This window comes from Oncorhynchus nerka, linkage group LG11, assembly GCF_034236695.1.
Source record: "Oncorhynchus nerka isolate Pitt River linkage group LG11, Oner_Uvic_2.0, whole genome shotgun sequence".
Classification (NCBI taxonomy): Eukaryota; Metazoa; Chordata; class Actinopteri; order Salmoniformes; family Salmonidae; genus Oncorhynchus; species Oncorhynchus nerka.
The window spans coordinates 66,964,585-67,033,686 of record NC_088406.1 but is presented as its reverse complement, the minus strand read 5'-3'; the positions used below and the strand labels follow the sequence as shown (position 1 = coordinate 67,033,686).

General features: G+C 42.8%; 4 protein-coding genes across 8 annotated transcripts in view; all 4 read left to right on the top strand.

The window, feature by feature from the left end:
- Positions 1-2,797: 2,797 nt before the first annotated feature.
- Positions 2,798-6,384, top strand: LOC115137382 (gastrula zinc finger protein 5-1-like). The gene is made up of 3 exons (XM_029673684.2): positions 2,798-3,319; positions 3,682-3,812; positions 4,012-6,384. The coding sequence occupies exons 1-3, from the start codon at positions 3,043-3,045 to the stop codon at positions 5,239-5,241; spliced, it is 1,638 nt and encodes a 545-aa protein (XP_029529544.1). The 5' UTR covers positions 2,798-3,042; the 3' UTR covers positions 5,242-6,384.
- Positions 6,385-15,834: 9,450 nt separating this feature from the next.
- LOC115137417 (uncharacterized) lies at positions 15,835-47,899 on the top strand. Of its 4 annotated transcripts, none has more exons than XR_010465155.1 (10): positions 15,835-16,322; positions 21,808-21,938; positions 22,115-22,291; positions 24,132-24,284; positions 24,524-24,635; positions 24,788-24,915; positions 25,362-27,212; positions 27,564-27,654; positions 40,802-40,932; positions 41,168-44,455. XR_010465155.1 is itself a non-coding variant. In XM_029673735.2 (8 exons), the coding sequence occupies exons 1-8, from the start codon at positions 16,040-16,042 to the stop codon at positions 47,549-47,551; spliced, it is 1,950 nt and encodes a 649-aa protein (XP_029529595.2). In that variant the 5' UTR covers positions 15,835-16,039; the 3' UTR covers positions 47,552-47,899. The 4 variants fall into 4 exon arrangements, 1 of the variants encoding a protein (XP_029529595.2); XR_010465154.1 differs by having other exon boundaries at positions 41,002-44,455; XR_010465153.1 differs by having other exon boundaries at positions 40,802-44,455.
- A 3,503-nt stretch (positions 47,900-51,402) lies between these two features.
- LOC115137431 (zinc finger protein with KRAB and SCAN domains 8-like) lies at positions 51,403-60,877 on the top strand. Of its 2 annotated transcripts, XR_010465152.1 has the most exons (6): positions 51,403-51,867; positions 52,759-52,883; positions 55,447-55,614; positions 59,668-59,818; positions 60,058-60,166; positions 60,319-60,877. XR_010465152.1 is itself a non-coding variant. In XM_065024841.1 (3 exons), the coding sequence occupies exons 1-3, from the start codon at positions 51,618-51,620 to the stop codon at positions 56,557-56,559; spliced, it is 1,488 nt and encodes a 495-aa protein (XP_064880913.1). In that variant the 5' UTR covers positions 51,403-51,617; the 3' UTR covers positions 56,560-59,356. The 2 variants fall into 2 exon arrangements, 1 of the variants encoding a protein (XP_064880913.1); XM_065024841.1 differs by lacking the exons at positions 59,668-59,818; positions 60,058-60,166; positions 60,319-60,877 and having other exon boundaries at positions 55,447-59,356.
- A 6,339-nt stretch (positions 60,878-67,216) lies between these two features.
- The window catches only part of LOC135574047 (uncharacterized), a 12,882-nt gene continuing 10,996 nt past the window's right edge, over positions 67,217-69,102 (top strand). The window contains exons 1-2 of the mRNA XM_065024839.1: positions 67,217-68,193; positions 68,617-68,747. Coding sequence (XP_064880911.1) covers positions 67,911-68,193; positions 68,617-68,747 — 414 coding nt within the window. The 5' untranslated portion in view covers positions 67,217-67,910. The remainder of the gene's footprint in view (positions 68,194-68,616; positions 68,748-69,102) is intronic.

Here is a 69,102-nt window from a genome sequence, read left to right as displayed (position 1 = left end):
GGCTGTATCTACCAATTGCATGGTGTATTATAGCCTAATGAAATCAGAAAATTAACAAGTCTGTTGTCATTATTTAGATTAGCGTCCCGGTGTTGTGCCGAAAATCTCCCCCTGACAGAACCCCCCCACCCCACACTCAATTCTTCATTGCTGCGACTTGGTTGCTATTTGACATTTCTGCACTTCACTCCGTTATCAGTTTAGCCTACATTTCACTTATCTTAGTAGCAGAAAGCATTTTTATTTGTGTCCTTCAAGGCAGCTGTCAGTGATCACGTTAGACTGCATTTGATTTGATTTTGTATGGAGGTTTGATCGCGGGGCAGGCACTAGTAATGTTCGCAGTTTTCGGTTTGGCTATTTGTTTCAAGTGTATTCGTCTATAAATATATATCTTTGCCATAATTCGTCATCTGTCCCATGTCTTATTCGACTAGTAGTTGTTCTGAAATGTTTATTGCTTGTCTACATTTTACTCCCCCCGTCTAATATAACACACATTTATTTCGGTTGCCTATCCTGACGTGAAGTTTGTTCTATAGAAACTATTTGACTCTGATGTGGGCCACAGAAAGTATTTGACTTTAGTGACAAAATTAAGGAGATTAATTTTGTCCCCTCAATCATTTTTGCAGCTTTGTATAATGTTAAAAATGATGTTTAAAAAAGTATAACTACTCAGTGGGTGACCCATCAGGAGTGGTGTGTAATAGGAGTGGGGTGTAATACATTATCAGACTCAGAACATGACATTAAAACCAGTCCAATAATGTTAATGAACAGTAACACATACCAGTTTTTAAAATAGAAAAAATAACAATCATTAGGAGTTAATAATCACCAATTACCATGTGAATAGTTTCACAACCTTGAAAAATGTTTTTGAAGGTGTCTGTTTATAACCAGTTTAATAAAATGTCAGAATTAATTAACAATAATAATTAACCTACTGAACAATAACTCATTAACCTGTTTATTTATTGTGTGTGTGTGTGCGTGGCCTATCAGTGGGAAAACTGGGGGTGTTTTTTTCAGTTTTATATGTTTATCGAACTCTGAGATGATGGTTGACAAGGCAATTCAGAGGTCATGCTGGCTGTCCAGTTTGTTTCTGTTTTTAGTTTTCAGCACGGCCATAGCAGAGAAGACACTTTCACACAGATAGGTACTGCTGAACGGTAGCATGATTCTAATTGCATGACAGGTGAGAGCAGGATACTCTCCCACTACGCTGCACCAGAACTTTGGCAGTGTCATTTCCCGGGACGTGCATGCTCAATCCGCGGTCAAATTACATCTCCACCAGCTGATCCTCTTTGTTGCTTGGCAGCGTGATTCTTCACATCTCCACTCGGGGTCCTGTACCCAATCGTATTGTCTCCTGTTCTCCTCCGGGAAGTAGTCTCAACTTTCCCTGCAGCTTAACAAGATGTTTAACAGTTTAACAGCAATCTCTGCTTGAAGCTCATAAAAGCGACCCAACACTTTACCCTTGGAAAGCCAGCGGACCTCTGCATGATAAAGCACCTGCTGGTGCTCGCCCCTCATATCCCTACAGAAGGCCTGGAAACACCAGCTTTTTGTGGAACTCTTTTTGATATAATTGACACACTTGATCACATCCTGGAGAGTGGTGTGGAGCTCATGAACCATGTCCTTCGCTGCCAATGCCTCCCTGTGTAGGAAACAGTGGTTCCACGTCACACTCAGTGCTCTCTCCAGTATCCGCTTTACTTCTCCGGAGTGCTTTCCCTTCATGGCAGCTTCCCCATCAGTGGTCACACTGACGCACCCATCCCAGGCCAGTCCCACAGAGCCCAGGTACATATCCATTGTGTTAAAGACAGTAGTGATGGTGGGCAAATCAGCACTAAAAAGGAACTGTTCCTCAAAGTTATTATCCCAGGCGTGTCTGACATAGACCATTAGAATTGCATGGTTAGCCACATCTGTGGATTTATCAATCTGCAGTGCGCAATGGCCATTTGCACTGATGCGCTCTGATGTCTGACATGTCCTGGAGTAGTTTAGTGTTATCCGCATAGCAATGATAGGAGAGACCATGTGAGAATATGAAGGAGGCGAGTGATTTGGTGTATACAGAGAAGAGGGCCTAGAACCGAGCAGTGGGGTACACCAGTAGTGAGAGTATGCGGTGCAGATACAGATCCTCTCCATGTCACCTGGCAAGAGTGGCCTGCCAGGTAAGATGCATTTCAAGAGTATACAGAGACTGAGACGCCCAGCCCTTAGAGGGTGGAGAGGAGGATCTGATGGTTCGCAGTGTCGAATGCAGAGGATAGATATAGGAGGATGAGAACAGAGGACAGCAGTGCGGAGAGCCTCCGTGACACAGAGGAGAGCAGTCTCGGTTGAGTGACCTGTCTAGAAGCTTGACTGGTTAGGGTCAAGAAGATTGTTCAGAGGGCGATAACGAGAGTTGGTCTGAGACAAGAAGATAGTGTCTTGTAATTGGAATATAAGGGAGGAAGTTATGTTGTGCAGAATGAAATGAGATTGGGGCATACGGGATTGAATCCTTCTTTGAAATGAATCGGGAAACATGGTACTGGAATGTGTGAAGGGTTGAACATGTATTATGATGTAGAAAGGGAGAGTTTATTTGATAGGGTTAGAGAGGTAGGTCTGAGATGGGGATTGGGTGGTATTTTTTTAGAGGGGGGGTAGTGAGGTTTGTAGGGAATTTTATTAGAAATTCAGAGTTATAGAATAGGAGTAGGGAGACCGTGACCGTCCTCACACTCCACTACGGTAGGTGGCGGTATATACACATTTCAGTTGGTTGCGATTCGCCAAATGAAAAGGTAAAGAAGAAGTAATTGGAAGTGAACATGACCAAGAACCATTTCCACGATAGCGTTTTTATTTAAATATTAACTCCACAGAACTCAAAATGACTAATTTAACTGCACAGCATCACATACCTGCTCCGGGTAGTCATTAATTCGTGTTGGAGACAGGACTTGGTTGATAGATGTTATCTAGGTAACTAAGCTATATAGCAGTTAATGTTAGCTAACAATGGCTAACTGTATGGTTTTTCACACACAAATAGCCTCCGTCATGGAGGTTCTAGCGAATGCAGCCGTGGCAGAGATATGTAAACTCGTAGACGACGACTATGCAGTGTTTCGTTTGGAAATTTCTCAAAGCCAGAAGGAAAACGGGGCATTACGGAGGAAACTCCAGCTACTGGAACTGAAGATGGCACGGGAGCGCGCAGAGAGGACAAGGCGAGAGCGCGTCCTCGCCAGTCCTCCCAGAAGTGTCAATATTCTCGACCGAGGATTGGCAAGAGGTACATTTTGCAGAAGGCTGAGGGGCGTGTCGCCCCGTTCCACTTTGTGCATGTGTCACTAGATGTGTTACACACATATGGTTAACCAGAATTGGGTCTTGGTCAGTTTTTGGACACTATACATTAATTGCCCTGATTTACTAACTGTCGATCTAGCACAGACACTTTCATATTTTAACCAGATTTTTGATTTACTGCCTTTTCTATTATTTACTAATTGAAAACAAATAGTATATAAAGAAGTTATACGAAGTGTTACCTAACATCCTTTCCAATTCTATACAGTGTCAATAGTGTACAATATATACTGTTGGGCAGTAACAGTACCTAACCTAACCACCACTTCCCCCAATCATTCTCAGGTAAAGGACATCTCACTGGAGGCCATAGGTGCTTTGTGAAGGCAGCGGGACACAACGCGTGGAGAGATGACCAACTCATATCTATAGATGAGGGGAGTGGAACCTCAACCAGGCACGTTATCATGATAGAGGTTAGTGTAATTGTGTTGCATTAAAAAGGAGAGTTTGTAAATCAAATGTGCAACATTTTTCAGAAGGGCTCCCCTCAGCTATTCACTTGCTTACATGGACTAATTTGTCTGCCATAGGGGAGCTTGTGAGACTTCCCTATGACATTGTTATCCAATTCAACTCATGTACCGGTAATAACCTCCTCTCTTCTTGTATCAGTCTGCAGAGGCTGCAGGTCCTGGGGTCAAGCAGGAGACGTCTGAAGGAGAGGAGGACCAAAGGCACAGCAGAGACATCCAGACTGGAGACCCTACCATCGCTCCAGCGCCGCCCAGGATCCAAAGCAGCATCACGGACGTCAGTGGAATGCCGAACGCCGTCCTCAAGTCAGAGACAAACACAGAGACTTTAACTGTACCACACAGGCTCTTACACACAGGATCTGACCACAGATCAGACCCAGTGGGGCTTGAGCGACTGGGCTGTCCTCCTGCTCCTGGCTCAGAGTATTTACCAGTATTTCACCAGAGCGAGAGGACGGTTAATTCCCATGGAGATGATGATGGTGACACGTTAGACACTGGTGGTGATTCATCTTGTTCTTACGCTACAGAGATGGACCCTGTCAACATATCCTTGGGTTTCGAGAGACATACTGATCTGTCTAGAGGGGACTGGAACCGGTACAGTAGTGGTGTATACTCTGAAGGGTGCCTAGATAAGAAAGGGGAGGTTATAGTGGTAGATGAGGTGAAAGTGGAGGGCAACGCTCCTCTGACATGGAATGCAGATGAGACTCACTTAGAAGGACACTCTCAAGGCAGAGATTTCTTAGATTACACGGAGAACTTAGAGACGACCCACTCCCCTCCACATGCTTTCAGGGATCGCAACCCAGTGTCCACGTCAATGGGGCCTTCCGATTCACACAGCCGGGTCCTTTTCGATCAAGTATTGAACTCAAACGACAGGGCTACAGCCCAGACTCAGGGAGGGCGAGTCACATCAGGCAATATCAAAGAGAAGCGATTCCTCTGCATGTTCTGTAACAAAGGCTTCAGCTGCCCCCAGAAGGTAGAGATCCACCAGAGGGTCCACACGGGGGTGAAACCATTCAGCTGTACCCAGTGTCACATGCGCTTTGCTGAGGCTGGCAGCCTGAAGAGGCACCAGAGGGTCCACACAGGAGAGAAACCCTTCAGCTGTACCCAGTGTCATATGTGCTTCTCCCACTCTTTCAGCCTGAAAAGACACCAAAGGGTCCACACAGGCGACAAATCATACAGCTGCCCTCAGTGTGAGAAGAGCTTCACCCACCAGAACCAGCTGAAGATGCACCTGAAGGTCCACATGAGAGAAAGGCCGTTTGCCTGTACGCACTGCGGGAAGAGGTTCTCAGAGAGGAGCTACCTCCGGATACACCAGCAGAAAAACCATTCCACTTTATAACATAGAAAGTACCCATTCCACTCGATAGCTTCTGACTTTTCGATCAAACCTTGCATTAAAGACAGATTAAATTTTCATTGCAGAAAAGATCCCCAGATGCATTTGGAATAATGACAGTAACAGATCTGTGTTGAATATTCCTGGGTAGAATATTGCATACAGACATTGTTTGATATATGACATGTACACCCCTCACATTTTTGTAAATATTTGAGTATATCTTTTCATGTGACAACACTGAAGAAATTACACTTTGCTACAATGTAAAGTAGCGTGTACAGCTTGTATAACAGTGTAAATTTGCTGTCCCCTCAAAATAACGCAACACACAGCCATTAATGTCTAAACCGCTGGCAACAAAAGTGGGCCCAAAGTGTCAATATTTTGTGTGGCCACCATCATTTTCCAGCACTGCCTTAACCCTCTCGGGCATGGAGTTCACCAGAGCTTCACAGGTTGCCACTGGAGTCCTCTTCCACTCCTCCATGACGACATCATGGAGCTGGTGGATGTTAGAGACATCGCACTCCTCCACCTTCTGTTTGAGGATGCCCCACAGATGCTCAATAGGGTTTAGGTCTGGAGACATGCTTGGCCAGTCCATCACCTTTACCCTCAGCTTCTTTAGCAAGGCAGTGGTCGTCTTGGAGGTGTGTTTGGGGTCGTTATCATGTTGGAATACTGCCCAGCGGCCCTAGTCTCCGAAGGGAGGGGATCATGCTCTGCTTCAGTATGTCACAGTACATGTTGGCATTCATGGTTCCCTCAATGAACTGTAGCTCCCCAGTGCCGGCAGCACTCATGCAGCCCCAGACCATGACACTCCCACCACCATGCTTGATTGTAGGCAAGACACACTTGCCTTTGTACTCATCACCTGGTTGCCGCCACACACGCTTGACACCATCTGAACCAAATAAGTTTATCTTGGTCTCATCAGACCACAGGACATGGTTCCAGTAATCTACAGTGGGGCAAAAAAGTATTTAGTCAGCCACCAATTGTGCAAGTTCTGACTTAAAAAGATGAGAGAGGCCTGAAATTTTCATCATAGGTACACTTCAACTATGACAGACAAAATGAGGGAAAAAATCCAGAAAATCACATTTTATGATTTTTTTAAATGAATTTATTTGCAAATTATGGTGGAAAATAAGCATTTGGTCAATAACAAAAGTTTATCTCAATACTTTGTTATATACGCTTTGTTGGCAATGACAGAGGTCAAACGTTTTCTGTAAGTCTTCACAAGGTTTTCACACACTGTTGCTGGTATTTTGACATTCCTCCATGCAGATCTCCTCTCGAGCAGTGATGTTTTGGGTCTGTTGCTGGGCAACACGGATTTTCAACTCCCTCCAAAGATTTTTTTTTGGGGGGGAGAGATGTGGTTTAGTGAGGAATGGGGCTGGGACAGGTCGGGTCACATTAAGGGAGAAGGAACAGTTTATTACCCACATCACTGAACTTCCTGCTTAGTAATAAAGATGTCATGTCTAGAGGAGACTTCACCTAAATTGGGGTATATATATTTGTGCTGGTGGGAACATGTCTGTCTGTTCAGCTGTCTGACCCATTGGGTGAATAAACTTGGTTTTAGCTTTAATAATCATCTGTGAGTTTTTACTCTGTTCATTTAGAACAGGCCTGGGCAACTCCAGTCCTCGGGGGCCTGATTGGTGTCACACTTTTGCCCCAGCCGCAGCTAACACACCTGACTCCAATAATCAACTAATCATGATATTCAGTTAATAAAAATGCAATTAGTTTAACATCAGGTGTGTTTGCTAGGGATGGGGGAAAAGTGTGACACCAATCAGGCCCATGAGGACTGGAATTGCCCAGGTCTGATTTAGAACCTAACAGTATATATTATGGTACTCATTAATATGTTACCTTGTAGGGATGAAATGGTTACCGTTTCACGATAAACCATGGTAAAACCATGGTAAAATTGGTAAATGGTAAAATTCCCAACGGTTGGTATTACCGTTTCAAATTATAATTATCATTAAATCAGTAAATACTGTCCAGCATCAACCAGCATCAACCAAAGTTAGCAACAGTCTGACATAGGCAACGTGCAACGTGGATTTTGATTTGTGTGAAAACATGGCGGGAGTCAGTGACAGCGCTCGAGAGATTTTTCAGCCTTCTAAGAGGACCAAATCTGAAGTGTGGTCGTATTTTGGGTTTAACAAGAGTGCTGAGGGAAACTTAATCGAAGATCGTCACCCTATCTGCAGAACATGCAAAAAACAACTTCAAATCTCTTGAGTCATCTTCGTGACCACCACCCGCTACTTTATAGCAAATGCAAGCTAAGTTAACTTTTAGCTCAATGCATGATGTGGTGACTTCGGAATGGGGGAAAATGTAATGGTTTGTCTGTGTAACTTGCTAATAGCTTGTCAATAATGTAAACTGAAGCTTTCAGTGTTACATCCTCTTTTAAAAACACTTCACGTTGTTCTGCTGCTGTATGTGTCGTGTGTCTGCAGACTCTATTCGTCCATTGCACACGATAACATGTTATGTAGTTTAGTTACCCAACCAACATATTTTGTGAAGTTAAAATCCGTCAGTCGTCGACTTGGTTGTAAAAGTGTTCCAACGAGAGAGACTATAGACTCCTATACAAGGCTCCTGTATTTGTCAATTGTTGGGCTCATTGCAATTACTGTCACTGTCTTCTTAAGACTCATTTGTATTTATGTAAATTGTGCATGGGGGTCATTGCATATACTCATGCAACACAGAAGATAATAGACTAGTGATGCACCAATATGACATTTTTTGGCGATACCGATATTTTCCTTGCCAAAAAAAAAAACAGTACCGATAACTGAAAAAAAAATGCGGCCTTTTTAAGCATTCTATTACAGTTAAATAGTTACACACACACACATGGACGCAGCGGTCCAAGGCACTGCATCTCATCTGCAAGAGGTGTCACTACAGTCCCTGGTTCGAATCCAGCCTGTATCACATCCGGACGTGATTGGGAGTCCCATAGTACGCCGCACAATTGGCCCAGCGCTGTCCGGGGTAGGCCTCCATTGTAAATAAGAATTTGTTTTTAACTGACTTGCCCAGTTAAAGGTTACACACACACCACACAGACCAAAAAGTTATTTTGTTGGCATTTACGTATGTCCCCATTAACGGTAAAACATAATCAAAACCTATTTATTTCACTACCTTGCTGTGCGGTTTTGTTTTTTCATTTGTTCAGTCATTTCATTCTCAACCAGGATTTCTATGGAACGCCGTTGGGGTCTTGGCATGTCAAAAAAGATACACGTTAAATAAGCTTGTTGACCAATCAGGACCTGAACACGACTGCATGTCACATAATAATTTAACGCTTTAATTCATTTTTACGTAGTTATTACACATTGATTACACTATCACTTGTATTTCATAAGTGTTGCAGGAATTAAATTACTCTGTTTTAACACCCAATTAAAATTAAACACTCTGTCAATTCATAAGGATTTGTAAGACCCTTATTTTATAGTAATGGACAGAGCCCAGTCTTAAAGTCAAACAGCAGATTTTATTCACGAGAGTACTGAACACGATACAGTTTACCACAGGTTATAAACTGAAAATGACGTCATTAGTTTTCGAACTGTCCCGTCTCTTCTCCCACCCTGGTACAAAGGCAGTATCTCAAGCCTTCCCACATCATCTCCCTACCAATTTAATATAATTTATGACTGAGCCAAGGTCTTCCTGTGTAGATAAGCATTCTAGCCAGTCTGAAGATATAGTTCATTCATTTCTACCAAGGAACAGACAGTCATTGTTCTAATTCTTGATTATATTTACACACATTGTATTCAGTACTAGGATTAAGAAAGAAAATTCATACATATACAGTAACATAATAGTATTCTGATTAGTCAGTCCTGATTGAAATGTATATATAATTAGTCATTATTGATAAAAATTCCCTTAACAATAAGTCACAACGATTCATCGATACGTATGCTATGATGCTGGTAAAGTTGTCCCGCGCGCCTACAGTGCTGGTCAAAACAAATCTAGCTAGCTCATGGAAGCAAAAAAATGTCTTCCACCAAAAACATATCAAAACTAAATCCGTTTCAGACACTCTAATGTGCTTGTCCTCTTGCTCAGTTGTGCACCGGGGCCTCCTTCTCCTCTTTCTATTCTGGTTAGAGACAGTTTGCGCTGTTCTGTGAAGGGAGTAGTACACAGCGTTGTATGAGATCTTCAGTTTCTTGGCAATTTCTCGCATGGAATAGCCATAATTTCCCAGTACAAGAATAGACTGACGAGTTTCAGAAGAATGTTCTTTGTTTCTGGCCATTTTGAGCCTGTAATCGAACCCACAAATGCTGATGCTCCAGATACTCAACTAGTCTAAAGATGGCCAATTGTATTGCTTCTTTAATCAAAACAGTTTTCAGATGTGCTAACGTAATTGCAAAAGGCTTTCTACTGATCAATTCCAAGACTGAATCCTAAGCCTGTACAACCAGGTTAAAGCTGATGTTGGAATTGTTTTGGCTCAAGGCACATGGTTTGCTGCAACTACTGACCTCTGGACCAGTGAAAGCAGGGGTTGTCTCAACCCTACATCAGCTTCACTATCCATTACCTCACCCCAGACTGGTAACTGGAATCAAACTGCCTGGAAACACAGTTCTTCCCAGAAGATCACTCAGCTCACAACATCAGGGAGTTTTTTGAGAATATGCTGGAAGAGTGGGGGATCAACAAGAAAGACCTGGTCTGCATAACCACAGACAACGCAACAAACATGATCAAGGCTTTTGAAGAGTTCCCAGATCTGTGGCTCAGGTGCTTTGCCCATAATTTGAACCTGGCCATCTGAGTTGACACAGCAGTCAAGGCCTGCCGTCATATGGTCCAAGGCTCCTCACAGAACCTGGATTTCTGCATAAATTGGTCATAATTTGATCTGATCTTTATCAAAGATCAAAGTCACAAAAGTCTGCTTAGTCTAACAACACACAAACTATTATACGTTTTCACGTCTTTATTGAACACACCATGTAAACATTCACAGTGCAGGGTGGAAAAAGTATGTGAACCCTTGGATTTAATAACTGGTTGACCCTCCTTTGGCAGCAATAACTTCAACCAAACGTTTTCTGTAGTTGCGGATCAGACCTGCACAACGGTCAGGAGGACTTTTGGACCATTCATCTTTACAAAACTGTTTCAGTTCAGCAATATTCTTGGGATGTTGGGTGTGAACTGCTCTCGAGATCATGCCACCGCATCTCAATCGGGTTGAGGTCAGGACTCCAGAAGACTTATTTTCTTCTGTTGAAGCCATTCTGTTGTTGATTTACTATTGTGTTTTGGGTCGTTGTCCTGTTGCATCACCCAACTTCTGTTGAGCTTCAATTGGTGGACAGATAGCCTTACATTCTCCCGCAAAATGTATTGATAAACATGGGAATTCATTTTTCCGTTGATGATAGCAAGCTGTCCAGGCCCTGAGGCAGCAAAGCAGCCCAAACCATGATGCTCCCTCCATCATACTTTAGTTGGGATGCGGTTTTGATGTTGGTGTGCTGTGCCTTTTTTTCTCAACACATAGTGTTGTGTTCCATCCAAACACCTCAAATGTAGTTTAATCTGTCCACATATTTTGCCAGTAGCATTGTGGAACATCCAGGTGCTCTTTTGCGAACTTCAGATGTGCAGCAATGTTTTTTTGGACAGAAGTGGCTTCTTCCGTGGTGTCCTCACATGAACACCATTCTTGTTAAGAGTTTTACGTATTGTAGACTCGTCAACAGAGATGTTAGCATGTTCCAGGGATTTCTGTAAGTTTTTTAGCTGACACTCTGGGATTCTTCTTAACCTCATTGAGCATTATGTGATGTGCTCTTTCAGTCATCTTTGCAGGAATGCCACTCCTAGGGAGAGTAGCAACAGTGCTGAACTTTCTCCATTTATAGACATTTTGTCTTACTGTGGACTGATGAACATCAAGGATTTTAGAGATACTTTTGTAACCCTTTCCAGCTTTATGCAAGTCAACAATTCTTTGTCTTAGGTCTTCTGAGATCTCTTTTGTTCAAGGCATGGCTCACATCAGGCAATGCTTCATGTGAATAGCAAACTCACATTTTGTGTGTGACTACCTGACATGATGACTCCTTGCTGTCCCCAGTCCACCTGACTGTGCTGCTGCTCCAGTTTCAACTGTCCTGCCTTATTATTATTCAACCATGCTGGTCATTTATGAACATTTGAACATCTTGGTCATGTTCTGTTATAATCTCTACCCGGCACAGCCAGAAGAGAACTGGCCACCCCACATAGCCTGGTTCCTCTCTAGGTTTCTTCCTAGGTTTTGGCCTTTCTAGGGAGTTTTTCCTAGCCACCGTGCTTTTACACCTGCATTGTTTGCTGTTTGGGGTTTTAGGCTGGGTTCTGTACAGCACTTTGAGATATCAGCTGATGTACGAAGGGCTATATAAATAAATTTGATTTGATTTGATTTTATATTGCAGGGCAGCTCTAACCAACATTTCCAATCTCATCTCATTGATTGGACTCCATGTTAGCTGACTCCTGACTCGTTATCTTATGGAGAAGTCATTAACTTAGGGGTTCACGTACTTTTTCCAACCTAATAATGTTTAAATTATGTATTCAATATAGTCAAGAAAAATACAATATTTTGTGTGTTATTAGTTTAAGCACACTGTTTGTGTGAACATTTTTTGACCAATTTATGCAGAAATCCAGGTAATTCCAAAGGGTTCACATACTTTTTCTTGCAACTGTAGCTACCGTAGGTAAAACTGACAGCTGTAAAACACAGCTAGTTAGCTAGATAGCTAAAATACAGACAATTGCTATCTGGATGCTTAACATGCTTTGCAGGACAACATGACATTCTTCTCGCCACTCCCGTCTCGGTCTTCTTCTAGGTTCAAACCCTTATGGTTACAGCAGCATTGATTTTCTCAAATTTCCAATGTTGTTTTTTATTTTATTTTTTAAATCAATGAAGACCACAAACCAGGAACTACTGCTGCTCGTAATCACATAATTCTACACAAGTATTGACAGATTCTCGCCGTTTAGACATGAATCTGTCCACGAGAGGTTACCCCACAAATACAGACAGGATCAGGATTGGCATTCACCATGAGAACATATAAGGAGAACCTAACCCATAACATAACACAATCCCAACAACACCCAAACAATGGCTTGAGGAGGGAGCTCAAAGACTCAGATGGTGGTTCCTGCTTCTACCTCCTCGAGTGTCATTGGGTCACAATGTGGGAGGCTGAGCGTTATGACGTACACCTGCCCCACGTGTGGGAAGCACTTTGCTAAGGCAAACTATGCCAACTGTAGCAAACATTGCCACTCAACAATTGACTTACTCAGCCACACACTCAAAGTTGGCTGTATTTATACTGAAATATGTCACCATGTCACTGTGTTCATCACATTTTTATATTTAAGTAATTTAGCACAGGGGTTCCCAAACTTTTTCACTCTGCCCCAACCCCCATCTCCCAGCATTGGGGAACATCCCCGCGCCTACCACATCTATTTCTATGGGTACAAGCACTGTTCATGACAGACTGTTCACACCCCTCTTGTTGGCGGAGAGAACATTTTGCCTCTTTAAAGCTAATTTTCTTGCAATTCTATATATTTTGCCATGTCTAATATGTATTTGTGAAATTTGAGTGACTCAAACATTACTACAAAATCTATGGGCTAAAAATTGTTAGCTGACCTGGCTTACTTGATCTGGACATTTCTGACAAGTTCTAAATAGCTGTCTAAGGTATGCAATGACTAACATGACAAGAGGAATACTGATGATGCACTACACAATTTGGAAATTTCACCTTGTGCATTCTACTATTACTAACTGAGCCCCACAGTTTAGGAACCACTGATTCAGCAGACGCTCTTATGAAGAGCGACTTACAGGATAAATTAGGGTCAAGTGCCTTGCTCAAAAGGGCACATCGACAGATCTTTTCTCCTAGTCTGCTCTGGGATTATTTTTGGTTACTGGTCCAACGCTCTTAACCGCTAGGCTACCTGGAACAACGACCAAAACATGCTCAAGTCAAGTCCCTCTTAACTGTTTTGTTATTTAAAAAAGAAAAGCTTGTGAACTCAGTTATCTAAATCTTTAATTTGTGGTTTGAGATCTTTACAAACAGTCCTTGACCTCAAGCTGTTTGCAGTAAATGGCATGAAGGCTTCAGGGCTTGTGATAACTGGGGTAAAATATTAAACATGAATGCATTTGCACCTCTACTTGATATTCCAAAATGACTTGTCACATTCTTTTAAAGGTCCAATGCTGCCATTTTTATCTAAATATCAAATCATTTCTGGGTAACAATTAGGTACCTTACTGTGCTTGTTTTTAAATTAAAACTGTCAAAAAGAGGCAAAGAACTTCTTAGAATTGATGACAAAAAGGGAGATGGTTTATTAAAGAAGAATGGTAGAACGTGTAAGCAGAGGGAGCTGAAAACAGGAGGAGAAATGGAAGTGAATGAGGGCGAAGTATCGGAGATGGTAGGTGTGAAGAAGTTCTCGGAGCCCGAAGCTTGCACCGAGGGTCAGGATAAAGATGAGTCTGTGACAGTAGGAGTGAAGTTTTTGGAAAAAGTGGACCCTTGCCTTTTGGCTGATCCATTTGTGATTTCAGGTTGGGTGAAAACAGTTTGTTCCTGTGGAATCAGTGAGAATAACCAGAAATTGTATTTTGATAATTGTTTGTGTTTCTGCTGGTCAGATGGATTAGGTGCTTTGTGTTAAACAAATTGGGGCAAGAGATGTGAATTGTTTTGCTCTCAAGAAAAGGGCACCATTGAAAGGAGTGATTACTGGGGTAGCGGTAAATGTGAAAGTTGACCAACTGAAGAGGAAGATTCCCGGTGTTTGTGATGCTCGTTGTTTAGTGCGACGCAGACAGGGTGGCGAGAGTGGTTAAATAGAAGAGTCATCGTCTATTCTTTTGAGTTGATTTTGAGTGTTTGCCCAACAAAGTGATGTTAGGATAAATAAGTTATCCTGTACGAGCTTTTGTGACGAATACATTCCGTTATTACAGATGTCAAGCTCATGGGCATGTGGCAGCAGTGTGTAGGCGGGAGGGTCCAAGGTGTGAGAAGTGTGCAGACGGGCATGAGACAAAGGAATGTGTAAATTCATCCCTTTACATTTGTGTGTATAAGGTAGTTGTGAATTTGTTTAGATTACTTGTTAGATATTACTGCATTGTCAGAACTAGAAGCACAAGCATTTCGCTACACTCACATTAACATCTGCTAACCATGTGTATGTGACCAATAACATTTGATTTTCATTGTTTGAAAATAATGTATGAGTGTTGGAGTGTGCCCCTGGCTATACATCAATAAAAATAAATAAAAATTGTACCTTCTGGTTTGCTTAATATAAGGAAGTTGAAATGGTTTATATTTTTACATTTACTTTTGATACTTAAGTACATTGTGCCCCTGGCTATCTGGCAATAATTACATTTTTTTTATACAATTGTGCCATCTGGTTTAATATAAGGAATTTGAAATTATTTATACTTTTACTCAAGTATGACCATTTAGTACTTTTTCCACCGCTGGATGTGGCTGGGGGTTATAGCATTTCTTTCACATGACCAATCAATTTAGACAAGTGTGTCTGGTTAAGCGTCATCTAATATTTCATTTTTTTTGTTGATCTGGACACTTTCTGTTTACCTGGAATTTTTCCTTATTGTAGGCACCTACCACTTTGTCTTCAGCACATGACCTCATGTGAATCCTTAAAAAGATGAGTGGGGCTGGCTTAAGAAGGGTGTGAACAATGCTGAATGGGTGTAGACAAAGGAGAGCTCTAGTAGGTACCAAAACATTCAAAGTCTGTTTTCTCAAAAGTGAGTTTACAAGTGTATCAACTTTCAAAGTAGAAATACTTTCCCATTGTTACTCAATGCTGTGTATGATACCATTTTGTAGCTCTGTATCTACCTTTATCCAATATAAAAATTCAAATTTTCTACATAAGACTGAATCCAGGTGGTGAGTCACATATGCTGAGGCAGTGAAGAAAGTAGAGGAAGATGGGTAAAGGGATCCTGAGAGGAGTGGTGTGAGTAATAGATCTGTACCAGTACAGAGGAATAAACCAATAAGTGATATGTTTCAGTAAGATTGGATTTTTGGCATTTATAGCAATGGTTATCAATTGTACTGCAGGGATGGAACGTAAGTCGCAGAAAATGGAGGTTGTGGTGGCAGCTGCAGAGGTATTTGTGAGTGCGAGACTTGACATCAGAAGAGTAACAGGGTGTGTTAAGTGGTGGTGTCCCATCCTTTCAGGATGTTGGCCTGAGGTAGGACTAAATAGATTTAAATAGTGGAGTTTTTTTTTGTTATTGTAGTGTTAGATGGTAGTGTATTTGTTGTATTATTATTATTATTAAACCATTTTTTTCAAGCGAAGTATAAGGGAGTTATACTCCAGTCTTGTAGGTGGCGGTAATGCAACATTTATTGGATGTCAACTGCCGTTAAACGTCATCGAAGAAGTAGTAGTAAACGGAAGTAAACAGTGACCAATAACCATTTCCACGTTAGCGGTTTTATTGTTATTTAGACGTTTATTACATCCTGGAACTCAACATATGACTAAGTTAACTGCACAGCATTACATACTTACCCCAGGTAGTATTTAACTCGCCTTGGAGACAGGACCTGGTTGATGCTAGGTAATGCTAGCTAGGTAGCCGCTAATGGCTAACTGTATGGTTTTTCACACTCAAATATCCTCCATCATGGAGGTGCTAGCTAATGCAGCCGTGGCAGAGATCTGTAAACTCGTAGACGACGACTATGCAGTGTTTCGTTTGGAAATGTCTCAAAGCCAGAAAGAAAACAGGGGATTGCGGAGGAAACTACAGCAACTGGAACTGAAGGTGTCACGGGAGCGCGCAGAGAGGACCATTAGAGAGCGGGTCCTCGCCAGTCGTCCCAGTAGTGTCAAGATCCTCGACCGATACAGAGGAATGGCAAGAGGTACATTTTGCATAAGTTGTCCCGTTCCCCTCTGCGCATGTGTTCAGATGTTACCCAGAATTGTGACTTGGTCAGTTTTTGGATAGTATCCAATATACGCTTTGGTTGTTTTAGAGTTTTTCCTGGTCAGGTAAAATTCTGTGTCCTATTCGTAGGCTATGACAAAAGATTGTTATAGATAGCTTCCCTTTTCATCTATGTCATGACTATAGGGCTTGGATTTTTTTGTCAGGTCATGTGAATTGGAAACACTCAGGACAGGTTTGAAAGTCTTCATTTAATATATTCAAACCTATTTCTTCTTCTGATTACAGTGCTCTTCGGAAATGATTCATTATGTTATCTTTATGTAAGGCAGGGTTACATTTAACACTATACACAGACTTTGTAACAGTTTTTGTAAGTCAAAAAACCACGAACTTTGTGTTGTCCTGGTCTCCATCCATCCCACCAGAAGTTGGTTTCCTGGCGCTCACTGTAGGAATTGATTGCCTGTAAAATCCATATATTCAATCAACTATTTCCTAAAGTTTAATTGAAAATAATACCCCCCTTTTCATTAAGTATATTTCATTGAATATGACTCATTCTATTGCACTCTATTCTAACCAAACCTGCATTACCAATTCATATCAGTAAGTTGGAACCGGTTCAGGGAACAGAAAACCGGAAAATAACGAAATTATATTTCATAGGTTTAAAAATGAACAGAAAGTAACTATATAATCGGGTACTTTTCTTAGGGTCGAACCGGTTCAGTAATTTATTTTGCTGGTCGGAACAGTGGAACGGAACAACAAAAAAATGGTTCTAAATGACTTCGGGTTCAACCCTTGGTCACGATGCACGTGACTAGCTCATTGAAAAAGACTGATGGCTGCCTGTCTCTATTTCTGTTATTGTGGTGCTAGAATCCATAAATTATCTCTTTCTGCATTAACTATCCATCTGTTATGGTTGGACAAATGTGTTCATAATGTCTGTGTAGAATGCTCTGTGGTTGAATTTGTAGTTTTTTAAAACTTTTAAGACAGGGGAATTTGCTCGGGGCTTGGAAGTGAGCATTTCACTGTAAGGTCTACATCTGTTGTATTCGGCGCAATTTGATTTGGAGTGTATCGGACTGGATTTTAAAAAAGGGCCTGCTTTTCTTCACTTGTAAAAATCAATATTAACGTTAGCTGCTGGCTGCATAAACATATCTAGCTAATGTTATCTAGCTATAGATTGGATCGTTGTACCTAGTTTTGGACAACGACTAAACTGCTTTTATTAACACATTGTTTTCCATGAAAATATGTGTTCGCTCTCTCTTGAGGCAGGCAGGAGAAGACTGTTTACACTAGATAACACAGCCACAAAGTCAGGTCCCACAGAACGTGCGCGAAGACAGGGGCGAATTTTTTATTTATTTTTTCCTTTATTTTACTAGGCAAGTCAGTTAAGAACAAATTCTTATTTTCAATGACGGCCTAGGAACAGTGGGTTAACTGCCTGTTCAGGGGCAGAACAACAGATTTTGTACCTCGTCAGCTCGGGGATTTGAACTTGCAACCTTCCGGTTACTAGTCCAACACTCTAACCACTAGGCTACCCTGCCGCCCCAAGTCAAACAATGTAGTGCTATCCGAAATCAAGTCCTAACCATTTTAACTTTCAACTTTAATGGGGGTAGGGCCGTCCCAATGATCCACGATAGCAAGGACAGCCAAACAACGAGGTCACAGAGTTTCTAAACCGAGACGCTACATTGCGAGACATCCGGGAACCCTTGCGAAGCAGACCAAACAGACCAGGCCGGGGTTTGAGAAGTCGATTAGAGAACAAAAACAACTTTAGATCAGAGTAGTGTCTTTGATTTGACAGCGCGAGACCACCGTTAGAACCGATGACATGTTTCTGTGCATGAGTAAAGCTAGCCAACGTTGCAATGACATCGCCTACAAGCGTGATTAGGGATTTCTATTGGAGAAACAGTTTCTGCCTATCTTCATACTGTACTGTCTTTGACGAGGTGCTGGTGCAACCAGACTAGTTTTTGAGAGGCGTGGTTGATGAGGCTCTGTAGGCTGTAGCTAGGCGACCACTGTGACTGACAAGTGAATCCACCTGTCACAGCAAGTGTGGGGGCTACCTCCTCACTAGACAAACGGGGGAAAATATGCTGAAATTGGGGGAGGTACTATGTAAGCTTGTCCAATAAGAAACGGCTGCTTTCTTTTCAGTTGAATTTTTTTTTCAATGACATAAACTAATGAATATGTCTGGTAAACGCATTTGTTGCTGCTGCTTGGAAGGTGTTAAAGTATTGGAGCAAATGCTGTCTCGCCACACGTTTTCAGGCGGGTCGGCTGGCCCTAGCCTTTTGGGGGCCCTATACAAAAGTTAAGGCAGAGGACATTTTAGAGTTAATTTCCTGCAATTCTACACATTTTGCCAGGGGGAGATATATAAAATGTTTTCAAGATGCATACTGCATACATACAAAATGCCTCCAGATTGCAAAGTGGTGTGTGCAGCGCTGATGAAGCCTGCCTTTCCGTTGTCACATTTTGTGGTTTACCTCATAACCTGGCTGGTGAGGGCCTTCAGAATGTATTCATACCCCTTGGCTTATTCCACATTTTGTTGTGTTACAGCATGAATTTAAAATTGGTGAGAAACAATTATAATTAAATCAATCTACACACTACCACATAATGACAAAATGAAAACATATTTTTAGAATTTTCTTTTGTTTCTGTACAATCTTCCTTCTTTTCACTCTTGTCATTTATATTAGTATTGTGGAGTAACTACAATGTTGTTGATCCATTCTCAGTTTTCTCCTATCACAGCCATTAAACTCTTAACTGTTTTAAAGTCACAGTTGGAGTCATGGTGAAATCCATAAGCGGTTTCCTTCCTCTCTGGCAACTGAGTTAGTAAGGACAACTGTATCTTTGTAGTGACTGGGTGTATTGATACACCATTCAAAGTGTAATTAATAACTTCGCCATGCTCAAAGGGATATTCAATGCCATTTTTTGTATATTGGTATTGGAAAACCTCCCTGGTCTTTGTGGTTGAATCTGTTTTAAATTCACTGCTCGACTGAGACCTTACACTTATCTGTATGTGTGGGGTACAGAGATGAGGTAGTCATTCAAAAATCATTTTAAACACTATTATTGCACACAGAGTGAGTCCATGCAACTTATTGTGATTTGTTAAGAAAATGTTTACTCCTGAACTTTTTTATGCTTGAATACTTATTACTTAACTTTTTATTGAATTTATGTGTGTGTGTGTGTGTATATACAGTGCCTTGCGAAAGTATTCGGCCCCCTTGAACTTTGCGACCTTTTGCCACATTTCAGGCTTCAAACATAAAGATATAAAACTGTATTTATTTGTGAAGAATCAACAACAAGTGGGACACAATCATGAAGTGGAACGACATTAATTGGATATTTCAAACTTTTTTAACAAATCAAAAACTGAAAAATTGGGCGTGCAAAATTATTCAGCCCCTTTACTTTCAGTGCAGCAAACTCTCTCCAGAAGTTCAGTGAGGATCTCTGAATGATCCAATGTTGACCTAAATGACTAATGATGATAAATACAATCCACCTGTGTGTAATCAAGTCTCCGTATAAATGCACCTGCACTGTGATAGTCTCAGAGGTCCGTTAAAAGCGCAGAGAGCATCATGAAGAACAAGGAACACACCAGGCCGGTCCGAGATACTGTTGTGAAGAAGTTTAAAGCCGGATTTGGATACAAAAAGATTTTCCAAGCTTTAAACATCCCAAGGAGCACTGTGCAAGCGATAATATTGACATGGAAGGAGTATCAGACCACTGCAAATCTACCAAGACCTGGCCATCCCTCTAAACTTTCAGCTCATACAAGGAGAAGACTGATCAGAGATGCAGCCAAGAGGCCCATGATCACTCTGGATGAACTGCAGAGATCTACAGCTGAGGTGGGAGACTCTGTCCATAGGACAACAATCAGTCGTATATTGCACAAATCTGGCCTTTATGGAAGAGTGGCAAGAAGAAAGCCATTTCTTAAAGATATCCATAAAAAGTGTTGTTTAAAGTTTGCCACAAGCCACCTGGGAGACACACCAAACATGTGGAAGAAGGTGCTCTGGTCAGATGAAACCAAAATTGAACTTTTTGGCAACAATGCAAAATGTTATGTTTGGCGTAAAAGCAACACAGCTCATCACCCTGAACACACCATCCCCACTGTCAAACATGGTGGTGGCAGCATCATGGTTTGGGCCTGCTTTTCTTCAGCAGGGACAGGGAAGATGGTTCAAATTGATGGGAAGATGGATGGAGCCAAATACAGGACCATTCTGGAAGAAAACCTGATGGAGTCTGCAAAAGACCTGAGACTGGGACGGAGATTTGTCTTCCAACAAGACAATGATCCAAAACATAAAGCAAAAGCTACAATGGAATGGTTCAAAAATAAACATATCCAGGTGTTAGAATGGCCAAGTCAAAGTCCAGACCTGAATCCAATCGAGAATCTGTGGAAAGAACTGAAAACTGCTGTTCACAAATGCTCTCCATCCAACCTCACTGAGCTCGAGCTGTTTTGCAAGGAGGAATGGGAAAAAATGTCAGTCTCTCGATGTGCAAAACTGATGGAGACATACCCCAAGCGACACAGCTGTAATCGCAGCAAAAGGTGGCGCTACAAAGTATTAACTTAAGGGGGCTGAATAATTTTGCACGCCCAATTTTTCAGTTTTTGATTTGTTAAAAAAGTTTGAAATATCCAATAAATGTCGTTCCACTTCATGATTGTGTCCCACTTGTTGTTGATTCACCACAAAAAAATACAGTTTTATATCTTTATGTTTGAAGCCTGAAATGTGGCAAAAGGTCGCAAAGTTCAAGGGGGCCGAATACTTTCGCAAGGCACTGTATATATATATATATATATATATATAATTATTTATTTTTAAACATAATTCCACTTTGACATTATGGGGTATTGTTTGTAGGCCAGTGACCCCCAAAGATCCACATTTAGTCAATTTTAAATTCAGGCTGTAACACAACAAAATGTGGAAAAAGTCCAGGGTTGTGTATACTTTCTCAAGGCACTCTATACTTTTTTTTGGGGGGGGCGGCACTAGTGGATGGCCTCCTAAGCAACTACTTATGTCACTTATGCCCTGGGCCGGGCCTGATGTAATAGTTCCCCTGATTACTTAGCTATCTTGCAAAAAAATATATATATTTACCAGGCAGGTCAAAATCATATTCTAACCAGATTCTTGAGTTACTGAATTTACTATTGTCATACTCAATAAAAAATTATGTGATGCATGGAACGCAATCAATCAATAAATAGTATATCAAGAAGTTATAAGAAGGGACATCCTTGCCACTTGTAGTCAGTGTCATGTGTACAATATAGCATTGAGCATTGACAGTAGCTAACCTAACCACCTCTTTTCCCCCAATCACTCTCTCAGGTGAAGGACATCTCACTGGAGGTCACAGGAGCTTTGTGAAGCCAGCGGGACACAACACATGGAGAGATGACCAACCAATCACTGGTGATGAGGGGAGTGGAACCTCAACCCAGCATGTTATCGTGATAGAGGTTTGTGTAATAGTATTACATCAAAATTACAGTTAATCAAATGTGGCCCATTTTAATTTCAGAAAGGCTGGCCTCAGCTATTCATTTATTTGCCATAGGGGACATTGAGACTTCAATACCACATTGTTATCGAATTCAACTCATGTACCGATAATAACCTTCTCTCTTCTTGTCAGTCTGTAGATGCAGAGGCTGCAGGTCCTGGGGTCAAGCAGCAGATGACTAAAGGAAAGAAGGACCCACAGCACAGCAGAGACATCCAGACCGAGGCAGTGGCTGGAGTGGTGCCCCCTGTGGCCACGGAGGTCCTCTCCGCTGTGCCCCAGGCCAGGACCATACGCAGCATCATGGAGGTCAGTGGAACGCCGAACGCCGTCCTCAAGTCAGAGACAGACACCGAGACATTAACTGTAACACACAGGCTTTTACACACAGGATCTGACCATAGATCAGACCCAGAGAGACTGGGGCTGTGGAGACTGGGCTGTCCTCCTGCTCCTGACTCAGAGTACCTACCGGTATTTCACCAGAACCAGAGGATGAGTCATTCCTGTGGAGATGGTGATGGTGACACGTTAGACACTGGTGGTGATGATGATCTGTCTTGTTCTTACACTACAGAGATGGACCCTGGCAACATATCCTTGGGTTTAGAGACACAGACTGATCTGCTTAGAGGGGAATGGAACCGGTACAGTAGTAGTGTATACTCTGATGGGTGCCTAGATAAGAAAGGTGAGGGTTCAGTCGTAGATGAGGTGACTGTGAAATTGGAGGGCGACGTTCCTCCCACATGGAAAGGTCACCTAGGAGACAGACACTCGCAGGGCAGAAATTTCTTAGATTACAGGGAAAGCTTAGAGACAAATCCAAATGTCGCCATCCACTCCCTTGTACAGACGTTCAAGGATCACGACCCAGTGTCCACTTCAATGGCACTTTCCGATTCTCACAGCCACATACTTTTCGATCAGGTATTGAACTCAAACGACAGGGCGAGAGCCCAGACTCAGGGAGGGGGAGCCACATCAGGCAATAGTAAAGAGAAACGGTTCCTCTGCATGTTCTGTAACAAAGGCTTCAGCTGCCCACAGAAGGTGGAGATCCACAAGAGGGTCCACACTGGAGAGAAACCCTACAGCTGTACCCAGTGTCATGTGTGCTTCGCTCAGGCTGGTGACCTGAAAAGGCACCAGAGGGTCCACTCAGGGGAAAAACCTTACAGCTGCCCCCAGTGTGAGAAGCGGTTCTCCCGCCAGGACCAGCTGAAGAGGCACCATATGGTCCATACGCGAGAGAGGCCGTTTGCCTGCACGCACTGCGGGAAGAGGTTTTCAGAGAGGAGCTACCTCAGGATACACCAGCAGAAAAAACATTCCACTCAATAGCTTCTGACGTTTACATCAAACCCTGCATTAAAGACAAATGTAAATTCTCACGATTGTCAGCAGAAAAATCCACAGATACATTTGGAATAACAAGAGTAACAGATTTCAGGGTTGAATATTCCCGGGTAGAATATTGCATCCAGACATTGTGTGATATATATATATATATATATATATATATATATATATATATATATATATATAGGCCTAAAAAGTATGTTACATATTGTGTTTGTACTGTGTAGGCTATATGATGTTCACAAATGTCTATTTCATTACTTCTAATTAAACTACAAAATGTTTTTACAATACATTTAATGAGAACATGTATGCAAGTTATCAATTTTGTTGAGACGTGTACATGTGGTTTTCATATGGTGTACTTAACTTATTTGTTTAATAAACATAAAATGGGACTTTTTTTATTCTGAGACTTTCATTGAGACTCCCTTTTTAGTATATATCACATCTGATATCACCCTATTCTGCATACACCCAACAGCGCTTTATAACCAATATACACTTAAATATAAATAAATATACTTACACACAAAGTATTTACACTTACTGTACAATTCAGAATAGGTTAGTTTGTCTGATGATGACTTTTGACTTATCTGACTCATTTACCCACAACATCATATTTATATCCACCATGATGGGTTTAACAACAATGAAGTCATTCTGTAACTACAGTATAGAACTCAAACGTAGTGGGGATGGGTAAACACTCCATGTTGAAAGTGTGTTTATCTGTGTGTACGTACCTGAGGGAGTGTATGTCTGTATCACCTGTCTCTACTAGGAGGAGGAGGGTCCAGAGGTGCTGCTGGTGAAGGAGGAGGGTCTGGGGAACCCTGAGGGAACCATGGTCATGGAGGACAACCAGACTACACCACCTCCTGAAACCACAGAGGAACTAGCTGAGCAGCATAGGACCACACACAGTCTCACTGAGGTGAGCCCACTGAACTACTGTCTGAATGGTATTAGGTCAGTGCTCGTATCCACAAAGCCTCTCAGAGTCGGAGTGCTGTTGTCTTATCAAACCATGAAAGTGTGTAAAGTAATCAAAAACTAACATGTTTGCATAGTACTCATAGCAATCCCTCATTGCCCAATCAGATGATACTCCACAGCAGGGTGCTCATATCAGATTTCTTGATCCAACATCCTCTCACTCTGTATCTCTTACAGTCAGTAGACATGGAGGATGGGAAGCCTGATCTGCTGCTGGTCAAAGAGGAGACAATAGAAGACGGACCAGAGAGCATTGACCTGCTGAGTGGACTAAAGATGGGGGAGCAAGGTAAGGGGGAAATAATTACAGCATAGAGCAACTTATGTTTGCATACAAAAACACACATCTTAACTTGACCAGGTAATTGACCAAAGAAAAATCCATATGTAGTGTTTTCTCTGACACGTTTGTAAAGTCTATCTTCTAACCTCCTTCTGCAGGTGGTTGGCTGGAGGCTAACAGAAGAGACTGGGTGGCCATCTTGGATTTCCAGACCCAGACGGGTGCAGCCAAGGGCCCAGGGGACAACATTACTGAGCAGGCGAGGACCAGAAGTGACATAGTGGAGGTCAGTGGATGGAACAGAGTCCTCAACTCTGGGCTGGGGAACAACACTGTTAATCACAACCAGAAAAAGACAGTCGAACACAAAACAACAACCGAACCTAGTCTCCATGACAGCAGATTGGCTGACAGCAGGGTGAGGTGTAGATTTCGTCTGCAGGGACAGGGAGGTGTCCGTGTGCGGGGGGGAGAGAACGTGTAACTGTGCTGACTGACTTGGTTATTTTTGTATTATTGCAGAGACCGAGTTTCCCTGAACTCAGTTGAACCAAAACATATTTCATTCTTGAATCAACACATATGGACATTGTTTCATAATAAACTCCAATGGCTCCATATTGTTAGGTACTTGACTGTGGTTAACATTTTATAATATCATGTCATGTTTCTGTGTGTACAGCAGTTTCTTATATAAACGTGTATGCTTTTCTATTAAATTTGTGTTTACAGTCTGCAGTCCATGAGGACCTGCTGATATCTGGTGTTGCTGACGTGAGAGACTGGACCTCTGAGGTGGGTGGTCACAAACCCTGGCCCCGGATCAAAACCCTGGATCTGGAGCCATCACTCTTCCTTCCCGAGTCGGAACTAGGACCCAACCGTGAGGGACAGAGACTCCACCACCACACAAAACACAACCAGTGGACAGGTGGACTGAACAACCTCAGTCCTGGTGGTCATCAGAGAGACAGAGGCTGCAGTCAGGGATCCAGTCTGCAGTCTGGGGCTGATAAAGATAGACCCTCCTGTTCCTATGATACAAACACCACAATATCCATGATGAACAGATCAGGTCACCCTGGGCTTCAGCCTTCACAGAGAGTGACGGGAGCCCCCCCTGGAGGTAGTCTACCAGCCAGTCGGTCTTCTCCTTCAGGGCCTCGTCCAATTCCTGGTGAATGGGTTCATAGAAGGTCTGGACCTGGGTCTAGCCTTCCTCAGCTACCTCATGGTTACCCCACCAATACAGACAGGGTCAGGATGGGTGTTCACCATAAGAGGTACCTAGCCTATAACACAGCACACAATCCCAACAACACCCAAACAATGTCTAGAGGTCAAGGAGGGAGCTCAAAAACTCTTGCTTCTACCTCTGGTGTCATTGGGTTACAATGTGGGAGGCCGAGCATTAGGATGGACGCCGACAAGCCATATGCCTGCCCCACGTGTGGGAAGCGCTTTGCTGAGGCAAGGTATGTGAAGCAGCACCAGACTGTTCACACCAAAGACAGCTTCAAGTGCAAATTATGTCACAAGAGCTTCTCCTTCCTGAGTAGCCTTATCAGACATAGGAGTGTCCACAATGGGGAGAAATCGTAGCAGTGTGGCTTAAGATGTACACAGGGGATGTCTTTATCTAACATATTATAGTTATCATGTGAAATGTCTAGGGATAAGAGGGTAATTAACCACATACCCCTCATTAACCGCTTTAACTTTTAATTTGAAACAGGCTTGCGTTAATACCTGATTTTAGAGAGATAGTAAACCTAGGCTAGAACAAGTATAGTTTAATATTCTCTGGTCTGTTGAAACCAAGATTGAACTCTTTGGCCTGAATGCCAAGCGTCACGTCTGGAGGACACCTGGCAGGGACTGGGAGACTAGTCAGGATCGAGGCAAAGATGAACGGAGCAAAGTGCAGAGCGATCCTTGATGAAAACCTGCTCCAGAGCACTCAGGACCCCTGGGGTGAAGGTTCATCTTCCAACAGGACCCTAAGCACACAGCCAAGGTAACGCAGGAGTGGCTTTGGGACAAGTCTGAATGTTCTTGAGTATCCAGCCAGAGCCCAGACTTGAACCCAATCAAACATTTCTGGAGAGACCTGAAAATAGCTGTGTAGCTACACTCCCCATCCAACCTGACAGAGCATGAGAGGATCTGCAGAGATGAATGGGAGAAACTCCCCAAATACAGGTGTGCCAAGCTTGTAGCGTTATACCCAAGAAGACTCAAGGCTGAAATCGCTTCCAAAGGTGCTTTAACAAAGTACTGAGTAAAGGCTCTGAATACTTGTGCAAATGTGATATTTCAGTTTTATATTTTTAATAAATTAGCAATAGTTTATAAAAACCTGTTTTTGCTTTGTTAATATGGGGCATTGTGTGTGTGGATTGATGAATGGAAAAAATGATCTAACACATTTTAGAATAAGGCTGTAATGTAACAAAATGTGGAAAAACAGGGCATTGTGGAGGAAACTACAGCTACTGGAACTGAAGGTGGCACGATAGCACATCCCCGCCAGTTGTCCCAGTACTGTCAAGATCCTCGACCGATACAGAGGAATGGCAAAAGGTACATTTTTGCAGAAGACCGAGGCTGCGGTGCCTGTTGCACCGTTCCCCTCTGTGCATGTGTGACTTTAGATTTCTTAACCACATAAGGGTCTTGGGAAGTTGGATAGTATGCAATAATTCACCAGATTAGTTAACTAGATATCTTGCACAAAGACACTATAATTTTCGAACCAGATTCTTGATTTACTGCATTTCCTATTATTTACTAATTGAAAATAATGTAATACATTGATCAATAAATAGTATATCAAGAAGTGATGAGAAGTGTTACCTTACAATAGTGTACAATATACCGTTGAGCATTGACAGTAGTTAACCTAACCACCTCTTTTACCCCAATCACTCTCAGCTGAAGGACATCTTATTGGAGGCCACAGGAGTTTGGGAAATCAGTGGGACACAATACATGCAGAGATGACCAACCAATCACTGTTGATGAGGTGAGTGGACCCTCAACCCAGCAAGTTATCGTGATAGAGGTTAGTGTAATAGTGTTGCATAAAATATGACAGTTACTTTGTAAATCAAATGTGGCCAGTTTTTCAGAAAGGCTCCCCTCAGCTTTTCATTTGTTTACATGTACATCCTTATCCATCTGCCACAGGGGAGTTTGTGAGACTTCCTCAAACCAAATCAAATGTTATTGGTCACATACATATTTAGCAGATGGTATTGCCGGTCTAGCGAAATGCTTGTGTTTCTAGCTCCAACAGTGCAGTAATATCTAACAATTTCACAACATATACACAATACACACAAGTCTAAGTAAAGGAATTGAATTAAGAATATATAAATCTATGGATGAGCAATGTCAGAGGGGCATAGACTAAGATACAGTAGAATAGAATACAGTATATACAGTTGAAGTCTGAAATTTACATACACCTTAGCCAAATACATTTAAACTCAGTTTTTCACAATTCCTGACATTTAATCCTCGTAAACCATTTCCTGTCTTAGGTCAGTTAGGATCACCACTTTATTTTAAGAATGTGAAATGTCAGAATAATAGTAGAGTGATTTATTTCAGCTTTTATTTCTTTCATCACATTCCCAGTGGGTAAGAAGTTTACATACACTCAATTAGTATTTGGTAGCATTGCCTTTAAATTGTTTAACTTGGGTCAAATGTTTTGGGGAAACTTCTACAAGCTTCCCACAATAAGTTGGGTGAATTTTGGCCCATTCTTCCTGACAGAGCTGGTATAACTGAGTCAGGTTTGTAGGCCTCCTTGCTCGTACACGCTTTTTCAGTTCTGCCCACAAATTGTCTATAGGATTGAGGTCAGGGCTTGAGGTCAGTCCATTTGGAACCAAGCTTTAACTTCTTGACTGATGTCTTGAGATGTTGCTTCAATATATCCACATAATTTTCCTACCTCATGATGCCATCTATTTTGTGAAGTGCACCAGACCCTCCTGCAGCAAAGCACCCCCACAACGTAATGCTGCCACCCCGTGCTTCACGGATGGGATGGTGTTCTTCGGCTTGCAAGTCTCCCAATTTTTCCTCCAAACGTAATGATGGTCATTATGGCCAAACAGTTCTATTTTTGTTTCATCAGACCAGAGGACATTTCTCCAAAAAGTACTATCTTTGTCCCCATCTGCAGTTGCAAACCGTAGTCTGGCTTTTTTATGGCGGTTTTGGAGCAGTGGCTTCTTCCTTGCTGAGCGGCCTTTCATGTTATGTCGATATAGAACTTGTTTTACTGTGGATATAGATACTTTTGTACCCGTTTCCTCCAGCATCTTCACAAGGTCCTTTGCTGTTGTTCTGGGATTGATTTGCACTTTTCGCACCAAAGTATGTTCATCTCTAGGAGACAGAACACGTCTCCTTCTTGGGTGGTATGACGGCTGCCTGGTCCCATGGTGTTTATACTTGCGTACTATTGTTTGTACAGATGAACATGGACCTTCAGGCATTTGGAAATTGCTCCCAAGGACGAACCAGACTTGTGGAGGTCTTGGCTGATTTCTTTTGATTTTCCCATGATGTCAAGCAAAGAGGCACTGAGTTTGAAGGTAGGCCTTGAAATACATCCACAGGTACACCTCCAATTGACTCAAATGATGTCAATTAGCCTATCAGAATCTTCTAAAGCCATGACATAATTTTCTGGAATTTTCCAAGCTGTTTAAAGGCACAGTCAACTTAGTGTATGTAAACTTCTGGAATTGGATACAGTGAATTATAAGTGAAATAATCTGTCTGTAAACAATTGTTGGAACAATTAATTGTGTCATGCACAAAGTAGATGTTCTAACCGACTTGCTAAAACTATAATTTGTTTACAAGAAATTTGTGGAGTGGTTGAAAAACGAGTTTAATGACTCGAACCTAAGTGTATGTAAACTTCCGACTTCAACTATACATGTGAGATGAGTAATGCAAAATATGCAAACATTGTTAAAGTGGCCAGTGATTTCAAGTCTATATAAATAGGCAGCAGCCTCTAATGTACTAGTACTAGTGATGGCTGTTTAAAAGTCTGATGGCCTTGAGATAGAACCTGTTTTTCAGTCTCTCGGTCCCAGACCGTACCATCCTGTGGAGAGCCCTGCGATTGCGGACGGTGCAGTTGCCGTACCAGGCGGTGATACAGCTTGACAGGATGCTCTCAATTGTGCATCTGTAAAAGTTTGTGAGGGATTTTTTCAGCCTCCTGAGGTTGAAGAGGTGCTGTTGCGCCGCCTTCACCAGACTGTCTGTGTGGGTGAACCTTTTCAGTGGTGTGTACGCCGAGGAACTTGAAGCTTTCCACCTTCTCCACTGCGGTCCTGTCGATGTGGATAGGAGGGTGCTCCCTCTGCTGTTTGCTGAAATCCACGATCATCTCTTTTGTATTCTTGACATTGAGTAAGAGGTTATTTTCCTTGCACCACACTCCCAGAGCCCTCACCTCCCAGTAGGCTGTCTCGCCGTTGTTGGTAATCAAGCCTACTACTGTTGTATCATCTGCAAACTTGATGAATGAGTTGGAGGCGTGTGTGGCCACGCAGTCATGGGTAGACAGTTAGTACAGGAGGGGGGCTGAGTACGCACCCTTGTAGGCCCCAGTGTTGAGGATCAGCGAAGTGGAGGTGCTGTTTCCTAACTTCACCACCTGGGTGTGGCCTGTCAAGCAGTCCAGGACACAGTTGCACAGGGCGGTGTTCAGACCCAGGGCCTCAAGCTTAATGATGAGCTTAGAGGGTACTATGGTGTTGAATGCTGAGCTATAGTCAATGAACAGCATTCTTACATACAGTGGGGCAAAAGAGTATTTACTCAGCCACCAATTGTGCAAGTTCTCCCACTTCAAAAGATGAGGCCTGTAATTTTCATCATAGGTACACTTCAACTATGACAGACAAAATGAGAAAACAAAATCCAGAAAATCACATTGTAGGATTTTTAATGAATTTATTTGCAAATTATGGTGGAAAATAAGTATTTGGTCACCTACAAACAAGCAAGATTTCTGTCTCTCACAGACCTGTAACTTCTTCTTTAAGAGGCTCCTCTGTCCTCCACAAGTTAACCGGAATTAATGGCACCTGTTTGAACTTGTTATCAGTATAAAAGACACCCGTCCACAACCTCAAACAGTCACACTCCAAACTCCACTATGGCCAAGACCAAAGAGCTGTCAAAGGACACCAGAAACAAAATTGTAGACCTGCACCAGGCTGGGAAGACTGAATCTGCAATAGGTAAGCAGCTTGGTTTGAAGAAATCAACTGTGGGAGCAATTATTAGGAAATGGCCATGGAGAAGGAGAGCCCACAAATTCTTATTTACAATGACGGCCTACTCTGGCCAAACCCGGACGACGCTGGGACAATTGTGCGCTGCCCTATGGGGCTCCCAATCACGGCCGAATGTGATACAGCCTGGATTCGAACCAGGTACTATAGTGACACCTTTTGCATTGAGATGCAGTGCCTTAGACCGCTAAGACACACTCTGAAGTCCTTGTACCTCAAGCTCTAAACCCTCAGAGGTAGTAATCACACCTGTGGGAAGAAGGGCATTCTTCTTACCAAACCACATTAACTTTGTTTTGGAGGTGTTCAGAACAAGGTTAAGGGTAGAGAAAGCTTGTTGGACTAAGAAAGCTTTGTTGTAGAGCATTTAACACATAATCCGGGGAGGGGCCAGCTGAGTATAAGACTGTATCATCTGCATATAAATGGATGAGAGAGCTTCCTACTCCCTAAGCTATGTTGTTGATGTAAATTGAGAAGAGCGTGGGGCCTACGATCGAGCCTTGGGGTACTCCCGTGGTGACAGGCAGTGGCTGAAACAACAGATCTTCTGACTTTATGCACTCGTTAACCTGGTTGGGATAGGGGGCAGCATTTTCACGTTTGGATGAAAAGCGTGCCCAGAGTAAACTGTCTGCTACTCAGGCCCAGTTGCTAATATATGCATATTATTGGTAGTTTTGGTAGAAAACACTCTGAAGTTTCTAAAACTGTTTGAATTATGTCTGTGAGTATAACAGAACACATATGGCAGGTGAAAACCTGAGAAAAAAACCGAGCGCTGTACTCAGATTATTTCATGGTTTGCTTTTTCCGTAAAGTTTTTTTGAAATCTGACACAGCGGTTCCATTAAGGAGAAGTATATCTTTAATTCCATGTATAACACTTCTATTTTCATCAACATTTATGATGAGTATTTCTGTAAATTGATGTGGCTCTATGCAAATTCGCCGGATGTTTTCAAAGCACAACATTACTGAACAATAATGCGCCAATGTAAACTGAGAATTTTGGATATAAATATAAACTTTATCGAACAAAACATACATGTATTGTGTAACATGAAGTCCTATGAGTGCCATCTGATGAAGATCATCAAAGGTTAGTGATTCATTTTATCTCTTTCTGCTTTTTGTGACTCCTCTCTTTGGCTGGAAAATGGATGTGTGTTTTTGTGACTAGGCTCTGACCTAACAATATGTTGTGCTTTTGCTGTAAAGCCTTTTTGAAATTGGACACGATGGGTAGATTAACAAGAAGTGAAGCTTTAATTTGGTGTTTTGCACTTGTGAATGTATGAAAGTAAAATATTTCTAAAGATTTTGAATTTTGCGCTCTGCCTTTTCAGCGGATGTGGTCGAGGGGTTCCGCTAGCCCTAACAAGTTAAGGTTGCAGTGACACATCCATAACCTGAGCGGAAACCTGATTGCATACCCGAGAGAATACCTTAGACATCACGAAAGCCAGTCAGTTGATTATTGACAAGTTTTTCTAACATTTTAATAAACAGGGCAAAATAGAAATAGGCCTATAACAGTTAGTATCAGCTTGATCTCCACCTTTAAATAAAGGACAAACTGTGGCTGCCTTCCAAGCAATGGGAACCTCCCCAGAAAGGAGAGACAGGCTTGGCGATGATAGGGGCAGCAACCTTAAAGAAGAAAGGGGAGCTCCTTTAGCACCACGGACTCAGTGACTGCCTGCAGGAAGAAACTTTGTAGCGGGACATCGGGGATATTCGCATTAGAAGGGATGGGAGATGAGGAAATGTTGGACGGGGAAGGAGGCAAGGCTGAGTCAAATAGGAATCCTGACTTAATGATGTGGTGATTAAAAGCTCAGCCATGTGCTTCTTGTCAGTAACAACCTCATCATCAACATTAAGGGACATAGGCAGCTGTGAGGAGGGTTTATTCTCCAGGTCTTTAACCGTTTTCCAGAACTTCTTGGGGTTAGACCCACAGAGAGATAACTGCTCCTTAAAGTAATGAACTTTGGCCTCCGAAAAGCCTGAGTGCACTTATTTTAAATTTGCCTGAACGATAGCCAGTCAGCCTGAGTATGCGTGTGCCAAGCCTTTCGCCAAATGCAATTCTTGAGGTGGAGTAACTCTGCAAAATCACAGTCGAACTAGGGGCTGAATCAAAAAAAAAAAAAAAAAAAAACCTGAACCTGTTTTTAATATTAATTTTCTTTATGGGGTGTATGTTTGTTAACAATACCACTGAAAATATCAAAAAAGAAGGTTGATTCATCTTCAACAGAGGGGATCAAGCTGATTCTATACCATTTTACAGAGGCCAGTTCATGAAGGAAGGCTTGCTCATGAAAGTTTTTTAGCAAGTGTCTATGACGAATCAGGACAGGTCGTTTCACTGAATAGCCATTTCAAACACAGGCTGCAAAACAGTGATCACTAATTACAGAAAACACCAGACTAATGCCTATCAGGATTATTTGTAAGGATAACATTGAGGAGCATAGCCTTTTCTGGGTGTTTGGAGTCATACCTTGTGGGATTGGTAATAATCTGAGAAAGATTTAGGGAGTCCCATTGCTTTAGGACTTGGTCAGGTGGTTTAAGCATGTCCCAGTTTAGGTCACCTAGCAGAAAAATGCAGACTTAGTGTAAGGGGCTAGGAGAGAGATTAGGGCAGGTAGGGTACAGGCCAGTGCCGATGGAGGACGATAGCACCCAGCAACAGTCAACCAAGAGCTATTTGAAAGTTGAATGCTTAAAACCAGCAAATCAAATTGTTCGGGGACAGACTTGGAGAGAACCGAGCACTGAAGGTGATCCTTGGTAAAGATTGCCACTCCCCCACTTTTGGAAGATCTGTCTTGCCGCAAAAGGTTATAACCAGAAAGGTTAACATCAGTATTCAAACACTCTACCGTAACCACGTCTCTGTACCAGTCAAAAGTTTGAACACACCTACTCATTCCAGCGTTTTTCTTTATTTGTACTATTTTCTACATTGTAGAAAGAATAGTGAAGAGATCAGAACTATGAAACAAGGCAGTCACCTGGGGGGGTACGATATTTGTGCGTCTAACTTTCACACATCGTTATTCACGATTCCTTCAGGATTATCTACATTAATGTATTAGTGTTTAGAAACATATTGTATTCTTATTTACAATAAAAGTGACTCCAAAATGACACATTATTTACCATTCATTTCTATTGGCCACAAAATAATCTAAAACACAAGAGAGAGAGAGACTATGTACAAAAAGTGCTGTAATTTCTAAACAGTTCACCCGATATGGATGAAAATACCCTCATATTAAAGCTGACAGTCTGCACAAAGGAAAACTCCACCCAAAAATTATATTTTGGTATTCGGAAAGTATTCAGACCACTTCACTTTTTCCACATTGTGTTACTGTACAACCTTATTCTAAAATTGAGGAGAAAAACATGTTTTATCCATCTATACACAATACTCCACTGGGGGGCAAGACATTTGAATTATTTAGCTCCCAAGAAAAGTGCTCCATTGAAAGGAGTGATTACTGGGGTAGATGTAAATTTTATTTATTGATTTATTTATTTCACCTTTATTTAACCAGGTAAGCAAGTTGAGAACAAGTTCTCATTTACAACTGCGACCTGGCCAAGATAAAGCAAAGCAGTTCGACACATACAACGACACAGAGTTACACATGGAGTAAAACAAACATACAGTCAATAATAAAAACAAGTCTATATACAATGTGAGCAAATTAGGTGAGAAGGGAGGTAAAGGCAAAAAAGGCCATGGTGGCAAAGTAAATACAATATAGCAAGTAAAACACTGGAATGGTAGTTTTGCAATGGAAGAATGTGCAAAGTAGAAATAAAAATAATGGGGTGCAAAGGAGCAAAATAAATAAATAAATTAAATACAGTTGGGAAAGAGGTAGTTGTTTGGGCTAAATTATAGGTGGGCTATGTACAGGTGCAGTAATCTGTAAGATGCTCTGACAGTTGGTGCTTAAAGCTAGTGAGGGAGATAAGTGTTTCCAATTTAAGAGATTTTTGTAGTTCGTTCCAGTCATTGGCAGCAGAGAACTGGAAGGAGAGGCGGCCAAAGAAAGAATTGGTTTTGGGGTGACTAGAGAGATATACCTGCTGGAGCGTGTGCTACAGGTGGGAGATGCTATGGTGACCAGCGAGCTGAGATAAGGGGGACTTTACCTAGCAGGGTCTTGTAGATGACATGGAGCCAGTGGGTTTGGCGACGAGTATGAAGCGAGGGCCAGCCAACGAGAGCGTACAGGTCGCAATGGTGGGTAGTATATGGGGCTTTGGTGACAAAACGGATAGCACTGTGATAGACTGCATCCAATTTGTTGAGTAGGGTATTGGAGGCTATTTTGTAAATGACATCGCCAAAGTCGAGGATTGGTAGGATGGTCAATTTTACAAGGGTATGTTTGGCAGCATGAGTGAAGGATGCTTTGTTGCGAAATAGGAAGCCAATTCTAGATTTAACTTTGGATTGGAGATGTTTGATATGGGTCTGGAAGGAGAGTTTACAGTCTAACCAGACACCTAAGTATTTGTAGTTGTCCACGTATTCTAAGTCAGAGCCGTCCAGAGTAGTGATGTTGGACAGGCGGGTAGGTGCAGGTAGCGATCGGTTGAAGAGCATGCATTTAGTTTTACTTGTATTTAAGAGCAATTGGAGGCCACGGAAGGAGAGTTGTATGGCATTGAAGCTTGCCTGGAGGGTTGTTAACACAGTGTCCAAAGAAGGGCCGGAAGTATACAGAATGGTGTCGTCTGCGTAAAGGTGGATCAGAGACTCACCAGCAGCAAGAGCGACCTCATTGATGTATACAGAGAAGAGAGTCGGTCCAAGAATTGAACCCTGTGGCACCCCCATAGAGACTGCCAGAGGTCCGGACAGCAGACCCTCCGATTTGACACACTGAACTCTATCAGAGAAGTAGTTGGTGAACCAGGCGAGGCAATCATTTGAGAAACCAAGGCTGTCGAGTCTGCCGATGAGGATGTGGTGGTTGACAGAGTCGAAAGCCTTGGCCAGATCAATGAATACGGCTGCACAGTAATGTTTCTTATCGATGGCGGTTAAGATATCGTTTAGGACCTTGAGCGTGGCTGAGGTGCACCCATGACCAGCTCTGAAACCAGATTGCATAGCAGAGAAGGTATGGTGAGATTCGAAATGGTCGGTAATCTGTTTGTTGACTTGGCTTTCGAAGACCTTGAAAGGCATGGTAGGATAGATATAGGTCTGTAGCAGTTTGGGTCAAGAGTGTCCCCCCCTTTGAAGAGGGGGATGACTGCAGCTGCTTTCCAATCTTTGGGAATCTCAGATGACACGAAAGAGAGGTTGAACAGGCTAGTAATAGGGGTGGCAACAATTTCGGCAGATAATTTTAGAAAGAAAGGGTCCAGATTGTCTAGCCCGGCTGATTTGTAGGGGTCCAGATTTTTCAGCTCTTTCAGAACTTCAGCTGAATGGATTTGGGAGAAGGAGAAATGGGGAAGGCTTGGGCGAGTTGCTGTTGGGGGTGCAGTGCTGTTGACCGGGGTAGGAGTTGCCAGGTGGAAAGCATGGCCAGCCGTAGAAAAATGCTTATTGAAATTCTCAATTATGGTGGATTTATCAGTGGTGACAGTGTTTCCTATCTTCAGAGCAGTGGGCAGCTGGGAGGAGGTGTTCTTATTCTCCATGGACTTTACAGTGTCCCAGAACTTTTTAGAGTTAGTGTTGCAGGAAGCAAATTTCTGCTTGAAAAAGCTAGCCTTGGCTTTTCTAACTGCCTGTGTATAACGGTTTCTAGCTTCCCTGAACAGCTGCATATCACGGGGCTGTTCGATGCTAATGCAGAACGCCATAGGATGTTTTTGTGTTGGTTAAGGGCAGTCAGGTCTGGGGAGAACCAAGGGCTATATCTGTTCCTGGTTCTAATTTTCTTGAATGGGGCATGTTTATTTAAGATTGTTAGGAAGGCATTTTTAAAAAATATCCAGGCATCCTCTACTGACGGGATGAGATCAATATCCTTCCAGGACACCCCGGCCAGGTCGATTAGAAAGGCCTGCTCGCTGAAGTGTTTCAGGGAACGTTTTACAGTGATGAGTGGAGGTCGTTTGACCGCTGACCCATTACGGATGCAGGCAATGAGGCAGTGATCGCTGAGATCTTGGTTGAAGACAGCAGAGGTGTATTTAGAGGGGAAGTTGGTTAGGATGATATCTATGAGGGTGCCCGTGTTTAAGGCTTTGGGGGTACCTGGTAGGTTCATTGATAATTTGTGTGAGATTGAGGGCATCAAGTTTAGATTGTAGGATGGCTGGGGTGTTAAGCATGTTCCAGTTTAGGTCGCCTAGCAGCACGAGCTCTGAAGATAGATGGGGGCAATCAGTTCACATATGGTGTCCAGAGCACAGCTGGGAGCAGAGGGTGGTCTATAGCAGGCGGCAACGGTGAGAGACTTGTTTTTAGAGAGGTGGATTTTAAAAGTAGAAGTTCAAATTGTGTGGGTACAGACCTGGATAGTAGGACAGAACTCTGCAGGCTATCTTTGCAGTAGATTGCAACACCGCCCCCTTTGGCAGTTCTATCTTGTCTGAAAATGTTGTAGTTTGGAATTAAAATTTCTGAATTTTGGTGGTCTTCCTAAGCCAGGATTCAGACACAGCTAGAACATCCGGGTTGGCAGAGTGTGCTAAAGCAGTGAAAAGAACAAACTTAGGGAGGAGGCTTCTAATGTTAACATGCATGAAACCAAGGCTATTACGGTTACAGAAGTCATCAAAAGAGAGCGCCTGGGGAATAGGAGTGGAGCTAGGCACTGCAGGGCCTGGATTCACCTCTACATCGCCAGAGGAACATAGGAGGAGAAGAATAAGGGTACGGCTAAAAGCAATAAGAATTGGTCGTCTAGAACAGAGAGTAAAAGGAGGTTTCTGGGGGCGATAAAATAGCATCAAGGTATAATGTACAGACAAAGGTATGGTAGGATGTGAATACAGTGGAGGTAAACCTAGGTATTGAGTGATGAAGAGAGAGATATTGTCTCTAGAAACATCATTGAAACCAGGAGATGTCATTGCATGTGTGGGTGGTGGAACTAATAAGTTGGATAAGGTATAGTGAGCAGGACTAGAGGCTCTACAGTGAAATAAGCCAATAAACACTAACCAGAACAGCAATGGACAAGACATATTGACATTAAGGAGAGGCATCCTTAGTCGAGTGATCAAAAGGGTCCAGGGAGTGGAGAGGTTGGTTTGGGGGTCACGGCGATTTAGACAGCTAGCCAGGACATCGGTAGCAAGCTAGCATAGGATGGAGGTCTGTTGTTAGCCACCTCTTGCGTTCCGTCAGTAGATTAGTGGAGTTCCGTGTTGTAGAGGGGATTAGTCCAAATCACACAACAACAAAAAATAAAAACAATAGATATAGTTATAGAGGCCCAAGAAGAAACATAATAATAATAAAAATAAATAAATTGTCCGATTGTCTATTCTGAGAGCATCCGGTAAGACAGCTAACGGTTAGCAGGCCGCAGATGGGCATTCAGGTAACGTCGCGACGGAGGAGCCAGCCGGATCTCCTTCGGGTAGATAACGTCGGCAGTCCAGTTGTGAAGGCCCGGAGGGGCTCCGTGTAGGCAGTAAAACGGGTCCGGATAGGTGACTGCAGCCCAGGAGTGATTGACGGAGCTCAGGAGTGGTTGACGGAGCTGGCTAGCTCCGGAGTAATTGATGTTTGCTCCGGAATCGACGAAAGCAGATAGACACACGGATAGCAGCCAGCTAGCTGTGAGATCCGGGAGTGAATGTCCAGAGAGCAGTTGAAATCCAGGGACATGGAGAGAAAAAAATCGGTCCGGTATGTTCCGTTCCGAGCCGCGCTGCGCCGTACAAAACTGGCGATAGATTTTCGAGTTAAAGGATAGCTGATGACCACAAACCGTGGTTAGCTGAATACGAACGAGTTGCCAGTAAATAAGCTAACTAGCTTCTGATTAGCTTCTGGCTAGCTTCTGGCTAGCTTCTTGGAGTTTCTGGCTAGCTGTAATGTAAAAGTTGACCAACTGAATGGGAAGATTCCCGGTGTTTGTGATGCTCGTTTTTTTTGGTGCGATGCAAACAGGGTGGCGAGAGTGGTGAAACAAAAGAGTCATTATCTGTTCTTTTAGAGTTTTGATGTTGAGTCTTTGCCCGACATAGTGATGTTAGAATATAAGTTATCCTGTAGGCGCTTTTGTGCCGAATACATTACGTTGTTACAGGTGTCAAGCTTATGGGCATGTGGCAGCAGTGTGTAGGAGGGAAGTTCATACAGTAGGTGTGAGAAGTGTGCAGAAGGGCATGAGACAAAGGAATGTGTAGTATTAGGGAAAGTAGTGGTATGTGTCAATTGTAGGGGTGCCCATGGGGCTGGGGATCAGAAATGCCCCGTGCGAGAGAGGCAGATTGAGGTTTCCAGGGTAGAGTAATGCAGAAGCTGTAATATGCTGAGGCAGTGAAGAAAGTAGAGGAAGATGGGTCAAGGGGGAGGGATCCTGAGAGGAGTGGTGTGAGTAGTACATATGTACCAGTAGAGGGATAGGCCAACAAGTGATATGTTTCAGTAAGAATAGATTTTTAACAATGGTTATCAACTGTACTGCAGGGATGGAATGTAAGTCACAGAAAATGGAGGTTGTGGTGGCAGCTGCAGAGGTATTTGTGAGTGGGAGACTTGACATCAGAAGAGTTACAGGGTGTGTTAAGTGGTGGTGTCCCATCCTTTCAGGTTGTTGGCCTGAGGTAGGATTAAATAGTGGAGTAGGGTGGTGTTAATATTTTTGTGAGTGTAGTGTCAGGGTATTTGTTTTATTGTTTAAAGCAAAGTATAAGGGAATTGCACTCCAGTCTAGTAGGTGGCGGAAATGCAACATATTGGATGCCAACCGCCGTTAAACCTCATCGAAGAAGAAATATCAGCGGGTACGTTGATATTTTGGCAACCTTTGCACTTCGACGCCAACCTATAACGTTTCTCTATGTAAAAGGAAGTGAACAGTGACTAAGAACAATTCCCACGCTAGCGTTTACTGTTGTGATTATTTTAACTACACAGCATCATATACCTACGCCATGTAGTCTTTAATTCGCGTTGGAGATAGGACTCGGTTGATAGACGTTATATAGGTAACGCAAACTGCTAACAATGGCTGACTATGGTTTTTCACACTCAAATAGCCTCCATCATGGAGGTGCTAGCGAATGCAGCCGTGGCAGAGATTTGTAAACTCGTAGACGACGACTATGCAGTGTTTCGTTTGGAAATTTCTGAAAGCCAGAAACAAAACAAGGCATTGCGGAGGAAATTACAGATTCAGGAACTGAAGGTGGCACGGGAGCGCGCAGACAGGACAATGCGAGAGCGCGTCCTCGACAGTCGTCCCAGTAGTGTCAAGATCCTCGACCAATTCAGAGGAATGGGAAGAGGTACTTCTCGCAAAAAGCGTAGACTGCGCGGCCTGTCGCTGTTCATAAATGCTGTAGCACAGAATTCGGTCTTGGTCAGATTTAGGATAGTATGCAATATTTTCGCTGAATACTTAGCTAACTTGCGCAAAGACACTCATATTCAAACCAGATTCTTGATTTACTCCATTTCCTATTTACTCAATGAAAACAATGTGATGCATGGAACATAACACATCAATGAATAGATAGTATATCAATAAGTTATGAGAAGTGTTACCTTGTATCCTTGCCAATTCTAGACAGTGTTTAAACTGTCAATAGTGTGAATATACTGTTGAGTATTGACAGTAGCTAATCTAACCACCTCTTCTCCCCAATCACTCTCAGGTGGCAGACATCTCACTGGAGGCCACAGGAGCTTTGTGAAGCCAGCGGGACACAATACATGGAGAGATGACCAACCAATCACTGTTCATGAGGGGAGTGGAACCTCAACCCAGCATTTTATCATGATAGAGGTTAGTTTAATAGTGTTGCATTACAAATTACAGTTACTTTGTAAATCAAATGTGTCCCGTTTGTTTCAGAAAGGCTCCCCTCAGCTATTCACTTCAGCTATCTGCCTTAGGGGAACTTGAGAGACTTCCCTACAACATTATCCAATACGCCATGGTTCCTTGTTTTGTAGATTGAAAATTTGCTTGAAATGTGTGTGTGTATATATATATATATTAAAATGTATGTGTTTCCAAGGTAATGTACTTACCATATGCCGGTTTTCAACGTATCTGACGACCAAGAAGAAGCATAAAGCCGAAACGTTAATCATTAAATGTTTAGCTTTTTTTTTTTTGTACTGGCTGGCAATGTTCAGTAAAAAAGGTCCAGTGTAATCTAATATAAAGGTTTTTATCGTCCTGTGAGTCCAACTTGAGCAGGCATGCTAACAGGGTTGCTGAGTTGTAGTTCAAATGAGACTTTAATAACTTATTCTTATTTGTTGAGTGTTAAATATTTAGATAAAAGGCATCTCAATACACAAATACGAATATAATTGTATCTTCAAAAAGTATTCACAGCTCTTGACTTTTTCCACATTTTGTTATGTTACTGCCTGAATTGAACATGTATTCAATTTAAATGTTGTCACTGATCTCCACACAATACCTCATAATGTCAAAGTGGAATTTTGTTTGTAGAACAATTTAGAAATGAATACAAAATGAAAATCTGAAATGTATTGAGTCACATTTTCAACCCTTTTGTTATGGCAAGTCTAAAGTTTAGGAGTACAAATCTGCTTAACAAATCGCATAATATGTTGCATGGACTTATTCTGTATTCAATAAGAGGTTAACATGATTTTTGAATAACTAGCCCATTTCTATACCCCACACATACAATTATCTGTAAGGTCCCTCAATTGAGCAGTGAATTTCAAGCAGATATTCAACCACAAAGACCAGGTAGGTTTTTCCATGCCTCGCAAAGAAGGGCACCTTTGAGCATGGTGAAGTAATTAATTAGGCTATAGATGGTGTATCAATACACCCAGTCACTACAAAGATACAGGCATCCTTCCTAACTCAGTTGCCGGAGAGGAATGAAATTGCTCAGGGTTTCACCATCAGGCCAATGGTGATTTTAAAACGGTTACAGAGTTTAATGGCTGTGATAGGAGAAATCTGGGGATGGCTCAACAACATTGTAGTTAGTCCACAATACTAACGTAAATGACTGAGTGAAAATAAGAAAGCCTATACAGAATAAAAATATAACAAAACATGCATCCTGTTTGCAATAAGGCACTTCGGAAAGTATTCAGACCTCTTGACTTTTTCCACATTTTGTTAGGTTACAGCCTTATTCTAAAATTGATTGAATCGGTTTTTCCCCCTCAGTCTACACACAATACCCCATAATGACAAAGCAAAAACAATTTCAGACATTTTTGCTAATTTATCAAATTTCAACTGATATGTAAATGTGATAAGTATTCAGACCCTTTACTCAGTACTTTGTTGAAGCACCTTTGGCAGCGATGACAGCTGTGAGTCTTCTCGGGTATGACGCTACAAGCTTGGCACACCTGTATTTGAGGAGTTTCTCACATTCCTCTCTGTAGTTCCTCTCAAGCTCTGTCAGGTTGGATGGGAACATTGCTGCACAGCTATTTTCAGTTCTCTCCAGAGATATTCGATCGGGTTCTGGCTGGGCCACTCAAGGACATTGAGACTTGTCCCGAAGCTACTCCTGTGTTGTCTTGGCTGTGTGCTTAGGGTTGTTGTCATGTTGGTAGGTGAACCTTCGCCCTAGTTGGAGGTCCTAAGCACTCTGGAGCAGGTTTTCATCAAGGATCTCTCTGTACTTTGCTCCGTTCATCTTTCCCTAGATCCTAACTACTCTCCCAGTCCCTGCCGCTGAAAAACATCCCCACAGCAAGATGCTGCCATCACCATGCTTCACCGTAAGGATGGTGCCAGGTTTCCTCTCAAAGTGACGCTTGGCATTCAGGCCAACAAGTTTAATCTTGGTTTCATCTGACCAGAGAATCTTGTTTCTCATGGTCTGAGCGTCGTTAGGTGCCTTTTGTCAAACTCCAAGTGGGCCTCCCTGACCAAGGCCCTTCTTCTCCAATTGCTCAGTTTTGCCCGGGCGGCCAACTCTTGGTGGTTGGACGAGTCTTGGTGGTTCCAAACTTCTTCCATTTAAGAATGATCGGGCCACTGTGTTCTTGGGGACCTTCAATGCTGCAGAAATGTTTTGGTACCCTTCCCCAGATCTGTGCCTCGACACAATCCTGTCTCCGAGCTCTACGGCAATTCCTTCAACTTCATTGCTTGATGTTTGCTCTGACATGCACTGTCAACTGTGGGACCTTCTATAGACAGGTGTGTGCCTTTCCAAATCATGTACAATCAATTTTATTTACTACAGGTGCACTCCAATCAAGTTATAGAAACATCAAGGATGATCAATGGAAACAGGATGCACCTGAACTCAATTTCGAGTCTCAAAGCAAAGAGTCTGAATACTTATGTAAATAAGGTATTTATAAAAACCTGTTCTCACTTTGTCATTATAGGGTATTGTGTGTAGATTGATGAAAAATGATTTTTTTTAAATACGGCTATAATGTAACAAAATGTGGAAAAAGTCAAGGGGTCGAAATACTTTCCGAAGGCACTGTAAATATGAAAAAAAAACTGTGGCAAAGAAATTAAAGCTTTCAATTCAGGACATAAAGTTATGTTTGGGGCAAACACACATCACTGAGTGCCGTTCATATTTTCAAGCATGGTGGTGGCTGCATCATGTTTTGGGTATGCTTGTCATCGGCAAAGACTAGGGAGTTTTTTAGGATAAAAGGTAACGGTATAGAGCTAAGCACAGGCAAAAACCTAGCGAAAAATCTGGTTCAGTCTGCTTTCCAACAGACAATGGGAGACAAATTCAGCTTTCAGCAGGACAATAACCTAAAACAAGGCCAAATATACATTGGAGTTGCTTAGCAAGATGACATTGAATGTTCCTAAGTGGCCTAGTTACTGTTTTGACTTAAATTGGCTTGAAAATCTATGGCAAGAATTGAAAATGGCTGTCTAGAAAGGATCAACAACCAGCTTGACAGCTTGAAGAATTAAAAAAAGAATAATGTGCAAATATTGTACAATCAATCCAGGTGTGCAAAGCTCTAATAGACTTACCCAGAAAGACTCACAGCTGTAACCGCTGACAAAGGTGATTCTAACATGTATTGTTTAATGGGTGTGAATACTTTTGTATATGAGATTTCTGTATTTCATTTTCAATAAATTTGCTAACATTTAAAAAAATATGTTTTCACTTTGTCATTATGGAGTATTGTGTTTTCAGTGGCTTGCAAAAGTATTCACCTCCCTTGGCATTTTTCCTATTTTGTTTCCTTACAACCTGGAATTAAAGTGGATTTTTGGGGGGTTTGTATCATTTGATTAACACAACAACACTTAAGATGCAAAATAGTTTTTATTGTTTAACAAATAAAGAAATAAGACAAAACTTGTGTGCATTACTATTCACCCCCACCCCCAAAGCTGCAAGTATCTTGGGGTATGTCTCTATAAGCTTGGCAGATCTAGCCACTGGGATCTTTGCCCATTCTTCAAGGAAAAACTGCTCCAGCTCCTTCAAGTTGGATGGGCTCTGCTGGTGTACAGCAATCTTTAAGTCATACCACAGATTCTCAATTGGATTGAGGTCTGGGTTTGACTAGGCCATTCCAAGACATGGAAATGTTTCCCCTTAAACCACTCGAGTGTTGCTTTAGTGTAACAGTCTTGCTTCCGTCCCTCTCCTCGCCCCAACCTGGGCTCGAACCAGGGACCCTCTGAACACAACAGCAGCCACCCTCGAAGCATCGTTACCCATTGCGCTACAAAAGCCGCGTGCTTGCAGAGCAAGGGGAACAACTACTTCAAGGTCTGGGTAAGTGACTTCACATCGGTTACACTCACCCCCCTTTTGACCTCATCCTTTTCCGCAGCAACCAGTGATCCGGGTCAACAGCATCAATGTAACAGTATTGCTTCCGTCCCTCTCGCCCCTACCTGGGCTCGAACCAGGGACCCTCTGCACACAGACAACAGTCACCCTCGAAGCATCGTTACCCATCGTGCCACAAAAGTCGCGGCCCTTGCAGAGCAAGGGGAACAACTACTTCAAGGTCTCGGAGCAAGTGACGTCACCGATTGAAACGCTATTAGCGCACACCACCACTAACCATTTCACATCAGTTACATTAGCAGCATGCTTAGGTTCATTGTCCTGCTGGAAGGTGAACCTCTGTCCCAGTCTCAAATCTCTGCAAGACTGTAACAGGTTTCCCTCAAGAATTAACCTGTATTTAGCACCACCCATAATTTCTTCAATTCTGACCAGTTTACCAGTCCCTGCCGGTGGAAAAACATCCCCACAGCATGATGCGGCTACCACCATGCTTCACTGTAGGGATGGTATTCTCGGGGTGATGAAAGGTGTTGGGTTTGCGCCATAAAGTGTTTTCCTTGATGGCCAAAAAGCTACATTTTAGTCTCATCTGACCAGAGTACCTTCTTCCATATGTTTGGGGAGTCTCCCACATGCTTTTTGGCAAACATCAAACATGTTTGCTTATTTTTTTCTTTAAGCAATGGCTTTTTTCTGCCCACTCTTCTGTAAAGCCCGGCTCTGTGGAGTGTACGGCTTAAAGTGGTCCTATGGACAGATACTCCAATCTCCGCTGTGTAGTTTTGCAGCTCCTTCAGGGTGATCTTTGGTGTCTTTGTTGTCTCTCTGATTAATGCCCTCCTTGCCTGGTCTGTGAATTTTGGTGGGGGGGCCCCCTCTTGGCAGGTTTGTTGTGCCATATTCTTTCCATTTTTTAATAATCGATTTAATGGTGCTCCTTGGGATGTTCAAAGTTTCTGATGTTTTTTTGTAACCCAACCCTGATCTGTACTTCTCCACAACTTTGTCCCTGACCTGTTTGGAGAGCTCTTTGGTCTTCATGGTGCCACTTGCTTAGTGGTGTTGCAGACTCTGGGGCCTTTCAGAACAGGTTTGTATATATACTGAGATCATGTGACAGATCATGTGCCAGATCATGTGCCACTTAGATTGCACATAGGTGGACTTTATTTAACTAATTATGTGACTTCTAAAGGTAATTGGTTGCACCAGATCTTATTTAGGGGCTTCATAGCAAAGGGGGTGAATAAATATGCACGCAGCACTTTTTATTTTTTTTGAAATAAGTTTTTTTTTTTTCACTTCACCAATTTGGACTATTTTGTGTATGTCCATTACATCAAATCCAAATCTATTTAAATTACAGGTTGTAATGCAACAAAATAGGAGAAATGCCAAGGGGGGTGAATCCTTTTCAAGGCACTGTAGTTGGGTGAGAAAAACAATCGATTTAATACATTTTGAATTCAGGCTGTAACACAACAAAATGTGGAATAAGTCAAGGGGTATAAATACTTTCTGAAGGCACTGTATATCTTATTTTTTCACCACATTTCCATGAATTTGAAATGCGTGAAGCCTATTAAAAACACGTACCTCTTGTGTCAGTCTGCAGAGGCTGCAGGTCCTGGGGTCAAGCAGGAGAGGTCTGAAGGAGGGGAGGACCCACGGCACAGCAGAGACATCCAGACTGGATCAGCGACTGGAGTGGCGCCCCCTGTAGCCACGGCGGAACCCAACACCACCCCAGCGCAGCCTAGGACCCAATGCAGCATCACGGAGGTCAGTGGAACGCCGAACGCCGCCCTCAAGTCAGAGACGGACACCGAGACTTTAACAGGGCTGGGACAACTGGGCTGTCCTCCTGCTCCCCGCTCAGAGAATTTACTTTACGGTAGCCCAAGGATGGTTCTATCCCATCAGGACTCAGGTGACTCGATACAGGCTGGCAATGATCCGTCTTGTTCATATGCTACAGAGATACCTGGTGACATGCCTGTGGGCTTAGATACACAGACTAATCCAATGAGAGGGGAAATGAACTTGTACAGTAGTAGTGTATACTCTGAAGGGCACCTAGAAAAGAAAGAGGTTATAGTGGTAGATGAGGTGAAAGTGGAGGGTGATGCACCTCTGACATGGAATGTAGACGAGACTCACTTAAGAGAAGGACACTCACTAGGCAACACCAGTGACTTAGACTACAATGTGGTGACCCACTCCCCTTTACTCACTTTCAGGGATCGTGACCCAGTGTCCACGTCGATGGCACCTTCTGATTCACACGGTCGCATCCTTTTCGATCAGGTATTGAACTCAAACAAAAGGAATAGAGCTAAGGGTCAGGGAGGGGGAGACATATCAGGCAATAGTAAAGAGAAACGGTTCCTCTGCATGTTCTGTAACAAAGCCTTCAGCTGCCCCCAGAAGGTGGAGATTCACCAGAGGGTCCACACAGGGGAGAAACCCTTCAGCTGTACCCAGTGTCACATGCGCTTCGCCCAGGCTTGCACCCTGAAGAGGCACCAAAGGGTCCACACGGGGGAGAAACCCTACAGCTGTACCCAGTGTCACATGCGCTTTGCCCAGGCTGGTAACCTGAAGATGCACCTGAAGGTCCACACGGGAGAAAGGTCTTCTGACATTTAGATAAAATCCTGCATTAAAGACTGATGAATTGTCATTGTTGTCAGCATAAAATATCCACAGATGCATTTGGAATACTGAGTAACATATTTCAGTGTTGAATATTCCTGGGTAGAATATTTCATCCAGTGTGATATATAAGCCTAAAAACTCTGTTACATGTTGTGTTTATACTGTGTAAGCTATATGTTGGTCACAAATGCCTATTTCATTTCTTCAATTCAACTTAATTTTTTCCACAAGAAAATGAATTCAATTTATCAAATTCATTCAGTTTTTTGTTGAGACGTGTGGTTTTCACATGGTGTATTTAACACTTGTTTCTGTTTAATAAACACAAAATGGGACTTTCATTGAGACTTTTAGTATACATCACATCTGATCTCACCCTATTCTTTATTAACACAATGTTTTATAACCAATATACACTTACTAAATATATCTAAGACTTGCCCCATAACATGAAGTAAAATGTTAATGTTTCAAACATGCATACTGCCTCCAGCTCACACTGCAAGTGGTGTGTGATGCACTGAATGGCGAATGGGAAGTGCGCTTCAATTACCAGTTGAGAATTAAAAACAGTATCTCTATGTAATAGTGACCAACACTTGCATGTGCGGTGCGCTTTTAACAGCGTTTTCCCGCTAATTGCATTACGGAAAGAAAATTCGCACACTACCTTGTGCACATTGCTGTGCTTTATGTGAAGAAATAATAGTTCATCAACATTTTAAGCTAAACGTTCTGATCTGTTGCATCAGCCTCATTGCTTTAAAAAAATGTTGATGTAGCCGAGGCCTACTGGTTGATTGACTTTGATCTTTCGTCCCACAACTGTCCCAGAGTCTGTTAGGAATAGGCTATTTCTTTCTCGCACAAAACAACAAGCTGACCAATAGAATAGGTACTCTTTTCTACTATTGGGGATAGTAGATTGACATAGGCTAGTGATAATGCGGTTTGACTTTTCTTCAGCCAACAAGAAGAGTATCAATGTGGACAGTTATTCTAACATCTTCAATGTGCGCATCGGAATTCGGTAAGACGGATGCACTTCTATTGAGCTGAATGACAAATGTCTGAAGTCTGAATAGTATTAGGTCAGAGCCCGAATCCACACAAAAAAGTGAGTGCTGACCTGCATCCGTTTTGCCTTTTAGATCATAATGAATAAGATTATATGTACAGATCCTAGATCAGCACTCCTACTCTGATACATGTTGTCTTATATGTGGGACCACGTCTTTTGAATTATCAAACCATTAAAGACTGCCAAGTAATCAAATCAACTAACATGTTTGCATAGTACTCATAGCAATCCCTCATTGCCCAATCAGAAGATGCTCCATATCAGATTTCTAAGTCCAACATCCTCTCACTCTGTATCTCTTACAGTCAGTAGACATAGAGGATGGGAAGCCTGATCTGCTGCTGGTCAAAGAAGAGACCGTAGAGGATGGACCAGAGAGCATTGATCTGCTGATTGGACTAAAGATGGGGGAGCAAGGTAAGGGAGAAATACTGTACATATAACCTACATACAGTAATAGATCTTCAATGGGAATAGTGATGCACCTGGCTATTGGGTTGTTCCACCAATTAGGTGGTTTTTGAGTAGTGTAACTTGGCGTAAAAAATAAAGAACACATATTCAATTGAATAAAAAAACACTTTTTCCCCATCTAAAAAAAAAGCCTATTAAGTACCAAATAAAGTAACATGGTTGACCATAACAGGGTTTAGAAATTCATCTTAAATCAGTCATGAATCCCCTTGTGAAGGGGAATGGTTGGCTAAACATGACTGTTACCATGGTTACTCCATGATAGTCTTAAATAAATAGTCTCTACAAGGCAGAATATTGAATAAAATTATATTAGAAATTTTCCCAAAAAATAGTATTTTTTTTAAAAATCAACATTTTGGCTTGTAGAGGTCTTGAGTGGAAACTTTCCTGATCCAAATGCACATTTCTGCCCGACATTGAATTACATAGAGCCTTCTTCAGCCTAGGGGAATGGACCCTTCTTATGTGCAACAGGAAGGGACAATTGAATGCAAGCTTCACAAAAAACAAAAATATTTCTAGCCTATCTATAGGTAACAGAGTTGATGTGTTAAGCTCGACCCATTCAGTTTCCCAACACAAAACACCAGAATATGTCCAAAAAGAGTAGAACCAGCTCACCTGATTTTACACTATGATTTCACGATTATATGTTCAATGTCTTTTGAAAATAATATTTTTTTACTGTAAAATTAGGGACATTAAAAAAAATGTTTACCTTAAAATGAATCACTAATCACAAATAATAATGAAGGAGCTCCCACATATGCTGAGCACTTGTTGGCTGCTTTTTCTTCACACTGCAGTACAACTCATCCCAAACCATCCCAATAGGGTTGAGGTCAGGTGATTGTAGAGGCCAGGTCATCTGATGCAGCACTCCATCATTCTCCTTCTTGGTCAAATAACCCTTACACAGCCTGGAGGTGTGTTTTGGGTCATTGTCCTGTTGAAAAACAAATAGTCCCACTAAGCGCAAACCAGCTTGGATGGTGTATTACTGCTGAATGCTTTAGTAGCCATGCTGGTTAAGTGTGCCTTGAATTCTAAATAAATCACTGACTGTCACCAGCAAAGCACCATCACACCACCTCCTCCATGCTGGGAACCACACAGGTGAAGATAATCCATTCACCTACTCTGCGTCTCACAAAGACAGTGGTTGGAACAAAAAACAAAACAAACAAAAAAATCGCCAATTTGGACTTATCAGACCAAAGGACAGATTTCCACTGGTCTAATGTTCATTGCTGGTGTTTCTTGGCCCAAGCAGGTCTTTTCTTCTAATTGGTGTCCTTTAGTAGTTGTTTCTTTGAACCAATTTGACCATGAATGCCTGATTCAATCTGTCTCCTCTGAACAGTTGATGTTGAGATGTGTCTGTTACTTGAACTCTGTGAAGCATTTATTTGGGCTGCAATCTGAGGTGCAGTTAACTCTAAAGAAACGTATCCTCTGCAGCAGAGGTAACTCTGGGTCTTCCTTTCTAGTTGCGGTCCTCATGAGTCAGTTTCATCATAGCTCGATGGTTTTTGCGACAGCACTTTAAGAAACTTTCAGAGTTATAGAAATGTTCCGCATCGACACAGCAGAGAGAAAGACTTTGGTGCACATATCTGGACCTATGTGATGTAGTACCAACTTTTCGGGGACCACTTTTGGCTCTTACGTGCTAGTTTCATAACTACTGGCTACAAATTATACAAAAGTACCAGAGAATCTCTTTAAAGAGTGGCCTATCGGGCCTCCCGAGTGGCGCAGTGGTCTAAGGCACAACATCGTAGTTGCAAGCTGTGCCACTAGAGATCCCGGTTCGAGTCCAGGCTCTGTCACCTGTCCGTACAGGGGTTGTAGTGATGAGACTAACTACCAATTGGCAACCACGAAAATGGTGAGAAAAACAGGTAATAGGAAAGAAAGAATAATAACTTAAAAGTTGCCAATCCACTTAAATCCAATATTTCACAAAAAAAAAGTCTTAAACTAGTCATATTTTGGTCATATGGCATCCTGATCAGAATAAGACCATTATATAACATCATAATGACATGTGCCTGTTGGTATGGAGTACTGTCTCATGTGGTCTCACCCTCTCAGGCCCCAGAGCTTTATCAGGGTGTTTGAGTGACTGGAGTGGGATTTTTTTTGTTTTTGTGGAATAATGTTATTTTCCCTATCCCCAATAATATCATGTCATTTTCTTTTGTCTATTTTCTTCACCCCATCCAGTTGGTGGCGGCAATATACCTTTTGCGTGAAATTCGCAACTAAACCTCACCTAAGAAGTAGTAAACGGAAGTAAGCGTTGACCAGTTAACATTTTCACATTAGCGTTTTTATTGTTGCCATTTAGACATTTATTAAACCCATGGAACTGAAAATATTACTAATTTAACTACATAGCATCACGTACTTGCCCCAGGTAGTCTTTGATTCGCGTTTGAGACAGGACTTGGTTAATGTTGTCTAGGTAAAGTTAGCTGCTAACGTTAGTTAACAATGGCTGACAGTGTGGTTTTTCACACTCAAATAGCCTCCATTATGGAGGTACTAGCGAATACAGCCGTGGCAGAGGTCTGTAAACTCGTAGATGACGACTATGCAGTGTTTCGTTTTGAAATAACTCAAAACCAGAAAGAAAACAGGGCGTTGCGAAGGAAACTACAGCTACTGGAACTGAAGGTGGCACGGGAGCGCGTCTTCGCCAGTCGTGTCAAGATTATTGACCAGTACAGAGGAATGGCAAGAGGTACATTTTTCAAGGCCCAGGCTGCGGGGGCTGCCCCGTTCCCCTTTGTGCATGTGTGTCTTTAGATGTGTTAATCAGAATTGTATCTTGGTACATTTTTGGATAGTTAGTATGCAATAATTCACCTGATTACTTAGCTACCTTTCCCGAAGACATAATAGGGTCGTCTGCCCCCAAAATGAGCTTAACCAAAACCATCACATTGTTTTAAGCGAGTAAATTATAGATAATGCAGTAAATCAAGAATCTGTTTATGATATTGGGTTGTTCCATTTGATTTCAGTCACTTTTTGACCACATCCCTTTTGATTTGAACGAAACTTTCTATACATATTTGCTCATGGTAGAAGTGGTCAGAAAGTATTTAGGAGATAGATGTGCTCAAAGTTGACGAGTTTTACATACCCTACCATGAAACATCCATGTCTAAATCACTGGAAAATTAAAGTGATGGAGTTGTATATAATGTAAAAGCTTACAAACAGGGTTGTCAAACTATTTAATACTTTATTTATTTTAAAACTTTTTTTTACCATTAACGTCAATTATCTAAAAAGGCTAAAAACAGCTACTTTCTCAGAACGGTTAATTTCTGACTACTTCTAATCATGGGCAAATGTGTATAAAAGTTTAGTCCAAATTAAAAGTTGTGCTGTCAAAATATAATTGAAATTAAATGGAAAGACATCTACAATATCATCTAACTTGATTTACTGCATTTTCCATTATTTACTAATTGAAAACAATGTGATGCATGGAACATAATCAATAGTATATCAAGAAGTTATATCCTTGCCAATTTTAGACCATGTCAATAGTGTATAATATACCTTGAAGCATTGACCGTAGCTAACCTAACCTCTTTTCCCCCAATTACTGTCTCGGGTGAAGGAGATCTCACTGGAGGCCACAGGAGCTTTGTGAAGCCAGCGGGACACAATACACTGATAGATGACCAACCAGTCACTGTTGATGAGGGGAGGGGAACCTCAACCCAGCACATTATCGTGATCGAGGTTAGTGTAATAGTATTGCATTAAATATTACAGTTACATTGTAAATCAAATGTGTCTGTTTATTTAAGTAAGGCTCCCCTCAGGTATTCACTGTACAACATGTACATTGAAAATGGCGCCGGAAAAGGCTGACGTTTTACATGTCCCCAACCGATAGTGTTTTTGTTAGTTTATTTGCGTGGTTTGTAACTTATTTTTTAAACTTATTTTGTACATATTGTTTCTTATGACCGAAAATAACTTCTGGACATCAGGACTGCGATTACTCACCACGGACTGGCAGAATCCTTTTTTTCCTTTGAGTCTGACTCAAATGATATACTGCTTTTTCAGGAACAGGCCCAGATCCCCGTGATTTGCGTGAAGAGGAGGCAGAGAAAAAGGAGCTAGAGGGCAGGCTGCCTTCAGAGAATTCTTAGATGATTGAATAAAGCCCCAATTCCTTCCATTCTGTTAGCAAACATGCAATCTTTGGAGAATAAAATCGATGACCCACGCGGAAGATTAAATGACCAACGGGACATTCAAAACTAATGTCATGGCTGAACGACGACACTATCCACATACAGCAAATCCCGCTATGCCCTCCAACGAACCATCAAACAAGCAAAGCGTCAATACAGGACTAAGATCGAATCATACTACACCGGCTCTGGCGCTAGTCAGATGTGGCAGGGCTTGCAAACCATTCGACTACAAAGGGAAGCACAGCCGAGAGCTGCCCAGTGACACAAGTCTACCAGACGAGCTAAACTACTTCTATGCTCGCTTCGAGCCAAATAACACTGGAACATGCATGAGAGCACTAGCTGTTCCGGAAGACAGTGTGTCACTCTCTCCGCAGCCGATGTGAGTAAGACCTTTAAACAGGTCAACATTCACAAGGCCGCAGGACCAGAGAGATTACCAGGATGTGTACTGCGAGTATGCGCTGACCAACTGGCAAGTGTCTTCACTGACATTTTCAACCTCTCCCTGTCCAAGTCTGTAATGCCAACATTTTAAGCAGACCACCATAGTGCTTGACCCAAGAACACTAAGGTAACCTGCCTAAATGACTTCCAACCCGTAGCACTCACGTCTGTAGCCATGAAGTACTTTGAAAAGGCTGGTCAAGGCTCACATCAGCACCATTATCCCAGAAACCCTAGACCCACTCCAATTTGCATACTGCCCCAACAGATCCACAGATGATGCAATCTCTGTTGCACTCCACACTTCCCTTTCCCACCTGGACAAAAGGAACACCTATTTGTGAAAATGCTATTCATTGACGACAGCTCAGTGTTCAACACCATAGTGCCATCAAAGCTCATCAATAAGCTAAGGACCCTGGGACTAAACACATCCCTCTGCAACTGTATTCTGGACTTCCTGACGGGCCGCCTCCAGGTGGTAAGGGTAGGCAACAACACATCAGCCACGCTGATCCTCCACATAGGGGCCCCTCAGGGGTGTGTGCTCAGTCCCCTCCTGTACTCCCTGTTCACTCATGATTGCACAGCCAGGCATGACACAACAGTGGTAGGCCTGATCACCGACAACGACGAGACAGCGTACAAGGAGGAGGTCAGAGACCTGGCCGTGTGGTGCCAGGACAACAACCTCTCCCTCAACATGAATAAGACAAAGGAGATGATTGTGGACTACAGGAAAAAGAGGACAGAGCACTCCCCCATTCTCATCGATGGGGCTGCAGTGGAGCAGCTTGAGATATTCAAGTTCCTTGGTGTCCACATCACCAACAAACTAACATGGTCCAAGCACACCAAGACAGTCGTGAAGAGGGCACGACAAAACCTATTCCCCCTCAGGGGACTTAAAAGATTTGGCATGGGTCCTCAGATCCTCAAAAGGTTCTACAGCTGCACAATCGAGAGCATCCTAACTGGTTGCATCACTGCCTGGTATGGCAACTGCTCGGCCTCCAACCGCAAGGCACTACAGAGGATAGTGTGAATGGACTAGTACATCACTGTGGCCAAGCTTTCCGCCATCCAGGACCTCTATACCAGACAGTGTCAGAGGAAGGCCCTAAAAATACTCCAGCCACCTCAGTCATAGACTTTTCTCTCTGCCTCCGCACGGCAAGCGGTACCGGAGCGCCAAGTCTATGTCCATAAGGCTCCTGAACATCTAATCAAATGGCTACCCAGACTATTTGAATTGCCCCCACCCCCCCTTCTCCCCCTCTCTTACACCGCTGCTACTCTCTTATCATTTATTCATAGTCACTTTAATAACTCTACCTACATGTACATATTACCTCAACTAACCAGTGCCCCCGCACATTGACTCTGTACCACCGGTACCCCTGTATATAGTCTCACTATTGTTATTATGCTGCTGCTCTTTAATGACTTGTTACTTTTATTTCTTAGGGGCTCGTAAGTAAGCATTAACTGTAAGGTCTACTACCCCTGTTGTGTTCGGCGCATGTGACTAATAAAATTTGATTTGACATCCTCATTTATCTGCCATAGGGGAACTTGTAAGACTCCCCTAGGACATTGTTATACAATTCAACTCATGTACTGGTAACAACCTCCTCTTCTTGTGTCAGTCTGCAGATGCAGGTTCTGGGGTCAAGCTGGAGAGGTCTGAAAGAGAGGAGGACCCATGGCATAGCAGAGACACCCAGACTCGAGCAGCTGTAGAGCCCCATGTAGCCACAAAGGACACCCCCACCATCGCCCCAGCACCGCCCAGGACCCGACGCAGAATCACGGAGGTCAGTGGAACGCAGAACGCCGTCCTCAAGTCAGACACCAAGACTTTAACCGTAACACACAGGCTCCTACACACTGGATCTGACCACAGATCAGACCCAGAGAGACTGGGGCTGGGGATACTGGGCTGTCCTCCTGCTCCTGGCTCAGAGTATTTACCTTACGGTAACCCAAACCCGAGGACTGCTCATTCCCTTCGGGATTCAGGTGATGCATTAGAGACTGGCAATGATCGGTCTTCTTCTTACGCTACAGAGATGGACCCTGGCATCATGCACTTGGGCTTAGAGACACAGACTGATCTGTCTAAAGGGGACTGGAACCCCTACCGTAGTAGTGTATACTCTGAAGAGTCCGAAGAAAGAAATAAGAAAGGGGAGGGTCTGGTCATAGATGAAGTCACTGTGAAAGTGGAGGGCGACGCTCCTCTGACATGGAATGTAGATAAGACTCACTTAGGAGGACACTCACAAGGCAGAGATTTCTTAAATTACAGGGAAAGCTTAGAGACAAATCCAAATGTCACAACCCACTCCCCTTTACACACGGTCAGGGATCATGAGTCAGTGTCCATGTCGATGGGACCTTCGAAGTCACAGGACCGCGTCCTTTTCGATCAGGTATTGAACTCAAAGGGCCAAAAGGCTAAGGCACGGGGTAGAGGAGCAACATCAGGCAAAAGTAAAGAGAAGCGGTTCTTATGCATGTTCTGTAACAAAGGCTTCAGCTGCCCCCAGAAGGTGGAGATCCACCAGAGGGTCCACACAGGGGAGAAACCCTTCGGATGTACCCAGTGTCATATGCGCTTCGCTGAGGCTGGCAACCTAAAGAAGCACCAGAGGGTCCACACAGGAGAGAAACCATTTGGCTGTACCCAGTGTCACATGCGCTTCGCCCAGGCTGGTCACCTGAAGAGACACCAGAGGGTCCACACAGGGGAGAAATAATACAGCTGGTCCCAGTGTGAGAACAGATTCTCCAGCCAGCACCAGCTGAAGATGCACCTGAAGGGCTACGCGGGTGAAAGGCGGTTCACCTCTACGCAATGCGGGAAGAGGTTGTCAGAGATGAGCTACCTCAGAATACACCAGTTGAAAAAATCATTCCACTATAGCCTCTGATGTTTAGATCAAACACTGCATTAAAGTTTAATTTTCATTATTGTCAGCAGAAAATCATTTGGAATAACCAGAGTAACAGATTTCAGTGTTGAGTATTCCTGTGTAGAATATTGCATCCAGACATTGTGTGATATACACTGAGTGTACAAAACATGAAGGATACCTGCTCTTTCCATGCCAGACTGACCAGGTGAATACAGGTGAAAGCTTTGATCGCTTATTGATGTCACTTTTTAAATACACTTCAATCAGTGTAGATGGAGGAGTAGAGAGGTTAAAGAAGGATTGTTAAAGCCTTGACACAAGATACATGTATGTGTGCCATTCAGAGGGTGACTGGGCAAGACAGAATATTTTTATATAATTAAGTGCCTTTGTAAGGTGTATGGTAGTACAGTCGGAGTCATTGAAACTCGTTTTTCAACCACTACACAAATTTCTTGTAAACAAACTATAGTTTTGGCAAGTCGGTTAGGACATCTCTTTTGTGCATGATACAAGTCATTTTTCCAACACTTGTGATACAGTGAAATAATCTGTAAACAATTCCAGTGGGTCAGAGGTTTACATACACTAAATTGACTGCCTTTTAACAGCTTGGAAAATTCCAGAAAATTATGTAATGGCTTTAGAAGCTTCTGATAGGTTAATTGAAATCATTTGAGTTAATTAGAGGTGTACCTGTGGATGTATTTCAAGGCCTACCTTCAAACTCAATGCCTCTTTGCTTGACATAATGGGAAAATCAAAAGAAATCAGCCAAGACCTCAGAAAACAAATTGTAGACCTTCACAAGTCTGGTTCATCCTTGGGAGCAATTTCCAAAGGCCTGAAGGTACCACGTTCATCTGTACAAATAATTGTACGCAAGTATACACACCATGGGACCACGGACGTGTTCTGTCTCTTAGAGATGAACGTACTTTTGTGCAAATCCATCCCAGAACAACAGCAAAGGACCTTGTGAAGCTGCTGGAGGAAACAGGTACAAACGTATCTATATCTACAGTAAAACGAATCCTATATCGACATAAACTGAAAGGCTGCTCAGCAAGGAAGGCACTGCTCCAAAACCACCGTAAAAAATCCAGACTATGGTTTGCAACGGCACATGGGGACAAAGATTGTACTTTTTGGAGAAATGTTCTCTGGTCTAATGAAACTAAAATAGAACTGTCTGGCCATAATGACCATCGTTATGTTTGGAGGAAAAATGTGGAGGCTTGCAAGCCGAAGAATACCATCCCAATCGTGAAGCACGGGGGTGGCAGCATCATGTTGTGGGAGTGCTTTGCTGCAGGAGGGACTGGTGCACTTCACAAAATAGATGGCATCATGAGGTAGGAAAATTATGTAGATATATTGAAGCAACATCTCAAGACATCATTCAGGAAGTAAATGCTTGGTTGCAAATGGGTCTTCCAAATGGAAAATGAATTAAGCATACTTCCAAAGTTGTGGCAACATGGCTTAAGGACAACAAAGACAAGGTATTGGAGTGGCCATCACAAAGTCCTGACCTCAATCCTATAGAAAATGTGTGGGCAGAACTGAAAAAGCATGTGCGAGCAAGGAGGCCTACAAACCTGACTCAGTTACACCAGCTCTGTCAGGAGGAATGGGCCAAAATTCACCCAACTTATTGTGGGAAGCTTGTGGAAGGCTACCCAAAACGTTTGACCCAAGTTAAACAATTTAAAGGCAATGCTACCAAATATTAATTGAGTGTAGGTAAACTTCTGACCCACTGGGAATGTGATGAAATAAATCATTATTTCTACTATTATTCTGACATTTCACATTCTTAAAATAAAGTGGTGATCCTAACTGGCCTAAAACAGGGAATGTTTACTAGGATTAAATGTCAGGAATTGTGAAAACTGAGTTTAAATGTGTTTGGCTAAGGTGTATGTAAACTTCCAACTTCAACTGTAGATGACAGGCGCACCGGTTTGTGTCAAGAACTGCAACGCTGCTGGATTTTTCACGCTCAACAGTTTTCTGTGTGTATCAAGCATGGTCCACCACCCAACGGACATCCAGCCAACTTGTAGGAAGAATTGGAGTCAACACGGGCCAGAATCCCTGTGGAAAGCCTTTGACATCTTGTAAAGTCCCTACCCCAACAAATTGATGCCGTTCCGAGGGCAAAAAAGGGAGGGGGTGCAACTCAATATTAGGAAGGTTTCAATGTTTTGTAAGTACTGCGTTTGATTCTAACATGTATTGACTCAGGGGTTGAATACTTATCTAATCAAGATAGTTTTATTTTTCATTTTTTACTTACAAATGTTACATTTTTCTTACACTTTTACAGAGTTTTGTGTAGATCCTTGGAGGGGAAAAAAAGGACAATTTAATCCATTTTAATTCCACTTTAACAACAAAATTTGGAAAAAGTAAAGATGATATTTTGTGTTTGTACTGTGTAGGCTAAATTATGTTCACAAATGCCTATTTCATTACTTCCATTCAACTTAATTTTTTTCCAAAGACACTTTTGTTGAGAAAATGAATGCAGTTTGTCAAGCAGATTTGTAGTGGAGACGTGCATGTTTGGTTTTCATATGGTGTATTTAAAATTAGTTTTGTTTAATAAAAACAATGGGACTTTTCATTCTAATACTTAAAAAAATACTTGACTCTCTTTAGTATACACTGCATCTTATCCTACCCTATTCTGTATACACTTGACAGCACATTGTAACCAATATACACCCATACACTAACAAACACCTACTGTACATTTCAAAATAGTTAAGTCTATTGATATTTATGTCCACCATGATGGGTTTAACAACAATGAAGTCATTCTGTAACTACAGTATAGGACTCAAACGTAGTGGGGATGGGTAAACACTCCATGTTGAAAGTGTGTTTATCTGTGTATACGTACCTGAGGGAGTGTATGTCTGTGTAATCTGTCTCTACTAGGAGGAGGAGGGTCCAGAGGTGCTGCTGGTGAAGGAGGAGGGTCTGGGGAACCCTGAGGGGACCATGGTCATGGAGGACAACCAGCCTACATCTCCTCCTAAACCCACAGAGGAACTAGCTGAGCAGCACAGGACCACACAGTCTCACTGAGGTGAGCCCACTGTGAACTACTGTCTGAATGGTATTAGGTCAGAGCTCGTATCCACAAAGCCTCTCAGAATCAGAGTGCTGTTGTCTTATCAAACCATGAAAGTGTGTAAAGTAATCAAAAACTAACATGTTTGCATAGTATTCATAGCAATCCCTCATTGCCCAATCAGATAATGCTTCATAGCAGGGTGCTCATATCAGATTTCTTGATCCAACATCCTCTCACTCTGTATCTCTTAGTCAGACATGGAGGATGGGAAGCCTGATCTGCTGCTGGTCAAAGAGGAGACAATAGAAGACGGACCAGAGAGCATTGACCTGCTGAGTGGACTAAAGATGGGGGAGCAAGGTAAGGGGGAAATAATTACAGCATAGAGCAACTTATGTTTGCATACAAAAACACACATCTTAACTTGACCAGGTAATTGACCAAAGAAAAATCCATATGTAGTGTTTTCTCTGACACGTTTGTAAAGTCTATCTTCTAACCTCCTTCTGCAGGTGGTTGGCCGGAGGGCAACAGATTAGACTGGGTGGCCAACTTGGATTCCAAGACTCAGACGGGTGCAGCCAAGGTCCCAGGGGACGACACCACCGAGCAGGCCAGGACCAGAGACCAGAGTTAATCTCCCAGTGTCTGGTGGAAAGCAGACTAAACCAGGATTTCCTCTAGGATTTTGCCTGTGCTTAGCTCCATTCTGTTTATTTTTTATCCTGAAAAACTCCTGTCCTTAATGATTACAAGCATACCCATAACATGATGCAGCTACCACTATGCTTGAATATCGGGAGAGTGGTACTCAGTAATGTGTTGTATTGGATTTGCCACAAACATAACACTTTGTATTCAGGACAAAAAGTTAATTGCTTTGCCACATTTTTTGCAGTATGACTTCAGTGCCTTGTTGCAAACAGGATGCATGTTTTATTTATATTCTGTACAGGCTTCCTCCTTTTCACTCTGCAATTAGGTTAGTATTGTGGACTAGCTACAATGTTGTTGATCCTTCCTCTGTTTTCTCCTATCATAGAGCCATTAAACTAACTGTTTTCAAGTCACCATGAGCCTCATGGTGAAATCCCTGAGCTGTTTCCTTCCTCTCCGGCAACTGAGTTAGGAAGTATGCCTAACTGTATTTTTGTAGTAACTGGGTGTATTGGTACACCATCTAAAGTGTAATTAATAACTTTATCATACTCACAAATCATGTTAAACCCTATTATTGCATACAGAGTGAGTCTATACAACTTGCTAAGCATATTTTGACTCCTGAACTTTAGGCTTGTCATAAAAAATCTAAATGTAATCAATTTTAAATTCAAGCTGTAACAACTAAATGTGGAAAGAGTCAAGAGGTGTGAATACTGTATTTTAAAGAAGTGAGCTCAGCTAACCTGTCAGGGGATGGGCAGAGGGAGAGAACGAGAGAGGAGCACCCTGGAGTGCTGGATATGAGGGAGGATGTAAATTATGCATTGAATGCACCATTTACCATGGCAGAGGTGAAGACAGCAATAGGCAAGGCTGGGTTAACTTCACCTGGGAAAGATGTTTGCTCTGTCATATTGGCCCATGTCCGCGATGAGGCGCTGGATAATGTATTGGATTGAGGTCAAAGCTTTGTGATGGCCACTCCAATACCTTGACTGTTGTCCTTAAGCCATTTTGCCACAACTTTGGAACCATGCTTGGGGTCATTGTCCATTTGGAAGACCCATTTGCGACCAAGCTTTATCTTCCTGACTGATGTCTTGAGATGTTGCGTCAATATATCCACATAATTTTCCTTGTTCATGATGCCATCTATTTTGTGAAGAGCACCAGTCCCTCCTGCAGCAAAGCACCACCACAACATGATGCTGCCACCCCTGTGCTTCTATTCAGTTCTAATTGTGTTTCATCAGACCAGAGGACATTTCTCCAAAAAGTACGGTCTTTGTCCCCATGTGCGGTTGCAAACCGTAGTCTTGGTTTTTTATGGCGGTTTTGGAATGGTGGCTCCTTCCTTGCTGAGCGGCCTTTCAGGTTATGTCGATATAGGACTAATTTTACTGTGGATATATTTAGATACTTTGGTACCTGTTTCCTCCAGCATCTTCACAAGGTCCTTTGCTGCTGTTCTGGGATTGATTTTCACTTTTTGCCCCACAGTACTTCATCTCTAGGAGACAGAACACGTCTCCTTCCTGAGCGGTATGACGGCTGCGTGGTCCCATGGTGTTTATACTTGAGTACTATTATTTGTACAGATGAACATGGTACCTTCAGGCGTTTGGAAATTGCTCCCAAGGGTGAACCAGACTTGTGAAGGTCTACAATTTTTTTTCTGAGGTCTTGGCTGATTTCTTTTGATTTTCCCATGATGTCAAGCAAAGAGGCACTGAGTTTGAAGGTAGGCCTTGAAATACATCCACAGGTACACCTCCAAATGACTCAAATGATGTCAATTAGGCTATCAGAAGCTTCTAAAGCCATGACATAATTTTCTGGAATTTTCCAAGCTGTTTAAAGGCACAGTCCACTTAGTGTATGTAAACGTCTGACCCACTGAAATTGTGATAGTGAAATAATCTGTCTGTAAACAATTTTTGCACAAAGTAGATGTCCTAACCGACTTGCCAAAACTATAGTTTGTAAACATGACATTTGTGGAGTGGTTGAAAAACAAGTTTTAATGACTCCAATCTAAGTGTATGTACACTTTTGACTTCAACTGTATGTAAGATTATGGAGAGACTTACTTCCTGGAGAACAGGGGGTTAATATTGCCACATCAGAGTGGGTTCAGGAAGGGGAACTATGGACCCAGTGCTCTGCTTAGAAGCAGAGGAGACTGTTGTAGCTGTCTTGTTTGATGTGGATGGCGTATGATATGGTAATCAAGCTTGACCTTATTGGTGTAGGAAGTAGAACGTTCAACTGTTTGGAAGGTCTATCCAGGTGAGGGTGGGGCAGCTACTTGGTGGATAATGGTAAACCACAGGGGAGCGTGATTAGTTGGGATGCACCGACATTACAATTTTGGCCGATAGCTGATATTTTCTTTACCAAAAAAACCAATACCGATAACCGATATTTCTAGTACATTTAAATAGTTTAAACACACACTAAAAAGTTATTCTGTTGGCATTTACGGATGTACCATTACCAGTATAACAATCAAAACCTATTTCTTTCACTTACTTGCTGTGCGGTTTTGATGTTTATTTATTCAGTCTTAACCAGGATTTCATCATACATGTCAAGCAGTGAAGTTTCAGCTCTCTTTGTCCGTGGCCTCTCTTCCTCGGTGCGCACTGTCACTGTTTCTATCTTGTCCAGCTGTGTCTGTAACATTTCACATAAACCCTGTGTCTTGTCTGCATCGAAGTAGCGGTCCTTGCATCGAGCATGGTGGCGAAACAGTAGAGGCTCAGAGAGAATCCCAACGAATCGCTTGTTCACAGCCTCTTGTAGAGTACTTTTGCAAGTTTTAACCCCGCGGTCTGTGTCGGCAGTTTCGTTGAGCAGGCGTTTCAATGCCGTGACAGAGGGTATCACGTCTGCTGCAGACGCTGTTGATGAGCTTATTTCTCGAGTCAGTTCGAATGTAGCTAGGAGTGTGTTCATGTTTCCAAGTTTCAAACATGTTCTCAAATGCCATTGAAATGGCAGCAGTGATATGAGAACCAGCACATTCTTGAGCATGCAATACGGCTTTCCTCAGTACGAAATTCTCGTTGACCCACTGCGCTATCAGACTCAGCATGTTCACTGGGCTGACAGCGCTGGTCCAAATTTCAGTCGTGAAGCTAATAGCAGTGACGCCCATAGCTTATGAATATGCGTTTCAACAATACTCTGTAACTCCGGTAAGGTAACATCTGAAAAATAGCGCATACTTGGTAGTGTGTACCGGGGCTTGAGTTGCTCGACCAGTCGACGAAAGCCAAAATCATCCACGACATTGTCAAGGGCAATGAATTCCAATATCTTGGCGATAATGGATTTCGCCTTTGAGTTGTCTCGCTGAAATGTTCTTACTCTTTCAAATGACTGCTCAACTTGAACTTTTTTAGTTGTTGGTGTTGCGCTGTATTTTTTGTGGCGTCATTACGTCATCTACCTACATTATATAGGTGTGCCGGTCAGCTTTGACATTGGTTTTGCACATCTGCGTTAAACTAGACACCGCCGCCGATGTTGGCATTTTTAGCTAATATCGTCCGATTCTGATATACTTACCAATGTATGTTGTGCATCCCTAGTGATTTGTCATCTTTTGTTCTCAATCAATATCAATTATGTTTACTCTCAGGTACAGCTGGATATTGGAAGGTCTTTATTTGCAGATGATGGGGCCTAATGGAAGAAATGTACCATTCACAGTCAGGATGTACAGGAAGCAGTCGTAGGGATTCAGATTCTCTGTAGAGAAGTCAAACAGTGTTCTTTACCATGAGGAAGGTGGGAGATGAGGTACGTCTGAGGTTGTATGGGAGAGACTGGGGGCCTTCAGGTTCCTAGGGATGTACTTTGACATAAGGCTGACCTGGGCAGAACACATTGAGAGAGTGGTGGGAAAATTCTATAGGTTCTGAATGTGATGCGCTGTCTGTAGCTTATGGTTCAGCAGCCAGGATATCACTGGAAAGATTAGAACAGGGCTCCGGGCAGCCGAGCGGAAATGGAGGAAAACTCGCCTCCCTGCGGACCTGGCATCCTTTCACTCCCTCCTCTCTACATTTTCCTCCTCTGTCTCTGCTGCTAAAGCCACTTTCTACCACTCTAAATTCCAAGCATCTGCCTCTAACCCTAGGAAGCTCTTTGCCACCTTCTCCTCCCTCTTGAATCCTCCTCCCCCCCCCTCCTCCCTCTCTGCAGATGACTTCGTCAACCATTTTGAAAAGAAGGTCGACGACATCCGATCCTCGTTTGCTAAGTCAAACGACACCGCTGGTTCTGCTCACACTGCCCTACCCTGTGCTCTGACCTCTTTCTCCCCTCTCTCTCCAGATGACATCTCGCGTCTTGTGACGGCCGGCCGCCCAACAACCTGCCCGCTTGACCCTATCCCCTCCTCTCTTCTCCAGACCATCTCCGGTGACCTTCTCCCTTACCTCACCTCGCTCATCAACTCATCCCTGACCGCTGGCTACGTCCCTCCCGTCTTCAAGAGAGCGAGAGTTGCACCCCTTCTGAAAAAACCTACACTCGATCCCTCCGATGTCAACAACTACAGACCAGTATCCCTTCTTTCTTTTCTCTCCAAAACTCTTGAACGTGCCGTCCTTGGCCAGCTCTCCCGCTATCTCTCTCAGAATGACCTTCTTGATCCAAATCAGTCAGGTTTCAAGACTAGTCATTCAACTGAGACTGCTCTTCTCTGTATCACGGAGGCGCTCCGCACTGCTAAAGCTAACTCTCTCTCCTCTGCTCTCATCCTTCTAGACCTATCGGCTGCCTTCGATACTGTGAACCATCAGATCCTCCTCTCCACCCTCTCCGAGTTGGGCATCTCCGGCGCGGCCCACGCTTGGATTGCGTCCTACCTGACAGGTCGCTCCTACCAGGTGGCGTGGCGAGAATCCGTCTCCTCACCACGTGCTCTCACCACTGGTGTCCCCAGGGCTCTGTTCTAGGCCCTCTCCTATTCTCGCTATACACCAAGTCACTTGGCTCTGTCATAACCTCACATGGTCTCTCCTATCATTGCTATGCAGACGACACACAATTAATCTTCTCCTTTCCCCCTTCTGACGACCAGGTGGCGAATCGCATCTCTGCATGTCTGGCAGACATATCAGTGTGGATGACGGATCATCACCTCAAGCTGAACCTCGGCAAGACGGAGCTGCTCTTCCTCCCGGGGAAGGACTGCCCGTTCCATGATCTCGCCATCACGGTTGACAACTCCATTGTGTCCTCGTCCCAGAGCGCTAAGAACCTTGGCGTGATCCTGGACAACACCCTGTCGTTCTCAAATAACATCAAGGCGGTGGCCCGTTCCTGTGGGTTCATGCTCTACAACATCTGCAGAGTACGACCCTGCCTCACACAGGAAGCGGCGCAGGTCCTAATCCAGGCACTTGTCATCTCCCGTCTGGATTACTGCAACTCGCTGTTGGCTGGGCTCCCTGCCTGTGCCATTAAACCCCTACAACTCATCCAGAACGCCGCAGCCCGTCTGGTGTACAACCTTCCCAAGTTCTCTCACGTCACCCCGCTCCTCCGCTCTCTCCACTGGCTTCCAGTTGAAGCTCGCATCCGCTACAAGACCATGGTGCTTGCCTACGGAGCTGTGAGGGGAACGGCACCTCAGTACCTCCAGGCTCTGATCAGGCCCTACACCCAAACAAGGGCACTGCGTTCATCCACCTCTGGCCTGCTCGCCTCCCTACCACTGAGGAAGTACAGTTCCCGCTCAGCCCAGTCAAAACTGTTCGCTGCTCTGGCCCCCCAATGGTGGAACAAACTCCCTCACGACGCCAGGACAGCGGAGTCAATCACCACCTTCCGGAGACACCTGAAACCCCACCTCTTTAAGGAATACCTAGGATAGGATAAAGTAATCCTTCTCACCCCCCCTTAAAAGACCTAGATGCACTATTGTAAAGTGGCTGTTCCACTGGATGTCATAAGGTGAAGGCACCAATTTGTAAGTCGCTCTGGATAAGAGCGTCTGCTAAATGACTTAAATGTAAATGTAAATGTAGATGTCATACAGGCGCAAGGACTCAGAATATGAAGCCAGACAGAGTAGTGGTGTGCGCTATCTCATTTCATCAGTACTCATAAGTCTGCAGTCCTTTAGCTCACGCAGCACCAGACAAAACCTGCTGTATGAGGTACTACAAACCCATCTCTCTTCTATAAACAGAGGAAAAGAATCGAATCAAATTTGATTTGTCACATGCTTTGTAAAGAATAGGTGTAGACCAACAGTGAAATGCTTACTTCTGGGTCCTTTTCCAACAATGCAGAGTTAAGATACAAAAATACAAAGTGACACAAATAATAAATACACAGTAAATAACAATACAGAGTAAAAAATAACATGGATATATATGGGGAGTACAAGTATTTAGTCAGTGCAAGAGAATTAGCACCAAAAAGGGTCAATGCGGGTAGTAAGGGTAGCTATTTAGCAGTCTTATGGCTTGGGGTTATAAGCTTGTTGGTCCCAGACTTGCTGCACTGGTACTGCTTGCCGTGCGGTAGCAGAGAGAACAGTCTATGACTTGGGTGACTGGAGTCTGAACCTTTTTTGGGCCTTCCTCTGACACTGCCTGGTATAGAGGTCCTGGATGGCAGGGAGCTTGGCCCCAGTGATGTACTGGGCCGTACTCACCACCCTCTGTAGTGCCTTGCGGTCGAGTGCCTTGCAGGTGCCGTACCAAGCCGTGTGCAGCCAGTCAAGATGCTCTCAAAAAGTTGGGGGCGGGAGAACGGCAGCATGAGAAAGATGATAGGAGGCCACCTTAAATAGACATAGGTTGGAACACAACCGGCTGAATAAGTAATTACATATCATAGGAAGGTGTGATTATTGCCAGGAAATATAAACAGTAGAACATGTGTTGATATAGTGCGGGCAGTATAAGCGGGAGAGAGATATTTGAGCATCTGCATTTGATTTTTTTTTAAATATATTTTACCAGGTAAGTTGACTGAGATGAGAGAGAATGGGATACAGGAATTAAGTGTAATGAGTCCATTGAGTAGAATATGAACATATACAGTATTCGTTTTTGTGTGTTGTTTTTATAAGGTAAACGGGCAGGCAGGCATTATTATGTTTCTCCCGGTCTCTGGCCCACACTCCACTCCAGCACAGTAGTAGGTGGCAGTAATGCACTAACAACATAGGATGCCAACTGCCCAAAAATACCACCGAAGAAGTAAACGGACGCGAACAGTGACCAAGAACAATTACCACTTTAGCGTTTTTATTGTTGTATTTAGACGTGTATTAACACACTGGAACTCAAAGTATGCCGATTTTTACTTCACGGCATCACATAATTACCTCAGGTAATCTGTAATTCGCGTTGGAAACAGGACTTGGTTCATATACCTATGTTATCTGGGTAACGCTTGCTAGCTGCTAACAATGGCTGACTGTATGGTTTTTCACACTCAAATAGCCTCCATTATGGAGGTGCTAGCGAATGCAGCCGTGGCAGAGATCTGTAAACTAGTAGATGACGACTATGCAGTGTTTCGTTTAGAAGTTACTCAAAGCCAGAAAGAAAACAGGGGATTGCGGAGGAAACTACAGCTACTGGAACTGAAGGTGGCACGGGAGCGCGCAGAGAGGACAATACGAGAGCGCGTCGTCGCCAGTCGTCCCAGTAGTGTCAAGATCCTCGACCGATACAGAGGAATGGCAAGAGGTACATTTTGCAGAAGGTTGAGGGGCTTGGCGCATTTGTTCAAATGTGTTATCCAGAATTGTGTCTTGGTCAGTGTTTGGCTAGTGTGCAATAATTCCCTTGGTTACTTCGCTATCTTGTACAATGTTTTATTTATTTTACCTTTATTTTACCAGGTAGGTCAATAAAGAACAAATTCTTCTTGCACAAAGACACTGTCAAATTCTAAACAGATACTTGATTTACTGAATTTCCTTTTGTCATACTCAATTAAAAGCATGTGATGCATGGAACATAATCAATCAATAAATGGCATATAAAGAAGTTATGACAAGTGCTACCTTACATCCTTGCCAATTGTAGACAGTGTCAAGTGTACAATATAGTATTGAGCATTGACAGTATGTGACTTAACCACTCCTTTTCCCCCAATCACTCCCTCAGGTGACGGACATCTCACTGGAGGCCACAGGAGCTTTGTGAAACCAGCGGGACACAACGCGTGGATAGATGACCAACCCATAGCTATAGATGAGGGGAGTGGAACCTCAACCCAGCATGTTATTGTGATAGAGGTTAGTGTCTTAATGTAACATAAAAAATTACAATACATTTAAATGTGTCCCATTTTATTTAAGATACACTCCCCTCAGCTATTCATATGCTTACATGTACATCCTTATTTATCTGCCATAGGGGAGCTTGTGAGACTTACATTTTAGTCATTTAGCAGACACTCTTATCCAGAGTGACTTCAAATCAAACTTTTTGTCACATCCCTCGAATACAACAAGACCTTACCGTGAAAAGCTTACTTACAAGCCCTTAACCAACAGTGCAGTTCAAGAAGAGTTAAGAAAATATTTACCAAATAAACTAAAGTAAAAAATAATAAAAATGAACACAACAATAACGAGTCTATATACAGGG

Excerpts from the sequence above, each read along its gene's own strand:
- LOC115137382 (XM_029673684.2), top strand. The coding sequence starts at position 3,043 with ATGGCTAACTGTATGGTTTTTCACACACAAATAGCCTCCGTCATGGAG. Across the intron at positions 3,320-3,681 it reads CGACCGAGGATTGGCAAGAG|GTAAAGGACATCTCACTGGA; the intron begins GTACATTTTGCA and ends AATCATTCTCAG. Across the intron at positions 3,813-4,011 it reads GGCACGTTATCATGATAGAG|TCTGCAGAGGCTGCAGGTCC; the intron begins GTTAGTGTAATT and ends TTCTTGTATCAG.
- LOC115137417 (XM_029673735.2), top strand. The coding sequence starts at position 16,040 with ATGGCTAACTGTATGGTTTTTCACACTCAAATATCCTCCATCATGGAG. Across the intron at positions 24,636-24,787 it reads ACTAAAGATGGGGGAGCAAG|GTGGTTGGCTGGAGGCTAAC; the intron begins GTAAGGGGGAAA and ends CTCCTTCTGCAG. Across the intron at positions 24,916-25,361 it reads CCAGAAGTGACATAGTGGAG|TCTGCAGTCCATGAGGACCT; the intron begins GTCAGTGGATGG and ends TTGTGTTTACAG.
- LOC115137431 (XM_065024841.1), top strand. The coding sequence starts at position 51,618 with ATGGCTGACAGTGTGGTTTTTCACACTCAAATAGCCTCCATTATGGAG. Across the intron at positions 51,868-52,758 it reads GTACAGAGGAATGGCAAGAG|GAGATCTCACTGGAGGCCAC; the intron begins GTACATTTTTCA and ends TCTCGGGTGAAG. Across the intron at positions 52,884-55,446 it reads AGCACATTATCGTGATCGAG|TCTGCAGATGCAGGTTCTGG; the intron begins GTTAGTGTAATA and ends TTCTTGTGTCAG.